General features: G+C 50.6%; 6 protein-coding genes across 10 annotated transcripts in view; 3 read left to right on the top strand and 3 right to left on the bottom strand.

Moving 5' to 3' along the window:
- SF3B2 (splicing factor 3b subunit 2) overlaps window positions 1–10,126 on the bottom strand; it is a 13,725-nt gene extending 3,599 nt beyond the window's left edge. Inside the window, exons 1-19 of one of the 4 annotated variants that reach the window (XM_040256175.1) lie at window positions 9,944–10,126; window positions 9,726–9,772; window positions 9,361–9,438; window positions 8,015–8,263; window positions 7,751–7,801; window positions 6,426–6,543; window positions 6,017–6,117; window positions 5,558–5,654; window positions 5,314–5,405; window positions 4,575–4,790; window positions 4,328–4,465; window positions 4,061–4,141; window positions 3,649–3,876; window positions 2,666–2,815; window positions 1,916–2,005; window positions 1,696–1,803; window positions 840–947; window positions 409–551; window positions 215–316 (exon numbers count right to left, since the gene is read on the bottom strand). In XM_040256175.1, coding sequence (XP_040112109.1) covers window positions 215–316; window positions 409–551; window positions 840–947; window positions 1,696–1,803; window positions 1,916–2,005; window positions 2,666–2,815; window positions 3,649–3,876; window positions 4,061–4,141; window positions 4,328–4,465; window positions 4,575–4,790; window positions 5,314–5,405; window positions 5,558–5,654; window positions 6,017–6,117; window positions 6,426–6,543; window positions 7,751–7,801; window positions 8,015–8,263; window positions 9,361–9,438; window positions 9,726–9,772; window positions 9,944–10,076 — 2,330 coding nt within the window. In that variant the 5' untranslated portion in view covers window positions 10,077–10,126. Of the gene's footprint in view, window positions 1–214; window positions 317–408; window positions 552–839; window positions 948–1,695; window positions 1,804–1,915; window positions 2,006–2,665; window positions 2,816–3,648; window positions 3,877–4,060; window positions 4,142–4,327; window positions 4,466–4,574; window positions 4,791–5,313; window positions 5,406–5,557; window positions 5,655–6,016; window positions 6,118–6,425; window positions 6,544–7,750; window positions 7,802–8,014; window positions 8,264–9,360; window positions 9,439–9,725; window positions 9,776–9,943 lie in introns of all 4 variants that reach the window. The other 3 variants (XM_040256178.1, XM_040256174.1, XM_040256176.1) reach the window with 3 other exon arrangements.
- A 2,920-nt stretch (window positions 10,127–13,046) lies between these two features.
- GAL3ST3 (galactose-3-O-sulfotransferase 3) lies at window positions 13,047–23,415 on the top strand. 2 transcript variants are annotated; one of them, XM_040256251.1, is made up of 3 exons: window positions 13,047–13,247; window positions 16,742–16,975; window positions 21,722–23,415. In XM_040256251.1, exons 2-3 carry the CDS (start codon window positions 16,854–16,856, stop codon window positions 22,881–22,883), a joined length of 1,284 nt encoding a protein of 427 aa, XP_040112185.1. In that variant the 5' UTR covers window positions 13,047–13,247; window positions 16,742–16,853; the 3' UTR covers window positions 22,884–23,415. The 2 variants fall into 2 exon arrangements, with proteins under 2 accessions (XP_040112185.1, XP_040112186.1); XM_040256252.1 differs by lacking the exon at window positions 13,047–13,247 and adding an exon at window positions 13,275–13,408.
- Window positions 23,416–34,678: 11,263 nt separating this feature from the next.
- Window positions 34,679–42,749, top strand: CATSPER1 (cation channel sperm associated 1). The gene is made up of 13 exons (XM_040255206.1): window positions 34,679–34,805; window positions 34,862–35,038; window positions 35,904–36,116; window positions 36,866–36,979; window positions 37,138–37,294; window positions 37,545–37,636; window positions 37,781–37,924; window positions 38,093–38,156; window positions 38,311–38,383; window positions 38,555–38,612; window positions 40,772–40,847; window positions 42,450–42,564; window positions 42,723–42,749. Exons 1-13 carry the CDS (start codon window positions 34,679–34,681, stop codon window positions 42,747–42,749), a joined length of 1,437 nt encoding a protein of 478 aa, XP_040111140.1.
- Window positions 42,750–45,232: 2,483 nt separating this feature from the next.
- Window positions 45,233–46,697, bottom strand: CST6 (cystatin E/M). Its single transcript, XM_040256333.1, has 3 exons — window positions 46,406–46,697; window positions 45,771–45,896; window positions 45,233–45,443 (listed from the first exon to the last, which is right to left on the bottom strand). Exons 1-3 carry the CDS (start codon window positions 46,643–46,645, stop codon window positions 45,360–45,362), a joined length of 450 nt encoding a protein of 149 aa, XP_040112267.1. The 5' UTR covers window positions 46,646–46,697; the 3' UTR covers window positions 45,233–45,359.
- A 5,388-nt stretch (window positions 46,698–52,085) lies between these two features.
- On the bottom strand, window positions 52,086–54,026 carry BANF1 (BAF nuclear assembly factor 1). The gene is made up of 3 exons (XM_040256342.1): window positions 53,907–54,026; window positions 53,080–53,218; window positions 52,086–52,610 (listed from the first exon to the last, which is right to left on the bottom strand). The coding sequence occupies exons 2-3, from the start codon at window positions 53,200–53,202 to the stop codon at window positions 52,464–52,466; spliced, it is 270 nt and encodes an 89-aa protein (XP_040112276.1). The 5' UTR covers window positions 53,203–53,218; window positions 53,907–54,026; the 3' UTR covers window positions 52,086–52,463.
- Window positions 54,027–54,088: 62 nt separating this feature from the next.
- EIF1AD (eukaryotic translation initiation factor 1A domain containing) lies at window positions 54,089–59,214 on the top strand. The gene is made up of 6 exons (XM_040256322.1): window positions 54,089–54,597; window positions 55,673–55,893; window positions 56,040–56,148; window positions 56,248–56,356; window positions 56,520–56,570; window positions 57,113–59,214. The coding sequence occupies exons 2-6, from the start codon at window positions 55,807–55,809 to the stop codon at window positions 57,255–57,257; spliced, it is 501 nt and encodes a 166-aa protein (XP_040112256.1). The 5' UTR covers window positions 54,089–54,597; window positions 55,673–55,806; the 3' UTR covers window positions 57,258–59,214.
- The last annotated feature ends 8,349 nt before the right edge of the window (window positions 59,215–67,563 follow it).

Genomic DNA, 67,563 nt, shown 5'->3' with positions numbered 1-67,563 from the left:
GACAACTTGTTTATCTCACCTGACTTTTTCTTTCTTCAACTGCTGATGCCCCTGTGCCTAGAGCAGTGCCTGGCACAGAGCTGGTGTTCAATAATTGTTAAAAAAAGTAAAAGGCTAGTGCGTGGCAGGGTGTGGACATGGGAGGTGGGAGGAACAAAAGTCAGCCCGTCTACCTAGAAAACCCTCCCCTCTCAGCCCTGCCTGTTACCCTCACCCGTCCATCGCCTCCTCAATCTTCTTCTTCCTCAATTCAATGAGTTCGGGGGTCTCCATTCCAGCTGGCACTGATGAGAACCCTCCAGGAGTGATGAGGCCACTGTGGAGAGAGATACAAGCTCTGGAGTCGAGACAAGGTCCCCACACACAAACAGACCACCGCGAAGAGGCAGACTCTCTTGCTTCCCCCACCTGTCTGCAGGGGTAATGAAGCCAGTCTCATCTGGCTTATCTTCATCACTTTCCTCCTCTTCCTCTTCTTCTGAAGACTCTTCATCAGATGGCTCTAGCTCCCCCCAAGGGGTCCGATCAATCTCTTCTTCCTCAGTCTTGGTCTGAAAAACACCACTCATTCATTCAACGAATGTTTACTATACATGTATCCTGTGTCAAGCAGCTGTAAAAGGGAGAGATTTAAGAGTAAACAGACAGATAATAATCCCTACTCAGAGAGAGCATCTAGTCTAGTGGAGAGCTTGAGTTACATCTCAGGGAAACGTATGCCCTTTTCTCAGACTTTCAAACTTCAGAACACACAGCTCTCTGATAATGAAGCTAGAAACCAACTATCTCTGAACTTTATGACCTAAAGTAAGACCAAGCTTGCCAGTCACGGCCCATACCTGGAATTCAGCAGCATTGGTTCCAAACACATCCCCGTAGAGGGGTTTCCCGGTCTCATCTACTGGGGGTTTGCCCCAGCCACCAGCATGGTACCCAAAGGAACAGCTCTGCAAGATAGGAAATGCAAATCACTTCCATGCCTGGGCTCTAAGAAACACTGATGCCCAAGAGAAAAGTCATGCTCCAAAGTACAGAATTAACATTTGGGAACTGTGGAGATTATAACTGCAGAGAAAAATCAAATATTTTAAAGCATTACAAAGCAAAATTACCAAACAACAAAAATCAGAAGGTAACAGGATGGGAGGTGGGAAGCAGAAAAAATGCTAATAATTTCAGCCTTTGTAGTCACACTCTCTGAAACTGAAAACAGGTACTTTAAAACACACAGCTCCAACTTCTTACTGATTTTTCCTAACTTTGGCAAGCTTTTAGAATCTGTTTCTGTTAAGGAACAGAAAATTTTATCTGAAGTTAAACAATTACTTCTTTTGTCTTCACTTTAATGACTTTGTTCATTTTTTTTCCTGTTTACTGTTTTATTATTTTAAAATAACGGTAAGTTTAACACCATTCTTGAGATAAAATTTTGTCTATCCATGTGTATATCAAAGATATCTGGGAACACATTCACCACATATTAAATTTGATTGGTGAAATGTGGATGGTATGTTTTCTTCTTTGTACTTATCAATTCTGATTAGACATTTTATGCATTTTATGACAAATATTTCAGGGTTTAAAAAATAATTACTCCTTTAAAAAAAGCACCACATTATAGAATGAGAAGAAAAAAAGTCATCCTCTAGTGAAAATGTAGAGCCAGCTAAGAATGAAAGCAAGGAAAGGACTCACCTCAGGGATAGGCGAGTTCAGCCCAGGGATTTTCAGGTTGGGGTACGATGGGGGTGGTCCATATCGCTGCATGGCAATCAGCCATGGGGGAGGGACCTTGTGGGCATTCTGCAGAAGAAAGAGCACAGGATACCATATGCCCAACCATAACCTTTTGTCTCCCTCCCGCCTCAATTAGCATCCCCTTCTCTTCTTTCCCAGTCGGGTAACTGGCACTCACTGGTCCTACTGGCATCCCCAAGGAGATCCTCAGCTCATCAGACAGATCTCCTGGCTTCTTCTCCTTCAGCCGCGTCTCAAACTCCTTCCCCTGAGGAAAAAGCCAAGCATGCAGTACTGTGGACTCCAGACACATGTGGGGAGGTCAATTGCAAGAGGACATGAGAACAAAGGGGAGAAGTCCCAATCCACATCAGACACACAGTCCCGGTGGGAGCTGCCATTCCCACTGACTCTCATCAGTTCTTTCTCTGGCTACAGTAGGGAAAGGAATAAAGGCCAGGAAGGAGAGGGAAAGGCAAGACTCCTAGCGCAGTCATTAACCCACTATGAGAACATGGCCAAGTTCAAGAACTGGCTTTCTCATCTGCTAAATGAAGACATCTGAGAAGATCCAAGGTCCTTCCACCTCAAAATTTTCAAGATAGCATGGCAATGAATATGCTAAGGCTCAGAAAGAAAAAACAAAAGTTTTTCCTACCCCAATACGAAGTGTATCTAAAAAGCACCCACCCTTGGCCTCTCTATTCCCAAATAACCCACCATCAACGACGATGACCTCAAAAACATGATCTGCATATCTCCTTCGGAGGACCACCTTATTCCAAATTTCATCCCATCCAAAGGGAGTTGATGGACAATGTGAAGGCTGAGGGGAGGGGCCACCGTACCTGCTTCCAGAGCCCTTCTGACCCAGAGTGACACAGCCATGACCAAAGGCCCAATGTTGCCTCCCTGCCCCCCGCCGAACCTCATAGTACAGGTCCCCATGGATGGTCAGCTTTGGCTTGGTCTGCCACTTGAAGAAGGCGTCGTGCAGTTTCTGGTAGTCAATGTCGATCTTCCCCATCTTGGGCCGAACCTTCTCTCGCATTTTTGACTTCATGGTTTTCTGTTCTTCCTGTGGAGAATGGCAAGAGACACACCATAAAAGGTATGCACCAAGTTCAACTCTTGGCAGGCCCAAATCCCTACTTCCAAGAGACAGAGGGAAACCTCATTTATCTCATCACAGAAGCCACCAAAATCCTTCCTACTCAAGTCCCTCAAAATGTGATCCATGTTGAACAAAACATGTAACATATGAAATCACTCTCAGCTATGTATGTTAAATATTTTGAAAGCCATCTGATCAAGAGACTGACCTCATCAGTCACCTCTGCAGAAAAGTAGGCGACAAAAGTCTACCTCAGAGGCACTCTTTGCACCACGTACTTTGGTACCTCCTGAATCTGCGCACTACACACAAAAACACTCTAATAACCTAACCAGAGTATTTAATCAACATTTTTGAATTTAGGAAGTTAAACAATCAGCATGTATTTCTAGCCTCAAGGGCATCAGTTCACACAGCAGGCAGAGAGCTACAAACAGCCAAAAGCAACCTGCGGAAGAAGGAGTCACGGTGTGCAGCTCAAACAGAGCTTGCAAAGTGCAGGCAGGCAGGAGGACGGGGAGACAAAGGGGCAAACAGAGCCGCAAGGAACCAGCAGTCTCAGCGGGGCAGGGAGCCAGCTGAGCAGAGAGGCGAGGTCTGCCTTTCAGGAGCTGTCCTTCCCCTCCTGCCCTCCCAGCCCCCATGCGTCCTATGCAGTGCTGACATCTAAACTAAAGGATAAACGATCAGACAGTTAGCGTGGAGGGGAGTTTGGGGAGCCAGATACAATTCTGAAGCAGGTGGCAGCCAAGGAGTGGATCCCCCACCACAGCTCTGAGCGCCAGCCAGGCCCTCACCTTCTCCTGCAGGGCCTCCCGCATCTCCTGGATGCCTGTGCGTTTGATGAAGTCAGGCAGCTCAAAGGGGGGCTTCTCAATGCCTCGTTTGCCCTGTAGGTACTTGCGCTTGAAACACCAGTGGCGTGGCACAGGCACAGAATTCCGCGTGGCCTTGAGGTGAACCAAGAGCTTGGGGTCCTGTGCGGTCACATCGTGCATCTCCACGACATCGGGCCGAGCCACGAGCTGGAAATACAGCAGCAGCCCTCTGCAAAGTCCGAGCTTCTCAGACCTAAAGCTGCCCTGCCTTCCCTTCCTCTAGAGGGCCCATCCTGGGCCTCCTTCAAAGCCCTCCTCCCCACACCCTGGAGGTTCCCAGAGCTCCTGGGCTCCAGGGCCTGTGGGAGCGCCTTAGCCTCTCAGCCCGCACCTGCTTGAGCTCAGCCACGGTGAAGCGGTTCATTCGGCGCAGCTTCTTCTTGGACAGTTTGGGGGCTTCCGGCTTCTTTTCCTAGAGCAGAACAATCCTCTCTTGTGAACGGGACTCTTAGGTGACATGAGACGTCCCAGCTTACTCTGAAACTTAAGCTACCAAAGGACTTCTCCCCTGCAAGAGGTCGCCACGGTCCCTTGAAGGATGCATCGCAGCCAGTCGCCCCCAAAGCCCTTGTTTCCCCTACAAGGGGCGTGGCCTCACCTGTTCGTCATCGCTGCTGTCATCGTCGCTGTCCTTGTGCTCCTCCTCAAAGCCCTTCTTCTTGGGCACCGCAGAGTTCTCCATTTTGTCAAGTTTCTCTGGCTCCTTCTCCTTCTCCTTTTTCACGTCATCGGTGAGCTAAGCAGACAGACAGCTTGGAACTCCAGCTGAAGCTGGTTCTGAAAAGACACCCACTCACCCCGCCCCGGCTCAGCAGTGCCCCTTCCGAGTGCGCTGCTCCTTGTACCTTGAAAGCCTCAAAAATCCTCTTGAAGAAGATGAAGTTGGGCTCATAAATCTCAGGCTCTTCAGTCACGTACTCAATTTCCACGTCGGCCGCTGGGGATTCCGAGCCCCGAGAGCGGCCGGACTCTTTGTCTCGGTCCCCAGAGCTCTCAGAGGACGCCGCCCGCACCCGCTGGGGCTTTTTCTTCTTCTTTCGGTTCCGGCGCTTCCGATTTTTCTGCCAAAATACGGTAAACAGACTAGGTCAGAGATTCAAAGCACCATGCCTGCCTCCCAACCCCTGATCACCTCACCCAATTTTCCCCAAGCAACTGCAAAAAGAGGCCTTGAAGTCAGACCACAAAGTTCAGCCCCTCTCAAACTGTGTGTCTCTGAGTAAAGTACTGCACCTCTCTGAATCTCAGTTATTTCAGTTCTAAAATGGAGGCATGCATCACACTCAGAACTCAAAGGATTTAGGCCAATTGAATAAAAAAATATGTATCTGTAAGGTGCTCTGGACAAGGACCTGGCATGAGACAGCAGCTACTAACTTTTTTTTTGGCCTCACTGTACAGCATGTGGAATCTTAGTTTCCCAACCAGGGAGCAAACCATGCCCTCTGCAGTCGAAGCACAGTCTTAACCGCTGGATCACGAGCAAGTCCTAGCAGCTACTAACTATTGAAGATCTGAGACAGGATTCTTTTAGTGGCCAAACCCTCTCTCCAACATCCCTTCCAGATCCAGCTCCCCCCATACCTCCTTCTTGGATACAGACATCGTGTCCTCCTCAGTCTCTGATGCTGAGTGGCCCAGGGATGAGCGAGTGTCTGTTTCCATTTCCTCTTCCTCTGTAAGGGAGGAAGATGGCCATCAATCTCTTCACGGTAACCCCTCTGTCCCCAGAGCCAGTTTCTCTCTTGAATCCTCCTCGGGGGAGGGAGGCGGAAGGCAGACTCAGCCCCAGCTCTGCAGCTCCGTCCTTATAGCCCTTAGGACTCACCCTGCTGAGAGTTCATCTCTTCCTGGCGGCTCTCCTTCAGCTGCAGGATTTTTTCCAAAGCCTGGGGGATCTTAGGGCCCACAGAGGGGTCATCCATCTGCCAGAGACAAGCCAGGAAGAGGGGGTGATCACAGGGCCCTTTTTTCTCGACTTCTACTTCTTGGACTTGAAAGGCTGCTGGCCAGGCGTTGGGAACATCGACAGTGGACACCAAGTGGATTCAACTACACCTTAGCATCCCTCAGAGTGAACCCCAGAACCCCACCCTAGAAACGTCTGCCAGACTCGACCGACTTCCTGCCCTACCTAAGTGTGTTTTAAGTAAATATGGATCCCCTCCACCAACCAGCCCCATCCCCAGAAGTTCTCCCATCTTCTCTCGAGTCCTTCTCTAAAAATCCAGAAATAGTCCTCTTCTAAAACACTCTCCTGTTCCCAGGAAGAACCCTGCAATCTCACCTCTCTGTTCTCGTCTCCAGGGGGTGGTGGGGGACCACGAGGCCGAGGAACAGGGGCCCCCATAGGCAGAACAGTGGGAGCAGGGCCCACTGGAGCAGCCACTGAGAGGAGGGAAAAAACATCTAATGTCAGAAGAGATAAGTCACACATTTTAAAACTTACTTCCTTGCTTCAGAGCCAGGGTAATGGTTACCCTTGGGAGGGGAGGAGGGGCTAGAAGGGAGCAAGGAGGACTTCTGGGGTGCTAATGATCTTGTTTCTTGGACCAAGTGCTAGCAGTATAGGTGTGTTCAGTTTGTGAAAATTCACTGAACTGTACACTTACAATATGTGCACTTTTTTGTGATAAATACTTAAGTTAAAAAATTCCATCACCTTCCTTGCCCTTCCCTTCTTTCTAGGATCTTACCTCGAGGACCCAGAGGAGTGCGAACACCAATCTGGCCCATGTCTTGTGGGGGCCGAGGGACAGGCGTGCCCATCTTGGCAATCTCCTGCTGTCGTTCCTGCTCCAGTAACACAGCTGCCTACGAGAGGGAAGTAGGAGCTGGGGACACAGCTCTGGAAATCCACTGGGCAGGCAGCCCCCAGCAAATGCAGCCTTTCAGCCAGGTTAACAGATTAATCAGGTACCAGCACGGATTAATCAGGTACTACCAGCACTCTGACATCCTTGCCACCCCCATGCTTCCACACTCTTGACCTAAATGAAGGAGCCCTCTCAAAACAAAAGAAAACTCTTGGAAATGACACGAAGAAAAACTCAAAGAAAACGCTGGTTCCTAATAATTTTTTTAAAAATATTTAGTAAACACTGTCTATTTTTTTAACAAGATTTTTCTTCCCAAAAGATAAAATTATTTCTAAGAACAATAAATTTTCTTATACTGACCCCTCAAGATCTACCACAATATGGGCAAAGACAACATCCTGTAAATATCTCCAGGTTTGTTCCTGTCAATGTTTATCTCCTAATACTCCTAAATAACCTAGTTGGTGACAACTAATACAACGCGTCTCAGTAACTGAGGATCTTATGTATCATTCCAAACTTAAACACACCACGTTTGAACTAAATCTGATACAAATGACTAAATTAGCCCAGAATCCTCTCCAGTGTACCTAAAATGATATCACGTAAGACTAGTAGGGATCGTGCACGCCTGAGTGCTTAGTTGCTCAGTCATGTCCGACTCTTTGCAATTCCATGGGCTATAGCCTGCCAGGCTCCTCTGGTCCATGGGATTTTTCAAGCAAGAATACTGGAGCGGGTTGCCATTTCCTTCTCCAGGGGATCTTCCTAACCCAGGGATCAAACCCACATCTCCTGTCTCCTGCAGGCAGACTCTTTACCCACTGAGCCATCGGGGAAGCCCAGTAGGGGTCAGGAAATTTCTTCTGTAATGGGCCAGTCAGTAAATATTTTAGGCTTTCTGGGTTGTTTGTAGACTGTTGTAAATTCCTTTCCCCCATCTCCACAAAACAACCCTTCAAATATATAAAAACCATCCTTACATCACAGGCCATACAAAAACAGGCTATAGTCCACAGATTACCAATTCCTTGGCTACGTGAAAGAAACAATTATTTGGGAGATAATGGAACTTAGATGACGATGAGGTAACCTCCACGGGAAACCTGAATGGCACTGCTAACTTTAGACAGTAAGCACTAAAAGTGACACACGATGGATGAGACCATGGGGGTCAAAGGTTAGGAAGAGGGAGGCATTACCCGCTTCTGCTGCTCCAAAAGCTCATGTTCCTTCAGTGAATGATCTCCCTGCTTAAGAAAAAAAACGAGCTCATTCCAGCACCCACACCCCACTGGCCTGTCTGCCACAGCTCTGCTTCCTGGTCTGTTCTTCCAGCCGAGGCCCTGAAGACTTGGGTCCAGACCTTCCCAGAAGCCTAGGCCCCAGGATCCGGCTCCCCGGGAGGCCCTACTCCCTTTTCAGGACCCTGGTGGGACCCAGGCTCAGGCTGCCACCTGCCCTACCTGCTTGGCACGCTCCTCCTGCTGCATCAGCAATGCCGCCTGCTGCTGCGCCAGCTTCAGCCGCTCTTCCTCAGACAGCGCCACGGGCTCACCCACCCGGAGAGGAGGAGGAGGCCCCAAGTTTGGCGGGCGGGGTCCAACCGCCATAGGAAAGCCAAGGCCAAGGCCAGGTGGGGGTGGTGGGGGTGGTGGAGGGGGTTGTAGAGGAGGGAGACCCATGGGTGGGGGCGGCATGGGAATCCCCGAGAGCTGTGGGGGAAAAAAAAAGACCATTAACTACGAAGCATTTATGTAACAGCAGGCATTTGCTGGGGAACTAATATAAGGTTGGTACTGGGATTCAAAGTCAAATGATGCACAATTCTTGCATTCAAAAAAATGCAGGGCTTCTCTGAAGGTCCAATGGTTAAGAATCCGCTCAACGCAGGACACACGGGTTCGAGCCCTGCTCTAGGAAGATTCCATGTGCTGCGGGGCAACTAAGCCCATGTGCCGCGTGTGCTGCAGCTGCTGAAACCTGTATACCCTGGAGCCCGTGCTCTGCCACAAAAGGCCACTGCCATGGGATGGCCACACAACACAACTAGAGAGTAGTCCTGTGCTCGCTTCAACTGGAAAGGGCCTGCATGCAGCAATGAAGACCCAGTGCAGCCAAAGACATAAAGGAAGAAAGAAAGAATACTCTACAGCAGTATCGAAAGAAGAGCATTTTAACTTTGTGCCACCAACTGATGAAAGCTATCAACTCTGTCCCAGAAAAACATCATGAACACAGACTTCCCATACAATTTCAGGAGACTCACGGACACCTCTAAAGGCCTTCTAAAAACCCCTCATCTCCTCAAAAAATAAAAACCTTCTTATGCCACACATAGAAGTCCCTGGACCCCAGGTCAGGGCCACTGCTCTACAGAAAAACAATCAAATCCTGGATCAGAAAAGACATGGAAATTGAGAGATTTAAATAAATAAGACCCAGTGTGCCCCAATGACTGATTAAATACAAACGGTATGAAATTAAGTCAGAGAGTAAGCCCTAATTTCTCACTGAAAAACATGGGAACTCTGCACAGGGAGGGCAGAGAAGAGAGTGATTACTTCCAGCTGGGGGAGGATTATGTCAGGTTTCCAGATATTTAAGCTGAATCTTAAATGGCACATGAAATTTGGAGGAACTGACACTGAAAAAGGAAGCAAGAATCTGGACGAAGGAAGAACTGAAGAGTTCCCAGTTCTTTCATCAGTGTACCTCCCTGCCCAATGGGCTAGGTGCATCCCCCGGTACGCTCAGAGGAGGAGCTACTCTGAGTAGAAAAGAATCTTACCAAGCGAGACAGTCTTCTTACCTGTGCTGACATAGGAGGAGGAGCAGCTTTGTCCCCATCTTCACCTCTCAGAACGGGACGATTCAGGACGATGCCAGTCTGTGAAAGAGAAAAGACTCTAGGGCAGTCTAAAAGGAGCTGCTGCATGAAACAGCGCTCGCTCTCGTCTATTCAACAAAATTTACCCAGTGACTGCCTGCCAGAGCTCGGAATGGGCTCCGGGGAGACGATATATACAAAAGCAATTATAACACAGCAGACAAGCAGCAGCCAAGACCCCACTTGCTGTACCGAGATTAGTAAACAACGAAGACCGAGTTGTAACGGGTCATTAATGCCTCCTGCAAACGCTCGGCCTATCCTCATGTCCCGCCACCAACACTTACTTGGCGAGTGTAAGTTTGCAATCGCTCCACAAGCTCCTCGCGACTCCCTGCTAAGCAAAGCACAGGATCAACGGGGTAGGTCAGGCCGAGCAGGCCAGCCTGCCCAAGTCAGGCCACCACGGCCAGCCTCCAACCCCCGCCCCCGGGTCTCCGGGGTAACCAGCTCCGCTTTCCCGCAGGCCTGCACTTTCCGGCCCTTGACTTCCCATGTTCCTCACCCTGGATGGGAGCTCCGATCTCTGCTAATTTGGCCTGGAGCTCCTGGGCAGCCCAGGCACCATAGTGCCCAGGAGGCGGCGGCGGCGGCAGCTGCAACTCTCCCTTAGGAGGCTCGGGATGCTCGGCCGCCATCTTAGCCGCAGGAAGGCGCGCGACCAACCCGGAAGCTCGGACCAGCCTCCGGGCCCACTTCCCGGAACTTCCGGTAGGGCGATACGCCACGTCCGCTCGAGGATTGCCAGGCAGTTCCCATCAGGGCCCACCCCCTACCGTTCTCCAATGCTCCTTAGGCCGCCTGGTCGCGAAGCCTTCTGGGAGTTGTAGTGCACAGGTCACTATCTCTGCGGATTCAAATCCGGGAGGACCGCGGCCGGCGGCGACGCGGGGAACACTGGAGGCCAGAGCCGGGGCGGGGCTGTGGGGAAAGCAGGTCGTGCCCGAAGGGCCTGCTTTCTGCATCTCACTGGCCTCAGCGCAGACCTCCTGCCTTGCGGCGCTACTCCCTGGTTGGACTTGAGAGGCCTGGATCTTCACGTTCTCCAGAAACTCGTTCCCCCGGCGGTCTCGCGCTCTGGGCGCCAAGCGGGAGTTTGCCGCCGATGCCTGTGATAAAACAGTGTCTCATTGTCTGCCCGCCCATTCCCGGCCCAGGCATGGATGAATGGGCTGAAAGGAGATCGGAGACGGGAGCGAAGCCGGCCCTCCGGGCTGAGATCCAGCTGCCGACCTGGGGGAAGGGCCACACTAAAGCCCCCTTTTCCACCTTCCTGGCCGGCTCAAATGTCATCTACGTTAAACTGTCTCCCGCCTTTCCTGCCCTGGAGCGGCCAAACCTATACCATTTGTTTTGAAATCTTTCTTGCCCTTTTCTGCACTTACAACTCCCAAGACATGAGTTTTTACTGTCTCACAGTACCTGGCGTTAGAAGTGCTCAATAAATTATTACTGAAAGGAAAAAAAAAAAAAAGGAGTCTTAAGCGACAAGATTTGGATCCTTTTTAGTCTTGAAAATAAACGCAGGGGAATTCCCTGGTGGTCCAGTGGGTCGGACTCAGTGCTTTCCCTGGGGAAACCCGGGTTCCATCCGCGGTCCAGTAACTAAGATCCCACAAGCCGCACCGCAAGGCCAAAAAAGAAAGAGAAAATAAACTCAGGACTTTTCTTCCCTCATCCCCACCAGCCTACTGGCGCAGCGGACTTTGTCTGGTGCTCTCCTACCCCACCAGCGGCCTGTGCCCCTGAGGGAGGGATAGGCAGGTGCCCCTTGCTTGCCCACCTCTGCTTCTCCCTGTCCTGATCAATCAGTTCAGTTCATCCCCACCTCTGCCTCTAGCTCTGAGATCCCACTCCCATTCTAGCGCTGCCGTCTCACAGCCAGCCAGGTCTCAGCCAGTGTGCATGTATGTGTGTGGGATGAGAGAGCGGGGCACCTCAGAATGGTCTCTATTCCCTCTCTCCTCCCTCCACACCCACATCCCTCAGATCTTCTTTCTAGCATGCTCTATTTCATGAATCACCTCCAAAAGAGGAGTAGCTGGGAGGAGGGAAAAAAGAATGGGATGTCAGGTCCAGGGAAGGTGAGGTTTAGGATAGACAAAGGACTGGGCCAGGAAGGTTGCTTGCAACCTAACCCTGGTAGGAAATTCTCTTTGCTCCTGCCCAAACCTAAACCCTCCCCCTTTTCATCACTACCATTATCCCAGTCTCCTGACACTCCCAGAGGAGATGCCAAACCGAGAAAGGACAGAAGAAAGAACAGCAGGGCCCCCCAGCCCTCCAGCTTGTCAGCCCACTCAGGCAGTACTATTCCTGATGCAAAGGAAATGTCTTTCTGCTTACTGTAACTGGAGAGCCACCGGCAGGTCAACTGAGGCCAGAGGCCCCAAGGCATATGTATGTGCTAGGGAAGAACTTGGGGGTCTCTGAGGCAGGATAAACTAAGGGCTGATGCGTGAGGATGCAGTGTGACCAGGGCTAGAAAGGGACAGGCCAGGCTGTGGGGTTCATTTGATGATAACAGCCTTGGGACCTGGGCAAGATATGACCCTCTTCCAATTGTGCAGAAGGGAAGACAGGGGCAGAGAGAAACTGACATCCCAAGGGACCAAATGGATCACAAGCAGTTCTCTTGACTCTGAGATTCCCCATTCCCTTCTCCTGCTTAGTAAGGACCCTCACACAACACCTAGGTATCTGTGTGGGTCTAGAATGGAATCCAGCCCCTTCCAGCACCAGCTTTGGTTGGCTGCCTCAGCTCCAGGATTCTGGCCACACCGGGCCCAGATGGCAGTAGAAAGCAGAGGTTTATGAGAACCACATAACTCAATGTGGGGCTCTGGGTGTCTGGGAGGACTCAGCTTCCAGGTGGTTGGAGCGGAGGACTAAGAAGGCAGTAGAAAAGTCAGGACCGTTCTCACAGAGGCTTCACATGGGTCATCTCTGCAGCCTCAGAACAGCTCCACAAACAGCTCCCTATAGTAGAGCTGGAAGCAACCAGGTCCAGGGAGTTGCCTCTTAACCCTAGAATTTAAGTTCACCCCAGGTTGAACTTGAGTTCCCTGATTCCCAGCACAAAGTGCCCAGGCAGGGTTACCGGGTCCATGAAAGCTCTGGCCGGGAATAGGTGGATCAGGACTTCTGGTGTGGAGGAGGAGAGGGTCAGCGGCAGACTGGAAGGGAAGAGATTCCCAGGGGTGTGAGGACAGATGGAACCAGACCCCAGGCTGGAAGGTATTTCTCTGCTGGAGGTGGAAAGAGGAGAGGGGGTGGGCGGAAAGCATGTACCTGTGCCTCTAATCCCCCTGGGGCCGGCTTGCCAAGGGTGACCAGCGGGGGCCCAGGGATGCCCAGCAAGGCTGGAGTGCCCAGACACCTTCCAGGCCTTAGTTTCCCCTTTCGTAGAGAGAGGGCAAGCAGCTGACCACCCTGGCGTCCAGACTCTGCCAGACTGCCCAGGGAAGACGGCCGTATTCGAAGACAGAAGACCCCTGGGCGAGAGTCCCGCGGGCGGCCCCCTCCTCTTCCCATTCCGCCCCTCCCCCTCCCGTGCTCGCCGGCCCCCGCCCCCGCCCCGCCTCCGCCTCCGGTGTGCGATGGGGGGCGGGCAGCGGGCTGAGCCAAGAGCAGCGGAGCTGGGCCGACGCTGCCACCTGATCCCATCCAAGCGCGGAGAGGCCAGCGAGCGACCAGCACTCTGCGCGCTGGGCCCCCAGCGCCCTCGGACCTTCAGCGGATTTCGCCGCAAGGTCTGGGGAGATAGCGGCGACCCCCCTCCACGCGGGTCCCGGCAGAGTCCGGTCAGCGTGAGTACTGCAGCGGCCGGCCTGGGGCTGGAGGGGCGGAGGTGGACCGGACCTGAATGAGGGATGCCGGCTGGGGCGGGAGAGTGTCCTGGGGGCCGGCGCCTGAAGAGCATGAGGAGGGAGGGGGCCTCTTGGCCCCCGGCAGAGCAGGAGAGGAATGGGTGAGAGCGCGACGCTGGCCTATCCCTTACTGGGGACCAGATCCCAGTGACCTGATCCCTGGGGGAGGTTGGCATGCAATTGAGGGAATGGGGGCTGGGAGAGTGGGGGGCAGTGATGGACAGAGGAGGATGAAGGGAAATCAGAGGCAGGGAGGAGGTGGCCGTGGATGACAGGCACAGGGGACTGGGGGGCGGGGGTGACCTGGCGAAGGCTGGTGGGAAGAAAGGAAGGAAAAGAGGGAGCTGGAAAGACATTTCATCTCCTGGGCCACTAGTGTGCAGCCCTCTCTCCTTGGCCCCTTCCTCCTGGATGCAGGGGGCAATTGCCCTCTTCACCCACGGTGCCATCCTCAGTAAAGAGGCAGTCTCCAGGTCACCCAAGGGTCAGGTCCAGGTGGTGGGGGTCAGGGCGCCCTCCTCCTCCAAGGGCATCCATCTCAGCCCTAGAGCCTCCAGAGAGCGAGCAGAGGGCTTGTGTGGGAGTGGGTGGGCATCCAGACCAGTTTTCAAAGCTTTGGCCAGCTAAGCCGTTTCTTCTTTGGTTCCCTGGAGAAAGGAAAGCAATTTGCAAAACCGGGCGGCAGCCTGCGGTAGATTGTTCTGACTAAAATTAGCACTGATTTTCTCACGAGCCTGGGCACCCTGACTTGTCTGGGACACGACTGAGGGAAACTCTCATCGGAGAAGACAGAGGGGAGGCCGGGAGAAGTCTGAAGCATGTGAGAGGCAGGAGCCAGGGCCCCTGCTCTCAGTTCTGATCCCAGCAGGCTGCCACCCACCCCCCCACTGACCTAGGAGTTACCGAGGGAAACCCAAGAGCCCCAGGTGGCCCCCTTCCTGGGTGCCGTGGCCTGACCCCGTGTCCACAACAGGCATCGCGGAGTGAACTTGCTAAGCGAAGGGGCACCCTCCTCCAGCACCCTCTCTCGGGACCTAGAATGTTTAGCCTGGCCGAGTGCCCACCCAGAGGAGACAGGGTTACTGCTTTCAAATACCTGAAGGTCTGTCATGGAGAAAAAACTTACAGGGTTCCTGGGGCCTAGCAGGGCAGCATGAGCAACCCTGAGTGTGGAACGTGGAAGGGGACAAGCTGAGGAGGGCGCGACCAGCAGTAGGCTGAGTCTAGCTGTCCCAGAAAGGACTTTTGAAACAGCCAAGGCTGCTCAGAAGCAAACCAGGCAGTATCTGCAGGCAGTGAGCCTCCAGTCACGAACGGGGAGCATGCAGAAGCTGCTGCCTACCTTGGAGGACTGGCATCCAGGGAGTTCTTCCGCGGATGATACCCTGTATCCGGCCTCTCAGACTGGCTGGCTCCCCAGGGCCAGGCCATGGCAGGGAGTGGGGTGGAGGGCACCACCAAGCACCCCATCACCTTTCTCCCTATGGCCTGGTTGAAGCATCTCCCAGGCAAAGTCCCACTGTAGCTGTCCCCAGGCTTGACCTCCTGGGCTGACCTGGAGTCTCTGAAAAATAGACTGGTTTCAGCAACTTAGAATGTATGTAATCTTGGTTTTCAGCTCCTGAGTGTATGTACTTTGATGTATGTTTCTTCACCTTTTTCTACTGTTTTAGTAAATGAGCCATTTGTGTAATTTCTATTGCCCAAAAAAAAAAGGCTGGTTTCAGTGAGTTGAGCAAAGATAGGAATGGGTGGTCCTCCATGTGGCCCCAGTGAGAAATTCCCGCCTGGTCACCAAGTCCTCTCGGCAGGATAAGTGATAGGGGAGAAGGTGTGTGTCCTGAGAGGGCTCTGACTCCCTCGTGCCTCACGTGGGCAGCACCAGCCCTCCTCTGCCCTCGCAATCCTTGAAGACGGAGCTCTTAGGCTTTCTCTGCTGTGCCCTTGGTTGCCCTCTGTGGCTGGGTGCTTCACATCCCTTGGCTCCGGGAGGATTAACTCTGTCTGCAGGCTGGTGGATGAAACCAGGTGAGGGGGCCTGGAGAGAAGGGAAAGGCATAACCAGGACATCTTCACACCCCAACAGGCTTCAGTGTAATCCAGGATCAATTAGGGGGAGGGGGCGCTAAAGGAGAAGGATGGGAAGCCAGGCCCAGGGGAAGGTCATGGTCAAAGAGTTTTCACATTACTTCAACCCTCCTGAGACTGAGGTGTCCTAGTTCCACACACATGCACATGCCCAGAAGGTTCCAGGCTCCCCCTTCCCTTTGGAGAGGGGTGCATGTGAGGATGAAGTCAAACTCAAACCTGGAGACAGAGGCCCCTGAGACAGAGACCCTCACCCTCCCCAGGCACTGAAGCTGACTTTCCACTGAAGCTGCCAAGGGTCAGGATGCCCTTGAGCTAACACATTCATGTGGGGATAGGTGACTGGCCAGACACCAGGCCCTCCTCCAGCCTCTCGCTCCTGCTGCTCAGCTGGGATGGAGGCCACCTTCCCCTGGAGAATCTCTGTAGGGCAATGAGCAGGAACCCCCCTGTATTCCCCTCCCAAATCCCAGGCGGCCACCCTCTTCCTTGGCCAGGCATCTCTCACTGCCATCAGCCGACAGGGCAGCCAGGGTTTCAGGTGTCTTGGGATGGAATTCAGATAGGGTTCCAGGATCTCAAGTCCTTCCTTTCTTTGTCTCATGGATCAGAGGTATGCAGAATTGCAGAGTCCAGAGCAGGGTTGGGGAAATCAGTTCTCTGTGGGAGCGGCACACATGCTGTCTGAGGGCATGGACTCTGGAGCTGGAAGTATCTGGAAGCAGATCAGAATCCAGATCCTGCTAATACCAGATAAGTGACAGCAGCCCTTAGAGCCTCAGTTTCCTTGTCTGTAGAATGGGAACACCTATGTTAGGGCTGCAGTGAGGATTAGATGCAATTAAGTGTGCAATCGTATAATACACACAGTAAGCCTCTTCTTCATATCAGAGACTCAAGAAGGTCAAGATCTGGTCAGTGTTTCTGAGGAGCTGTGTCTGGGGAGTCAAGACTAACCGCTGGCTGAAGAAGCAGTCAGGCAAGGAATCCTGTAGGAGAGGAAACCCTGAATTCAGACTTCTGGGCTAAGCCAGGCACTGGTGCTAAGACAGACATAAATGGCCACGAGACAAAGATGAATTAGGGGCAAGCAGAGAAGCAGAGACTTGGCTCAAGGGAGGGAGTGGTTATAGCCTGAAGGGCTGGCCAGACCCCAGAGCCTGTAATTCCACCCAAGACTGAGTTATCTGGAGATAGGGTCATGGTAACAGGAGGTGGGAATCTGATCTTCCCTGGCCTCTCTGCGCACCCCACCCTTCGGAGCTCTCATTTGCAGCAGTCCTGTTGGGGCTTGGCGCCCATCTCCTCTGCCTGCTACAAACCTGTTTTCCTCCTTCTCCTGCCAGGCCTCACAGGAACACTGGCCCTGCTACCGGAGCCCCAGGAGCCCCCATGAGTGCCGGCGAAGGGAGTCCTGGATAGTGAGGCCCTGGCTGATCCAGGGGTGGGTACCCCATCATGCCGCCCATTCTCCAGCGCCTGCAGCAGGCCACCAAGATGAGCCGCAGGAAAATCCTGCTGCTGGTGCTAGGATGCAGCACCTTAAGCCTCCTCATCCACCAGGGGGCGCAGCTCAGCTGGTAAGGGGGCGGGGTCTCGGTGAGGGGGCGTGGCCCGGGAATTGCTTTCCTCCAGAGCTCAGCTGCCTGGTTAGCGGATGGGAGCTCTCCTTCTCCTCCCTTCTTGTTCCTTAAGCCTGACAGAAGAGTCCACCCTCTTCTGGGCTTTGCTCTTTCCTGTGTTCTTAAAGCGCTTTCCATACACTCTTTTTAGATCCACGCAACCTTCCTGGGAAGGACTTCACAGAAAGTGTTGTGTGTAATGGATGTGGACGTGAAAGTCGCTCAGTCGTGTCCAACACTTTGCGACCCCATGGACTGTAGTCCGTGGATTTCTCCAGGCCGGAATACTCGAGTGGGTAGCCTTTCCCTTCTCCAGGGCATCTTCCCACCCAGGGATCGAACCCAGGCCTCCCGCATTGCAGGCGTATACTTTACCAGCAAGCCCAAGAATACTGGAGTGGGAATAGAATACTATCCCTTCTCCAGCAGATCTTCCCAACCCAAGAATCAAACCAGTCTCATGCACTGCAGGAGGACTCTTTACCAACTGAGCGGTCAGGAAAGCCCTGAGTGTGTAAGCTGAGATTCTGTTCCAGCCCGAGTCTTTCCCTCGCCATCACTTCTGAGTACCTGATGGATGGGAGGCAGAGAGGTTGAATATCCTACGAAGTGAAAAAGAACTTTAAGATCAAAAACAGAAGTGGGTAACTCCATATAAACTGCACTTAATAACTTTACTATGGTAAGTTACATACAGGCAGGCAGGATCTAGTAGGTGGGGGATCCAGAGGCATTCACAGTGGCGTCCAAAGGGGTACAGGGAGATTTAAAGGGGCAAAAGCTAAAAACGGAATGTGACTACTCAGGAGTATATCCCCATGGACGGACAGGTGGTGTGTCCTCCACCCTGGAGTGGGGGGGTGGGCGTTTTGTGGCCATTAACTATCTGCATCAGCAAAAGACAGTCTTCCAGTTTTCACACGGGATGAAGGCAAGGATAAAGTCTGACAGGGAATTTACCTGGCTTGAGTGCACTGCTTATGAGTAGGCTAAAGCGCAGTTACACAGAAAAGGAAGGGTGTAGGGCTGCAGGCCTGTGATGGAGTCAGTGTACTTCAGCCACACACTCCCCAGAGAACTGCAAACTTCACACACTACTGGTTTTCTGGGCAAGTCTCCTCACTTCTCTGAGCCCATTTGCTCATCTAGAAAATGACAGTGACACCATGTGTGACCCTGCCAGTCACCCTGATGCAGGATACAGCGTGAGGACGAACAGGAGCCCTGAGCTTGCTCCTGGCTCCCTGTGGGAACCAAAGAAATCCCTGCGCCCCGCTCAGGGCCTGTTTGCCATTCTCTACATGGTCATCCATGAGAACAGTGTGAATGGACCCAGTCCCCCCTGCCAGATGCCTTTCTGGTCTTATGGACCATCCGTGTAGACATCCTGAACCCAAACCAGAAAGGTAATCTCACTAGCGTCCTCAAGGCTGCTTAGAGTTGCCCTTGTTGCCTGATGCTTAGGATGGCAGAAAAGAAAGAGGAGAGTGACTCAAAGTCTGGCGTGAACTTACAGGTCACCTAGTAAGGTCACCTTGAACATCCTTGTTTTAGGAACAAGAAAACAGAAATCAAAGTTTCATGAAGACTAGGATTATTATTTTTTTATACTATTATATTTCTGGACCCTAGAACAGCTCCTAGCATATAGTAAATTAGTAGATGCTTAAACAAACAAACAAAAAAAAACTACTACCTGAATGAATGAATGAGGTTCCAGAGGACTTGATGGAATCATGTAACAAGTTGCTTCAGAGTCCCTGCCATTCATCTACAGTGTGAGGAGCCTGTTGTTGTTCACTCGCTAAGTAGTGTCCAACTCTTTGCGACCCCAGGCTTTGCGACTGCAGCACACCAGGCTTCCCTATCCTTCACTATCTCCCATAGCTTGCTCAAACTCATGTCCATTGAGTTGGTGATGCCATCCAACCATCTCATCCTCTGTTGCCTTCTCCTGCCCTCAATCCTTCCCAGCATCAGGGTCTTTTCCAATGAAATGAAGAGCCAGGGGAAAGAGTAAAAATGAGAAAGACAACAGACAGCAAGAGGATTTGGCGATTTTATCTGAGTTGCTGGACTTATAGAAATGATGTTCCTCCTCCTGTTCTTCAGTTTGCACACCTGTAAAGTGGAATTCCTCAAGGGTCTCCAAGGGCCTTTGTCCTTGTATTATTGCTTTTTAAAAACACTAAGGGTTTATTTGTTTGGCTGTGCTGGGCCTTTGGGCCGCACACAGGCCTTCTCTGGTTGCGGTGCACAGGCTTCTCGTTCAAGTGGCTTCTCTTGTTGCTGGACACTGGCTCTAGGTGTGCAGGCTTCCGTGGTTGTGGCTCAGGGGCTCTAGAGCGCAGGCCTGGCAGCTGTGGCTCAGGGGCTTAGTTGCTTAGCAGCATGTGGGATCTTCCCAGACCAGGGATCGAACCTGTGTCCCTTGCATTGGCAGGCAGATTCTTAACCACTGGACCACCAGGGGAATCGCTGTCCTTGTATTATTTTTTATGGGTAACCAAATACCACAAAACTTAAGAGGCTGAAAACATCAAACATTTATTATCTCACTCCTGTGGGTCAGGAATTCAGGCTTGCCCTAGCTGGATGCCTCTAGTTTGAGGCCTTTCACAGAGTTTTAGTCAAGCTGGTGGTTGGAGAAGGCGGTTTAAAATGAAGCCCTGATTGGAAGGGCTCCCCTTACAAGCTCCTATATGTGGTTTCTGGGGGAGGCTTCAGCTCTTTAAGCAGGTTGATGATGGACTGAGGGCCTGGCTTCTTGAGGACTGACTGTTCCCACCTGGTACCTCACCCTCACCCCCTGCAAGAGTTACCCTAGAGAGAGTGAGAGAATGATACTAAGACAGTGGCATAATCTTTTTATAATGTAATCTCACAAGTCACATCCCACCATTTCTGCCCTATTCTAACTCCTTAGAGGCATCAATAAGTCCCACTCATATTCTAGAGGTGGGACATACACACGTGTGTGAACAAAAAGAAGCCAACAGGTGAAAGGTTGTTGCTGAACCATGAAAGACTCCAGGATTTTTGGCCTCCAGAAGAGAATTCAATCTGGGGTCAGGGATGAGGCTTGATCGCGCAGAGCTTTTGTGTAATAAAGTTTTATTAAAGTATAAAGGAGATAGAGAAAGCTTCTGACATAGACATCAGAAGTGGGCAGAAAGAATACCTGCCTGCTAGTCTTTAGCTGGATGTTATATAGTTACTAAGTAAAAAGTAAAAGTAAAAAGTCGCTCAGTCGTGTCCGTGTCCGACTCTTTGCGACCCCATGGACTGTAGCCTACCAGGCTCCTCCGCCCATGGGATTCTCCAGGTAAGGATACTGGAGTGGGTTGCCATTTCCTTCTCCAGGGGAGAAGTTACTAGCAGTCTGTTAATGAAAGGAATGTCTCAAAAATCAGAGAATGGCACCAGGCCCCTCACCCACAAGATGTATTTTGAGATAATCTTTGCACCAGGCGAGTCATCCCAGGCCATAAAACGATTGATTTGAATCCTGTAGAAAGGCAGATTCAGTTCAGTTCAGTCGTTCAGTCGTGTCCGACTCTTTGCAGCCCCATGAACCGCAACACACCAGGCCTCCCTGTCCATCACCAACTCCCAGGGTTTACACAAACTCATGTCCATCAAGTCAGTGATGCTATCAAACCATCTCATCCTCTCTCGACCCCTTCTCCTCCTACCCTCAATCTTCCCCAGCATCAGGGTCTTTTCCAAGGAGTCAGTTCTTCGCATCAGGTGGCCAAAGTATTGGAGTTTCAGCTTCTACATCTGTCCTTCCAATGACACCCAAGACTGATCTCCTTTATGATGGACTGGTTGGACCTCCTTGCAGTCCAAGGGACTCTCAAGAGTCTTCTCCAACACCACAGTTCAAAAGCGCTCAGCTTTCTTTATGGTCCAACTCTCACATCCATACATGACTACTGGAAAAACAATAATTTTGTTTACATAGATTAGGAGAACAATGTCTGAGTATAACAAACTGGTTTGTCAAGTCGGTTCTGAGCCTAAATCTGAGCTTTTAGGTGGCACCAACTTGAAGATAGAATCTAGGGTAAATGCATAGTACGTTAACATAGCTTAAGACAAACATTTCCATTAAAAAATGCATTGGTTAGCTCAAGATTTGAGAAATGTTAGGTTCAGGTGGAACCAGGTGTCATCATGGCAACATAGTATTTTAAGAGAAACCTCTTTTTAACTTTGTATAGAGAAGGGGAAATTTTTTAACACTATTTTGTCTCCTCCTGCTGCTTAAAGTGAAAGTGAGGTTCAGTCCTGTCCAACTCTTTGTGACCCCCATGGACCACAGCCTACCAGGCCCCCCTGTCCATGAGGTTTTCCAGGCAAGAATACTGGAGTGGGTTGCCATTTTCTTCTCCAGGGGATCTTCCTGACCCAGGGATCCAACCCGGGTCTCCCACATTGTAGGCAAACACTAGACAAATTTTTTTTTTTTAATGTCTGACACTTGCAACCTATTTCCTCCGTTTGGAGGCCCTTGGCCTTCCTGCCTGTGACCCTCTCACAGGGACTCCCCGGGGGTGGTCATCTTAGATGCCCGTACCATGCGTGTGTGTACTGTTTGGTGGGTAAAGCCCTGGGCCCATCCCCAGCATCCTTGGGAAGAGGCCGGGTCAAGCGGCACCCTTCTCACACCGTCCTCCCTGCACACCCCGGACCCTGCAGGTACCCCAAGCTGTTCCCTCTGAGCTGCCCGCCTCTGCAGGACTCTCCGCCGCGCCCCAAGCACATGACCGTGGCCTTTCTGAAGACGCACAAGACTGCGGGCACGACGGTGCAGAACATCCTGTTCCGTTTCGCCGAGCGCCACAACCTGACGGTGGCCCTGCCGCACCCGAGCTGCGAGCATCAGTTCTGCTACCCGCGTAACTTCTCGGCGCACTTCGTGCACCCGGCCACGCGGCCACCGCACGTGCTGGCCAGCCACCTGCGCTTCGACCGCGCGGAGCTGCAGCGCCTCATGCCGCCCGGCACCGTCTACGTCACCATCCTGCGCGAGCCGGCCGCCATGTTCGAGTCGCTCTTCAGCTACTACAACCAGTACTGCCCCGCCTTCCGGCGCGTGCCCAACGCGTCGCTCGAGGCCTTCCTGCGCGCGCCCGAGACCTACTACCGCGCGGGCGAGCACTTCGCCATGTTCGCGCACAACACCCTGGCCTACGACCTGGGCGGCGACAACGAGCGCAGCCCCCGCGACGACGCCGCCTACCTGGCGGGTCTCATCCGCCAGGTGGAGGAGGTCTTCTCGCTCGTGATGATCGCCGAGTACTTCGACGAGTCGCTAGTGCTGCTGCGGCGCCTGCTGGCCTGGGACCTGGACGACGTGCTCTACGCCAGGCTCAACGCGCGCGCTGCCAGCTCGCGCCTCGCCGCCATTCCGGCGGCGCTCGCGCGGGCTGCGCGCGCCTGGAACGCGCTCGACGCCGGCCTCTACGACCACTTCAACGCCACCTTCTGGCGCCGCGTGGCGAGTGCCGGCCGCGCCTGCGTGGAGCGCGAGGCGCGCGAGCTGCGCGAGGCCCGAGAGCGCCTGCTGCGGCGTTGCTTTGGCGACGAGCCGGTGCTGCGGCCCGCGGCCCAGATCCGCACCAAGCAGCTGCAGCCGTGGCAGCCCAGCCGCAAGGTGGACATTATGGGCTACGACCTGCCCAGCGGCCGCGCCGGTCCAGCCACCGAAGCCTGCCTCAAGCTGGCCATGCCTGAGGTGCAGTACTCAAGCTACCTGCTGCGCAAGCAGAAGCGCCGAGGCGGCATGCGCCTCCGGCCCGAACCGGTCCTAGACAACCCTCCTCCTCGGCCCATCCGGGCGCTGCGCCCAGGCCACTGAGCTCCAGGTGGGAATCTGGCCCCTGACCTGCCCACCAGGCTCTTTCCTAGGGCTGCCTCCGGGTCCCACCGCATCAGGGCCCTTTCTCCCAAGAGGGGCTGCAGCAGTAAGTGGGGGCGCATCTCCCTGTTTGAGCCCACCTCCCAGGAAGGTATAGGCCCGATCGAACCCTGGGCCACTCTCTCCTTTGTCCTAACTGGTTGGTGGCTTTGCCAAGAGATTTGAGCCCCATTGAGAACTGCCCACCCTGCCTTCTTAAGGGGATTGAGGACCGTCCCCCCCTCCCAATCTATCTTTTCCAAGTGGATGAGTCCATGCCACAGAGAGGAGCTGAGCCCTGGAAAAGGCTACTCTGCCTGTCAGGCTCCCCAGCTCTTCTTCCTGCCAGGGGTCAGACCCCTACACTGTCTTCCAGGTTCCACCGTCCTAACAGACCTAAGCTGCTCCCAGACCCCCAGAACCAAAAGTTCTTGGGGTGGGCTTTTTGTTTGGTTGGTTTTCCTTTTTTAAATAAAATATTTTAAAATGTGCATGTTGTATGTCAGTCATTGAAAGCCAATTACCCCCTCTTTGAGGATGAGGCAGATGCCTAAGAATAGATGTCTAGGCTGTTACCATGAGAATGGGGACCCAGTGAAACCGAGCAGGATCTTGTGGGGCTCCTGGACATAAAAGCCTTTCCATGTCTTTTGTTTCTTTTTTGTAAGCCCCAGACTCCAGCCTCCGTGACCTTCCCTGAGTTCCAAAGGGCAGATTTGAACCGTTGCTCATCAAACAAGGTAGAGGATGCAGAGACAAGACAGTAGCAGCAGCCTGGGGGCAGGGTCCTGGCTCCACCTCAAGGGATACACATAACAGTATCTTTTGAGCTCTTTATAGAATTAAAACCTCCAATAAATGGCAGGTTCTTCATTCCAGAGAAGACCACCAGAGGCCAGATTAAAGACCAGAGAAGTCTCTCAAGAGATTGTTGTCCTTCAGTCGCTAAGTCCTGTCTCCTCTTTGCGACCCCATGGACTGCAGCACACCAGGCTCCTGTGTCCCACTATCTCAGGAGTTTGCTCAAATTCAAATGCATTAAGACAGTGATGCTATCTAACCGTCTCATTCTCTGCCACCCCTTTCTCCTTTTGCGTACAATCTTTCGCAGCTTCAGGGTCTTTTCCAGTGAATCAGCTCTTTGCATCAAGTGGCCAAGCTCTTAGAGCTTCAGTGACAGTCCTTCCAATGAATATTCAGAGTTGATTTCCTTTAAGACTGACTGGTTTGATCTCCTTGCAGTCCAAGACACTCTCAAAGAGTCTTATCCAACACCATAATTGGAAAGCATCAATTCTTCAGTGCTCAATCTTCTTCATGGTCCATCTGTACATAACTACTAGAAAAACCATAACTTTGACTATATGGACCTTTGTCAACAAGTGATTTCTCTGCTTTTTAATACACTGTCTAGGTTTGTCATAGCATTCCTTCCAAGGAGCAAGCGTATTTTTTCCAGACCACCTGACCTGCCTCCTGAGAAATCCATATGCAGGTCAAGAAGCAACCATTAGAACTGGACATGGAACAATAGACTGATTTCAAATAGGGAATGGAGTACATCAAGGCTGTATATTGTCACCCTGCTTATTTAACTTATATGCAGAGTACATCATGAGAAATGCTGAGCTGGATGAAGCACAAGCTGGAATCAAGATTGCCAAGAGAAATAAAAATAACCTCAGATATGCAGATGACACCACCCTTGTGGCAAAAAGCAAAGAAGAACTAAAGAGCCTCTTGATGAAAGTGAAAGAGGAGAGCGGAAAAGTTGGCTTAAAACTCAAACTTCAGAAAACTAAGATCATGGCATCTGGTCCCATCACTTCATGGCAAATAGATGGAGAAACAGTACAGTAACAGACTTTTATTTTTTGGGCTCCAAAATCACTGCAGATGGTGACTGCAGCCATGAAATTAAAAGACGCTTGCTCCTTGTAAGAAAAGTTATGACCAACCCAGACAGCATATTAAAAAGCAGAGACATTGCTTTGCCAACAAAGGTCCATATAGTCAAAGCTATGGTTTTTCCAGTAGTCACGTATGGTTGTGAGAGTTGGACTATAAAGAAAGCTGAGTGCCGAAGAATTGGTGCTTTTGAACTGTGGTGTTGGAGAAGACTCTTGAGAGTCCCTTGGACTGCAAGGAGATCCAATCAGTCCATCCTAAAGGAAATCAGTCCTGAATATTCATTGAAAGGACTGATGCTGAAGCTGAAACTCCAATACTTTGGCCACCTGATGCAAAGAACTGATTCACTGGAAAAGACCCTGATGCTGGGAAAGATTGAGGGCAGGAGGAGAAGGGGACAACAGAGGATGAGATGGTCGGATGGCATCACTGACTTGGACATGAGTTTAAGTAAGCTCTGGGAGTTAGTGATGGACAGGGAAGCCTGGTGTGCTGCAGTCCATGGGGTTGCAAAGAGTTGGACACGACTGAGCGACTGAACTGAACCTATTTTTTACCTACAGGAGTCATAGAGATCAAAAGTTTGTTAACTTGGGTTCAATCCCTGGTTGGGGCACTAAAATCCTACAAGCCACATGGTGCAGCCCCAAAAGAAAGAATCCGCCTGCCAATGTAGGGGATATGGGTTCAATCCCTGGTCCAGAAAGATTCCACATCCTGAAGGGCAGTGAAGCCCATGAGCCACGACTGAGCCCTCGTGCCCCAACTCCTCGAGGCCCTCATGCTCTAAACCCTGTGCTCAGTACAAGAGAGGCTCTGCACTGCACTGAAACCAGAGAGTGGCCCTGCTCACCACAACTAAAGAAAGGCCCCTGCAGCAATGAAGACCCAGCATAGCCAAAAACAAACAAACAAATATAAACATTAAAAAAAAATAAAGTTACTGTATCAGCCAGGATTTAATCAGAGAAACAAAATTACTGGTCACAATTATATGTAGTCAAGATGTATCCTAGGGATAAGACCCTGCGTAATTGTGAGGGCTGATCATAGAAGACTGCTGTTTTTGTTTCTGGTGCTGGAGCTCAGAGACAGCAGGCAGACTGTTGGAAAGCATGTGATGTGAGGTGAGGGAAGCAAGAACAAACTGGCACCTGTGAGGACTAGCTAGCACCCGCAGGATGGACCAGAACGCAATCAATCTCTCACTGCACCTAAGCCTCTAACTTTAATGAAGCAGACGGTTCACAGGAGAAGCTGGCACTCTCTCCGGGAGCTGAACATGTGCCTGGAACAAGAGGAGCAGAAGCAGGAGGAGCTGTGGACCCAGCTATTGCCCGATGCCAACATGCTGAGCCAGCAAGTGAGGGTCACTGTGAGAGAGGTGCCACCACTTCGGGGGCCCCTGCACCAACCTGCCTCATGGAAAAAAGGATGCAACTCCTGTTTCACTTCCACTTTCCAAATCTTACACAAAATGTCACTTGTGGGCCACAATAACAGAACTATGCAGGGAAGAGAATTCTGGGAAATAGATCCAGCTTAGTTAAAATGACACAGTACAAATTCACTGCAGTTTCAGATGTTAATTTGAAAATTATTACCCATGGAGACCAATTAGCACCAAAGGATTTTAGAGATGAAAGGTCACATTCCTGAGGCCCTCAGATTCATGCTGTGGTTGTTTCCCCTGTCCCAGAATTGATTGTGAGATTAGCGCTCAGTAGCTGGCAGACTCCCATTGGTTCCCTGCCACTGCAGTGTGGATGAATATGGCAAAAAGGACCAAAAGGAAAGCCCTGGAATTGTCCCCTCCTCCACCAAGTTGTAAACCAGGTTATACCACAACCCTGAAGAAACTGCAGAGATTAGTGCCACCATTAAGGGTTTGAGAGATGCAAGAGATGCAAGGAATATGATGCCAGTCATATTCCTACCTGTTTGCAGGTGGAAAAAGCAAACAGTGTGGCAATGCCAATAACAGCTGCAATTCTATTTTAAACCATAAAGAAGGCTGAGCACTAAAGAACTGACACTTTCAAACTGTGGTGCCGAAGAAGACTCATGAGAGTCCCTTGGACAGCAAGGAGATCCAACCAGTCAACCCTAAAATAAATCAACCCTAAATATTAATTGGAAGGACTGATGCTGAAGCTCCAATACATTAGCCATCTGATACGAAAAGCTGACTCATTGGAAAAGACCCTGATGCTGGGAAAGATAGAGGGCAGGAGAAGAAGGGGATATGATGGTTGGATGGCATCATTGAACAATGGACATGAGTTTGAGCAAACTCGGGGAGATAGTGAAGGATAGGGAATCCTGGCATGCTGCAGTCCATCGGGTCACAAAGATTTGGACACCACTTAGTGACTGAACAACAACAACAAAGTATTTTTAAATGTATTTATGCATTTTGGGGGGCTTGTGCTGGCTCTTAGCCACAGCACACAGGATCTTCAGTCTCCATTACAGCATGCGATCTTTCAGTTCCAGTATGTGGGATCTAGTTCCCTGACCGGGAATCGAACCCAGGCTCCCTGCATTGGGAGTTCAGAGTCTTAACCAATTGGTCAGTTGGTTAAGGGAAATCCCATACCACTGCAATTCTAGATTTGAGATCTTTATTGGAGGAAATCAATAAACCCCAGCAGCAACTGCTATTGAACAAGCTTTCTCTTACATTCCCGTGAGTATAGGAAATTACACTGCTTGCTTTTACCTAGCAAAGATGACAGTATCCCTTTACTGTCTTGTCCTTAGATTATTACCATTCTCCTGCAAACTTCTAGGTCCAAAGGGACTCTGATAGTCTTGCCAGCACAGAGAACACACTCAGTTGATGCCATTATGCTAACGGGACATTATGAGCAGGAAACAACAATCTCCTTAGGTGCCCTAGACGTATGTGTGCCAGAGAGTTGGAGATGAAAATTCGAGGGCCTGCCACATCGGGAAAGTGTCCAGAAGTCCAGAGGTCTGCGGAATGGGGCATATTTCTTCTAATGTGAGCGATGAGTTGCTGTCACTGATATCATATGTCACAAAGAAAGAGGAGCAGTGTATGGTGTGCCTTTTGGGTTTTAGAGTCAACACAGATCACAGGCTGTTTTGACTCAATTTCTGGGTGAGCTGTAAATCTGACAGTGTTCTATCTGGATCTCAAAAAAGCTCTTCAAGTGCCCAGGCTGTGGTGCAAGCTGCCTACCACTTGGGCACTATGCCTAGTAGACCCACATGTCTGACTTAGGTGTCAGCCAAAGACTCCATGTGGCATCTCTGGCAACCCCCAACAGGAGGATCACAGCTAAGACCTCTGGAATCTTGGTCATGCTATCTCTGCTGACAGCTATTCTATCTCTGCAAAAGCAGTTTCTGGCTTGCTACTGGGCCTTAATAAAGACTGAATGCCTGATTTATGGAACACCATGGGATTATCAGACCCAAGTGTTCATCATAAACTGGGTATTACCTGACCTATAGAACCATGAAACTGGATTTTCACGGTTGCATCTCATTAGAAACTGAAGTGATAGAGGGTCTTCCCTCGTGGTCCAGTGGTTAAGAATCTGCCTTCCAGTGCAGGGGACGTGGCTTCGATCCCTTGTTGCAGAACGAAGGTCCCACAAGCCTCAGAGCAACCAAGCCTGCACACCACAACTACTGAGCCCATGAACCACAACTTGAGAGTCCACGTGTCAGAACCAAAGATCCTTCGTGATGCAATGAAGATCCCATGTACTGCAACTGAGACCGGAGGCAGTCAAATAAACAAAAGAAATTGAAGTGGTATATACGATACTGGGCCCACACTGATCCAGAAGGCACAAATAAATTACATGAGCAGGTGGCTCTGATTCCCATGGCATCAGTTTCTACAGTTTCACCTCAGTTTATACTCAAAGGCTCCAAGGGGAGGAGGAGAAAGGACAGGCCTGATTTCTGGAAGGCTTTGTACAAGTAAACCAGCGACAGCCAGAAGTGGACGTCTGCTCAGGACAGCCCAATTCAGAGCTGGTCCTGAAAAACGGTGATGAAGAAAAATGGTCCCTGTGGGCAGAGCTTTGGGCAATACACATGTTATCCATTTGTGTGGAAGAAAGGAGGGGTTAAGGTACCAGTTTATATGGACTCTTGAGCAATATCTGATGGGCTGGCCATTTGCAGAGACTTGAAAAGAACACATCTGGGAAATTGATGACATGGTCTATGGAAGAGGTCTGTGGATGGCTTCTTTCTTTCTTCTTCCATAAGACAACAAACTATCTCATGGGGTTTCTTTTTTGTTGGTGTTCTATTAAATTAATTTTTATTGGAGTATAGTTGCTTTACACATGGATGGCGTCTTAAAATGCTCACAGAATGGGAAGTTATTCATGTCCCGTGTAAATGCTCATCACAAGGCAAACAGGGCCGGAGTCCTCACTAGTCAGATAAGACAATCCATCCTATAGATGTGGTCAGCCTCTTGCCCCAACCAAACTGGTGGTTCTCAATGGACCCTTCACAAAGTGCGAAGCCACCAGGTCTCTATACGTCTTTATAAGAGGCGTCTGTGTTCTTTGTCCAGATTTTCAGTTTATTTTAATTTTAAAAATTCATTGTGGTAAAATACTTATTAACATAAAATTTGCCATTTTAACCATTTTTTAAAGTTTATTTATTTATTTACTTTATGGCTGTGCTATGTCCTCGTTGCTAGGCGAGGGCTTTCTCCAACTGTGGCAAGTCAAGTGGAGCCTGCTTTTTGTAGCGGCGCTCAGGCTTCTCACTGCAGCGGCTTCTCTTGTTGCAGAGCACGGGCTCTAGGGCACGGGAGCTGGTAGTTTCGGCATGTGGGCTCAGTAGTTGTGGTACTCGGGCTTAGTTGCCCCAAGGCACGTGGGATCTTAGTTCCTGGAGCAGGGATCCAATCTGTGTACCCTGCATTGGCAGGCAGACTTGCAACCACTGGACCACCCCGGAAGTCCCATTCTAAGCATTTTTCAAGTGTACCATTCAAGTGCAGTGAGTACACACACAACGTTGAATAACCGATCACCACAGTCCATCTCCAGAAGTTTTCATCATGCCAACTGAAATTCTGCATCATTAAACATTCACTTTTCATCATCCTCTGCCCACAGCCTCTGGTAACCACTATTTAACCTTCTAAGATTGGGTCTATTCTGGGTAACTCATAAAAGTGGAGCATATGATATTTGTTCTTTTGTGTCTGGCTTATTTCACTTAGCATAATGTTTTTGGAGCTCATCTATGTTGTTGTATGTTGTCAGAATTTCCTTTAAGGCTGAATAATATTCCATTTTGTTTATCTCTTTATCTGTCCAAGGTCATTTAGGCTGTTTCCACCTCTTGGCTGTTGTGAATAATGCCTCCACAAACAGGTGTACAGATACTTGTTTGAGTCTCTGCCTTCCGTGGTTTTGGTGCATAACTAGAAGTGAACTGCTGCGTCATAATCACAGCATAATTTAAACACTCTCAAGTAAACTAATCTTGGTTTCACCAGACTAACATTTTGCACCATCGCTCTCTCTTTCATCTCCAATAGTTTTTCACACCAGCACCTCCCTGGACAGAAAGTAATGTGCGTGCCAACATCAAGTTTTTGTTTGCTGAGTTTTGATTGGTTTTGGTTTTTCATATGAGCAGTGAAAACTCTCACGGAGCCAACTTTTTAAAAATGTATTTATTTTTGGTTGCCCTGGGTCTTCATTGCTGCACACAGGCTTTCTCTAGTTGTGGCAAGAGGAGGCTACTCTTCATTAAAGTGCAAGGAGTTCTCATTGCAGTGGCTTCTCTGTTTCAGAGCTCAGGCTGTAGGGCACGGAGGCTCAGTAGTTGTGGCGCTCGGGCTTAGTTGCTCCATGGCATGTGGGATCTTCCTGGACCTGAGACTGAACCAGTGTCTCCTGTATTGCAAGGCACACCCTTAACCACTGGACCACCAAAGAAGTCCTGGAACCAACTTCTGATGGAAATGCCATCGGTTCAAATGCCAAGACCAGGAGGCTGGGGAGAGGATAAACTGGGAGACTGGGAGTGACATATACACACTCCTATATAAAATACAGAGGACTAATAAGGACCTATTGTATAGCACACGGAGCTCTATTCAAAACTCTGTAACCACCCATATGGGAAGAATTCGAAAAAGAGTGGATGTATGCTTATATATATACATATAAAACAGATTCAGTTTGCTGTGCAGCAGAAACTAACACAACATTGTAAATCAGCTAGACTCCAAAAAAATTTTTTTAATGCCAAGACAGTTCTTCTAAGACAGACCTTTTGAGTCCAGATATGAGGAAAACATTAACCATATCTTGGCTGGTCGTTAAAAGCTGCAGCAGAAAAACTTTTTTTCTTGATTATCGGCATCACTTACAAATCTTACAAGTAGTATAATGGCATTTGTCAGTGAAATCTGTTGACTCATCAGTTTTCAGTTAATTACCAAGAAAAAAAAAAACACGTCTTCAGCATTATGTGACATCAGTATGTCTCGTTGTTGCTCCCTCTGAGAGTAGAATCTTTCTACTCTTTTGTTGAGCAACTTGCACTAACATTTCACTCATATAATTTTACACACTAGCATTATTAGTTTCTTTTTTTCTGAACAGTAGGTCTGTTACAAATAACTTGTTCTTTGAGGCTTTTTAATATAACAAATGTGGTTATAAAAGCCTTGATCTGTTTGCTTTCTGATACCATAGATAAAAACTAGCACATTTGTCAACTGGCTATAATTTGTAGTTAAATTCTTTCCAATTTTGCTAAAGCCAGGGCTACATTTGTTAATTGTAATTTTTCATCACTAAGCCTGCCAGATTTGTCTACAGTTCTAAGCTCCTCCTCTTTCACTTCACACCTCATAATAAAACATCACTACTTTGAATCACTAGACGCCTTTGTAAAACACAAACGCTAATAAGATATAAAATAAAAGGGCATCATAATAACTAAACAGGAAACTCGCAAAAAATATTAAATCATTCTGAAATTCACTTCTAACCTATCTAATTCATGTTTTACATTGTTCATATCAACAGCAAAGTGGCAGCGAGGCCACTGTGTGTGCTAAGTCTCTCAGCTGGGTCCAAATCTTTGCAACCCCATGGACTGTAGCCCACCAGTTTCCTTTGTCCATGGGGATTCTCCAGACAGGAATACTGGAGTGGGTTGCCATGCACTCCTCCAGGGGACCTTCCCAACCCAAGGATCGAACCAGCTCTCCTGCATTGCAGGCGGATTTTTTTACATCTGCGCTACCAGGGAAGCCCAAGAATACTGGAATGGGAAGGAATGCAGCGAAGTCATGGGAAAAAATATTTCTTAGAAAAAAATTTCCTCTGATATTTTTAACTGCAATGCCTGGCTTGCGGAATCTAGGTTCCCTGGCCAGGGATCGAAGCAGCACCAGGTGCAGTGGAAGCGAAGAGTCCTAACCACTGGATCGCCAGGGAAGTCCCTCCTCTCGTTCTCTACCACATCAGAAAGTGTGTTTGCGCCCCTAAGTCAGTCAGCCGTGCGTAAGGGGGAGGTAACCCTGAGGACAAGGGTGTGGTCATCCATCTTCACCTCCTCCTCTCCAGGCAACAGCATGTTCACACGTGATGGACAGACTTGTTATCTCATGCTGAAAACTGAGCAAGGCTCCACCCACTGAGCACTGCAGCCGGGGCTGAACAACCCCTCACAAATGAGTTCCGAGGCTTCTCCATTAGGGTCCATCCCTGAAACCGCTGGCATCGCACAGCACACGAGGTTCAAAAATAACACTGATTTCTTTTTCTCTTCACAAGACAGAATCCCTAACCTAGAAACATCTCAAGTAAATTCTGTGGTTAAACAGAACTCAGAAATCTCTGCCTTAGACTATCACTCCTGTCTGCTGGTTGATTCACACTCCAGCCCAAAAGAAGCGCGGAAATACCTGCACCCACATCCTGGGCCTTAAATTGAAGACCCGGAAGTTGTTGCACTGCTTCCGCTCTCACTCTTTGGCCACGCCTAGATGCAAGGCACACTGGGAAATGTCTCTATTTGGGAGAACGTACCGGGAGGAAGAGGAGAATGGAACTGTGAAATAACTGTCCTATTAAAAACTCTTTCCTTGTCTGCGGCTGGCAGCAGACACTGAGCCCCGTGAGGGCCATATCTCATCACTGGGCACTTGGTACCCAATGGCACTATGAACTTAGCTATGACCAAGCACTGAGGAAACAGCTCTAGTCAAAGTGGGAACCTGAAAGTTCCAGAAGAGCTGCGCTGGTCATGAATGAATTCTGGTGGATTTCAGCAGGAAGACAGGACAGCATGGTGGAAAGTTTGGAATGAGTGCTGACTTTATAAGTTCTTATTTATTGAGCAGTTTGTTTATACTCCTTGAGCCGCATTTCTAAATTGGGATAAAACAAAATGGGCATAATATTATCCATCCTGGAGTTTTTGTGAGGATTACATTTAAAGTGCATAAAGCTGGTCTTCAATAAATATTGGCTGTTAGTTTAATTTTAGTAATAACCCAAGAGGGACGCTTCCACTACTGTCAGCCATCGAGACAAGGATGACAATGCTAATTACCATTTGTTGTGCTATTAGTATAAGCTTTACATATCTTAACTTTTTTGACCCTATGAGGTAGGTGTTATTATCCCCATTTTATAGAAGAACAAACAAAGGAAGATTAAGCAACTAGACCAAGGTCACATATCTGTTTACAGTGGAAGCGGGCAGTTTGAACCTCAGAGCCAGTTGGTGTCTAACATGTGGGCCCAAAAGAGCCCTTCCTGGATAACTGGATAGCCCTTCCTGGGAACTGGACCATCTGGCTTCTTAAAGTTATTTTTTCCAGTAACAGATTTAAAGCAACTGCTGGGCCTCTGATGTCACCCTGAAATTCTTTGCCCAGCTTTGCCATTGACCTACTGGGTCACCATGGGCCAGTCCCTTCCCCTTCTTGACCTCAGTTTCCTCCTTTTACAATGAAGAGTTGGACACAATGATCTTTGAGCCTGAACTGTAGCTCAGAAGGAGGCATTTGGGAATTAGGCCTGAGTAGAGGTCTGCCTATGACATCATAGAGGGGAGAATTCCATAAGAAGTCAAGCTTTCCTAGAAGCCCCAGTGTGACGGCTTAGGTGATTAGGCGAGACAGGTTATCCAGGAAGGGCTCTTTTGGGCCCACATGTTAAGGTTTCCTCATCCCAGGGTTCCTAGCATAGTCTCAGATCAATCTTCCATGTCTGCAAAGGCTCAAAATGAAGCAGACACTGATGACTCAGATGTGTTGTCTCACCTTGGCTCATCAACCCCATACCATAGGCCAGGCCATGGTGGAGTCCACCACCATCACCAAGGTGCATCCCTCCACCATCATGGCTTATCCCATCATCGTGGTGGACCTCACCACCCCGAAGAATTCCAAGACTTCCATGACAATGTCTTCTCCCACCATGCCCACCGCTCCTATCACTCCCTCAATCGTGGTGAGTCCCACCATCATGGTGTAGACCACCGCTCCACATCCCTTTCCCAGGATCCTTCCCGTGACACTCTCATCTCCCACCAATCCTATGTCGAGGACCACTTTGACAATGAGCACCACCATGGTAGCAGGGGACACGATGGGAGGTCCCACCAACACAGGGAACCCAACCACCATGGTGGGTTTCACCACCACACTGAGGTTCCTGACTATAGTGGGCTCCATCGCCAAAGTGAGGCTCACCGCCATAAAGACTCCACCCAATCTAGTAGCCGCTCCCACCTCAGTGAGGCCTATCACCATGGTGGGCACCACCACAGAAGGCCTACCTCCATGATGTCCTACCACCATGGCCCACCTCACCACGGCGAACACCAGCACAGGGAGCACCAGCACGGCGCACGTCCTCATGATTACCCCCACCGAGATCAGCACCACGGGGAGCACCGTCGTGGAAGCTCCCAGCTCTTTGGCTCGTACACGCCCCACGCCGTGACCTTAGGCTCCCTCAGCTCCGCCTATTCTCGTCCAGTGGTTTTCCAGCACAGCAAGCCAGACCGGAAGAGCTCAGCCTTCAACTTGGCTGGTTCCCTTAGTACAGTGAACTCACACCCTTCCGAGACTTCCAACAAAGTCTATCCTCAGGACTCGTCTTCCAAAACCTCGGAAAGCTGCCCTGAAGAAGATGAGCACGTTCAGAGGCACAAAGGTGCGTCTTGAGCTCGCCCCTCACCCCCAACTCCAGCTGCCTGGCCCAGGTTCCAGACCTGAGTCAGGCCTGGCATGTCCTTCACAAGGCTCACTCTCCCCTGCAGGGGTAGTCCATTGGCTCTTCACGCGCCTGACCTGGAATGAGGCACCTCTTCAGGCATCAGTTGTTGGTTCATTCAGTCACTGTCTTCTTCATTCTCATGTTCACTTCTCAAATGTTTCCTATTATTGAATGTGAAAGCTGGTGTAGGTCACTTATACAACCAAACCCAGACTGTCCAGTGAAGGGGTCCATCGCCTGTATCAGAACATTTACCACTGTGGATTCTGTTTGTCCACATTTCCCCCACTAAACTGAACTTCTTGAGGACAGAGGGAAGAACCAGTGCCTGAATGAGGGCCTTGTTGGAGGGCAGGGAGGACCTTGCCTGTTAACATATAATCCCCTCCCAAATTGTTCCCTAGTAGTTCAGTAGACATGGCATTAGCTTCTTGAACAAGAAGCAAGGGATTTGTGTCTGTTTGTGGAAGAGAAGGCAGTCAAGAGGGGGAAGATATGTTGGAAGCATCTTGTAGGGAGAGGCCGAGGTTACCAAGAGGATGGGGTGGCAAGGAAGACTGGGTCTTCCACGTGTAAGCTGCCATATGAGTAAAAAGCGTGGAGTGTAAGAGCCTGAGCCCCTGAAATAAGCTCAAATCCCAAGCAGACGGGCACCTGCAGGGCAGGGTCAAGCCTTGGCTTCTATACCAGCGCAGGACGAGCATGCCAGCCCCTGAGTGAGCTCACGGCAGGCAGGCCTGGGAGGGTGCCCAGATCCCTGGGTTCCTTGCCCCAAGAACTTGCCTTTCTGGCCCCCTTACAGTTGGCCGAGCCCCGCGGACCCACAAGAAGGTGCACTCTTCGGACTTCTTGTGTTGGTTGTGGGAAAAATTAAGCCAGCTCATTTGGGGTCTTCGGAGAATGCTCAGGAAACTGGTTGACTCCCTGGCCTTTGAAACCTTCATCATCTTCATCGTCTGCCTCAACACCATCATGCTTGTGGCTCAGACCTTCGCTGAAGTCGAGATCCGGGGTGGTAAGAGCCAGGGAGCCCTGTTCACGTAGAGAAAGCCGTTGATGTTGTTCTGGGCCTCCTGTGAGCCTGACCAAGTTCCGGGTGATTTAAACAACTTAGCCCATCTGATCCTCACCCTGGGAGGTGGGCGACATTGCCCAGCAGTTAGAGTGAGGCTCAGAGAGTTTTGCTGAAGTCAACCAGACCGCCAGAGACAGGAGGGTCTTCTAAGCTTGAGCGTGTGCTGTTTGTGACTACAGCCACCAGGTGGCGCATCAGCTCCAAGTACGTTGATTTGCGCAAGAAGGATGCCCAGAACCCATGTCCGCTGGACGGGTCAGGAGGCCCTGGAGGCCAGGAGGCCCTGGAGGGAGGAGGCTGGGAAAGCTGGGAAGACCGTCCCTAAAACTCCAGGGAGCAGAGTGAAGGAAAGGACCTGCCACAGGACCCATAAACTAAGAGAAGAAGAGTGGGCTGATGTTTCTTGCAAGCAGTTTAAGGCTCCCTTGGAAGCCCTTTACTATGTGAAATGCATTTGATACTCATGAAAATTCTATCAGGCAGACTGTTACATCACCATTTCATAGATGAGGAAAGTGAGGCACAGAGCAGTTGAGACACACAGCCATTGGACAGAGCCAGCTTCTCCCTAAATGGCTGCTTGCAAGTGAGGTTCCAGAGAGGAGGAGGAGGCAAGGGCTGGGCTGCTGGGGGCAGGGGTTGGCCTAAGCGAGGGCTCCTTCCTCCCTCCCCACCCCATGTCCTCACAGAGTGGTACTTCATGGCCTTGGACTACATCTTCCTCTCCATCTACATTGTGGAAGCTGTGCTCAAAATCATTGCTCTGGGCCTCGCATATTTTCTGGACCCCTGGAACAACCTGGGTGGGTAGAGATGGGGCCTGTGTGTGTGTATGTAGCAGGAGCCCTTGAACTGCCCAGAGGCGACAAAAGCAGGGGGGTGTTGGTCCTGGGAGGGCTGTGGGCCTGGGCACGGGGCCTGGGCAGCAGTCTGTGACACCCGGGCCCCTCTGTGTCTGCAGATTTCTTCATCGTGGTCGTGGGTGTGCTGGACTTCGTGCTCATACAGGTCAACTCTTCCTCCACACACGCGATCCACAACCAACGCATCTTCCGCATCTTCAGGGTCTTTAAGACCCTGCGAGCGTTGCGGGCGATCCGAGTCCTTCGGAGGCTCAGGTTAGCAGGACCACAGCTGCCCACGACAAGGCTGTAGATTTCCAGAATGCTTTTCTGATGAGTCTCCTGCCTTTCACTAGGCTCAATCTCTAATTTTCCAGAGAGGGGCTGGGACCCTCTGCAAAGTAACTAGCAAACCAGGGATCTACCGCCTCAGTCAACAGCAGTCTGAAATCTGTCATCATCTTTGGTTTCTGGGCACAGACCCACACCCCACTGACACAGCCTCTGTCTCAAACTATGCCCACAGATTCCTGACCAACCTCCAGGAAGTGACCGGGACCCTGGCCCGGTCCTTGCCGTCCATCACCGCCATCCTCATCCTCATGTTTACCTGCCTCTGTATCCATGTCATGGGGCTGGGTGGGAGCGTGAGGTGCTGTCATGGACAGAGTGGCGAGGCAGAATCAGAAGTTGGGGGCGGTGAGGGGAGAGGAAGAGGTGGGGAGAGGACCCCGTGAGCCAGGTTTGGTCCTCAACAGCCAGTCCTGTTCTCTGTGGTGCTCCGGGCACTGTTCCACTACTCTGACCCCAAACGCTTCCAGAACATCTTCACCACCATCTTCACGCTCTTCACCATGCTCACCCTGGACGACTGGTCCCTCATCTACCTGGACAGCCGGGCCCAGGGTAGGGCGGACCTCAGGCTGGGTGGAGGGCAGGGGCTGTCTGGGTGGGCAGACCCTGAGGGCTCAGTTATCCCATCTGCCAAGTGGGGCTTCTGAGCCATGCTGGCCGGGGTGTGGTGAGGACCGGCAAGGGACTCAAAGCTCAAAGGAGCCCACCCGTCTCTTCCAGGCGCCTGGTACATCATCCCCATTCTCATGATCTATATCATCATCCAGTACTTCATCTTCCTCAAGTGAGACACCCGCCACCCTGCACGCCCCAGCTTTACTACCCTCAACCTCACCCCAGGGGCACCCCCTCTGCTCCCCTCTCACTATGGTTTTGCCACCACGAACCCAGAGGAGGGTGCAGTCTCGCCTCCAGCCCCCTCCTGTCTCTTGCCCCAGCCTGGTGATTGCTGTCCTGGTGGATAACTTCCAGATGGCGCTGCTCAAAGGCCTGGAGAAAGTGAAGCAGGAGGTAGTGAGGGGATGGAGCGAGTGGATCCATTGGGAAGACACAGGGAGGGGGCACAGAAGCCGCAGGGTAGGGTGGAGGGTACTCCAGGACAGGCAGACATGGGGCTCTGGCAGAATGGAGGACAGGCAGACATGGGGCTCTGGCAGAATGGAAGCCTCTTCTTTGCAGAAGGCAGCCGAGCTCCATGAAGAGCTGTTGGATGACTCGGTGACGAAGCTCATGGAAGCAGGTACCAGCACCCCACTTCTTCCCTGACAGACAGAGAGTGCCAGGACCAACTTTACTTATTTATTTTTGGCGACACTGGGTGGTTTGCAAGATCTCAGTTTCCTGACCAGGTATCAAACCCAGGTCCCAGGAGTGAAAGCACCAAGTCCTAACCAATGGACCACCAGGGAATTCTTTTGGCCTAGCTTTAAGAGTCTTGGAATCTGAGACTTAGGAGAATTTTCAGAGCTTAGAACTTTGGTCCAAAGAACTCCATGACCATCCGCCACACTGATAGACAATTCTTGAAAGACCCATTTGCAAAACAACTAACTAGCCACATTCAGTTCAGTCGCTCAGTCGTGTTCAACTCTTTGCAGCCCCACGGACTGCAGCACGCCAGGCCTCCCTGTCCATCACCAGCTCCCAAAGCTTACTCAAACTCATGTCCATTGAGTCGGTGATGCCATCCAACCATCTCATCCTCTGTCGTCCCCTTCTCCTCCTGCCCTCAATCTTCCCCAGCATCAGGGTCTTTTTCAGTGAGTCAGTTTTCTGCATCAGGTGGCCAAAGTATTGGAGTTTCAGCTTCAGCATCAGTCCTTCCAGTGAATATTCAGGACTGATCTCCTTTAGGATGGACTGGTTGGATCTCCTTGCAGTCCAAGGGACTCTCAAGAGTCTTCTCCAACACCACAGTTCAAAAGCATCAATTCTTTGGTGCTCAGCTTTCTTTATAGTCCAGCTCTTACATCCATACATGATTACTGGAAAAACTGTAGCTTTGACTAGACGGACTTTTGTTGGCAAAGTAATGTCTCTGCTTTTTAATATGCTGTCTAGGTTGGTCATAACTTTTCTTACAAGGAGCAAGCATCTTTTAATTTCATGGCTGCAGTCACCACCTGCAGTGATTTTTGAGGCCCCCTCCCAAATAAAGACTGTCACTGCTTCCATGTATGGATGTGAGAGTTGGACTGTGAAGAAGGCTGAGCGCCGAAGAATTGATGCTTTTGAACTGTGGTGTTGGAGAAGACTCTTGCGAGTCCCTTGGACTGCAAGGAGATCCAACCAGTCCATTCTGAAGGAGATCAGCCCCGGGATTTCTTTGGAGGGAATGATGCTGAAGCTGAAACTCCAGTACTTTGGCCACCTCATGCGAAGAGTTGACTCATTGGAAAAGACTCTGATGCTGGGAGGGATTGGGGGCAGGAGGAGAAGGGGACAACAGAGGATAAGATGGCTGGATGGCATCACTGACTCGATGGACGTGAATCTGGGTGAACTCCGGGAGTTGGTGATGGACAGGGAGGCCTGGCGTGTTGCGATTCATGGGGTCACAAAGAGTCGGACACGACTGAGCGACTGAACTGAACTGAACTGCTTCCATTGTTTCCCCATCTATTTGCCATGAGGTGATGGATCCAGATGCCATGACCTTAGTTTTTTGGATGTTGAGTTTTAAGCCAACTTTTTCACTCTCCTCTTTCACTTTCATCAAGAGGCTCTTTAGTTCTTCTTTGCTTTCTGCCATAAGGGTGGTGTTATCTGCATATCTGAGGTTATTGATATTTCTCCTGGAAATCTCTGAGATCTAGCCACATTACGATTCACCGAACATTCATTTCTGTTAATAATGTACAAAGTTTATAGCAGTTGGTCTTATATGAGATGACTTCAACTGTCCTTGAGGCTTTTGTCAAGGTGTTATACACACTTGTCCAGAATCACTCAAAGAGGATTGAGAGTCTATAAAAACGAAGTTTCCTGTACATGTTCATTTTTACACATCTGACTTTCTGGGTGAACAGATTTTGAGCCAATGGCTTTGCCTCCTGCTGAAAGATGTTCAGAACTTTAGAATCTGAACTCCAGAATCCCACTCCTAGGATCATCAACACCAAAGGATTAAAGACCCTCAAGTGTCACCTGGCCCCTCACCTGCCCTCTCCATCTTGGGCACTCAATGCAAAAAAAAGCTTAAAACAAAAAGAGGAATTAATTGTCTCAGATACTTAGTAACTTGTCTTCAGCTGAAAACAAGGCAGGAGGAGAAGGGGACAATTCCCTGACCAGGGATCGAACCCGTGTCCCCTGCATTGGAAGGTGGATTCTTAACCACCGGACCCAGGGAAGTCTCCAGGCAGCAGCTTGACTTCCCCCTTCTTTCTCTACATCCAGAGCCTAAAGAGGTGCTAAGTGAACACACTATACAGAAGCAGCTCATTGAGAAAAAGTTTGGAGCCATGACTGAGAAGTAAGGAGATGCAAAGGGAGGGGAGGTGTCAGGTCTGAGGGGGAGGCCGGGGGGCTGACTGGGCCCGGACAGCTGGGGACTCGTGGCTGTGCTCATGGCGGGGGTCCTCGGCACAGACTTCTGGCGCTCAGGAGAGCCTTCTCCCGGAAAGCCAGGCCTGCCCCACCTCGTCCAGACTGGCTCCAAACCAGCCTTCCAAGCTCTTCTCTGCTGCTGGCAGAACTTGAGCCCCAAGCTCTCTGATCACGGCACCCCTCACCGCCCTGGCCCATCCTGGCTTTATGCACAGCACAGCACACAGCACACACGTGTCCACCTTCAGGCCTTTGCCCGCCCTGTTCTGTCTGCTGGGATGTTCTCTGGCTGCCAACAGCAGGCATAGGTGATCAATAGCTGGAAGAACTGAGATCCAGTCCTGCTCGTTTCACCTCCTGGCTGCTCTCCCAGCTGCCCTCCGCCCTCCACATCCCAGCTTCTCAGCCCCTAGCGTGGGCTGGGACTTGACTCCTCTGTGATATTTTCTTTGGGGGTTTTTCAGCCTCCAAACTCTTCCCCACTGGCCCACCCTCGCCTCCACTGAGAGTGGTCTTTGTTTTTGTTGCTGTTTTGCCTGTTGGTTTTAATCTTTCTTCCTTCTACTTTCTTTTTATTTACTTAGCGATCTTTTTTTTTTTTTTTTTTTAATGTTTTGGCTTTTCCTGCCTTCTCTGAGTTTGTAGCCTTATAAGGGCTCCTGCCTCCCTGCTCTTAAGATCGGGGCACCTCACTTTGACCTTCCCTGAGTATCTTCATCTTGAATTCATCCATCCTCTAAAAACTCCTTCCTTGAAGCCTGCCTGGTCCTCAGGACACTCCCCACTGTTCACAGATCTGGGCGCGCTGGGAACTCTGTCTATGCTTAGCAAACCCTCAAAGTGCCTTTCAAGCTCAGCCCCGTGATGCTTCCTCCAGATATCTTTCCTGATACCAGGTCAGGTTTCCTTCTGTGGGTCCCGCAGTGCCCTGTGTTTACACTCGTCACCAATGTAAACACCCTTGGCGTGCCTTCTTGGCTCTGTCACAGATGGAGCTGCTTGTAGCAGGAGCTGTTTCTCTTTTGTTTCTGTGTCCTCCAAGCACCATGCGATGTTCCACGATTTCAGTGTTGTTTGATGGCTGGACTGATAAGGCACGCTGGCAGTGAAGGAGTTAATGAATGGGTAGTGGGTGGGGGTGGGGCCAGGGAAGAGCAGGTGGATGGAGAAATAGGTGAGAGAGGGAAAGAGTGGGATGGTCCCATGGGTGAGTCAATGGATAGATAGCCAGGCAAGTGTGCCAGTAGGTGGCTAAGTGGGTGCATGAGTCAGGGTGGGGTAGGTTGGACGGATGCAGGGGCAGATGGTTGGGAGGTAAACAATCGTCAGAACTCTCCATGGTCCAGGCAGATGGTGGGCTGCAGGGTATATGTGGCAAAGGAGATACACCATGTAGGGCCCACACAGAAAAGGGCTGGCCATGGCTGAAAATGGAGGCATAGGGTGCTGTGAGTGCGGGGGTTGAGGGGTGCGGAGGCGCTCTGGGGGCTGAGATGGCCCAGCTTTGCCCCCTCTCCACCGCCCTCAGGCAGCTGGAGACCCTGTTCCACTTCCTGCAGCTGGTGGCTGGTGTGGAGCATTACCAGCTGAAATTCCGCTCCCAGGCCGCTGTCATCGATGAGATTGTGGACACCACATTTGAGGTGAACCAGGCAGGACCTGGGAGGAGCCAGGTGGAGAGGACGGGGCACTGGAAGGCTAGGCTTCGGGTGCTTGTGCCTGGAAGTGGCCCGAGTGAGAGCAGTGTGGGCCTCCCAGAAGCAGAGGCCGGCGCCATCACTTTCCACCCCCTCCCCCGCAGGCTGGAGAAGAGGACTTCAGGAAGTGACCCCCAGAGAGGCAGCCTGGGTCCAGACTTCAGCCTCTGGCTGGCTGTCCACCAACTCCGGCCAAGTCCCCATATCTGCTGGAAAGATCACTGGGCCTGTGGGGGTTGGGGGGAGGCAGCCAACAGAGTTTTAAAATCCCAGGTGGCTCTGTGTCCTCACCAGCTCGGCCGAAGCACAAGGGAACTTGTGTGCACGCATGCACATGTAGCCTGGAGCATGTATACACGGGAGTGTTCTGGGTGACAGGCTTGTCCTTGGATCCCTTCCTGCCCCACTGGGGCCTGGCATCCTGGCTGGGCCTGGCAGGGCCTTAGCAGCCGGGGGCAGGTAGGGGGGGTGATGTGGAAAGTGGACCAGGCTCAGTGATGGACGGAGAGTGGGCAGTCAGCCTGCTTCGGCGGGGGGAGGCCAGTCTGGCCCAGGAGACGGGAGAACAAGTTAGAACAGCGCATGGTTGTCAAGAGCCCAAGGGACCAGGAGGCTCCAGGAATGAGGGCTCAGAGCCCAGGAACTCGGGCCTACCAGCACCCTCAGCATCCAGTATCAGGGTGCCAACTCGCTGGGGACAGCCTGAGCCCAGAAGGCAGAGGTCATCACCACACCCTGCCCTGCCTGGGGTCAGGCTAAAGAGCCTCAGGGAGAGGAGAGGAGGGAGGCTGTTCAAGTCCTCCCAGCCTTGGGGTGGGGATGGGGAAGGGTGTGTGGCGGGGACAAGCCTCTGGTAGAGGAAAGCGAGGAATGACCGCCCCCTGTAGGATGCTCAGGATGGCAGTGAGCACCGAGCGCTAAGTCCCGCTCACGTCCAGCCAGAGGGAGTTCTCCCACCACCCACAACACCCACCTTACCTCTAGCAGAGTGAAGCTGGAGGGAATCAGGGACAGAAGCCCAGAGCAGGGGCTGAGCGGTGGCCATTTCGCTCGCCACCCCGCCTATGTCCAGTCTGGACCAGACAGTGGCCACGTCTCTGGGCCCCAGAGAGAAGCAGCGCGTCTCCTCCCGGGCCCCGGCCCAGCGGAGAGGACAGACAGACTGTGTGGAGGAAACGCCCACCAGGGACTTGGGCACAGATTCCAGGGGTAGAGAGACCACTGGCCTCACCTCACCGCACGACCTCACACATTCATTCAGGATTTCCTGCCCCTGAGTCCATGCCAGCCATTCAGGAGGTTCCTGCTTGCTGGCACCTGGGAGCCAGCCAGCAGCAGACCGACCGCAGCTGCCATATCTGACAGGCTTGAGTTTCCCCTACAACCCTCGGTCCCGTCAGACTCAGCTCCTCAGGCCCACCGCCACCCCATACGGCCTCCGAGGGCTCTAGAGGAGCAGGACCTGGGAGCTGGGGCTGTTCCTTGTTACGTCCCAGCATTGGGCAGGAAGCCGGCCAGGCAGGAGCGGGTGTGAGGCCTGGCCAGGCTGCAGGCAGGGGCCGCCAGGTGCTCCCCACGGCCACCCTGCCCGCCTGCCTGGGGCCTGGTGGGGCCCACCCTCTGAGCTCCCTCAGGATCTCGTTCCCGCCCATCCTGTCCTAGACACACACGGGTGTGCATCCGGGCATCTGAGACAGCTCCAGCAGGGGCCTGTGGGTCTGCGTTTGGGGGGCTGTGTATACATCTCCAGGTTGTCCTCAGTGTGGGGCTGCTGTTCCCGTGTGTTTGTGTCTGTGCTTCTAGGTTGCTAGGTCTCATGCGTGTGTGTGTGTGTGTGTGTGTCTGGATGTGTGTGTGGTGTCTGGGAGCAATCTGAGGGTTCATGGTGGGTGTGTCTGTGTGTCTGGAGTCTTGAGAAGTTCTGGATGCGTGTATGCCTCTTGTGTAGTGAGTGTTAATTCCAGCCACAGATTCAGGTGTGCAAAACATGTTCCAACTCTATTTCTTTAAAGGACATTAAACTGCATCTGTCCCCTCACCCCTTCTATGGACAGCGGATTTGACCTCGTTCCCCTGGGGGCTCCCTGACAGCCCCTTCCAGGGGTCTTGCTCAGGACAGAGGGTGGGGGAGTCCTCCTGGCATGGGGCCCACAGTGTGTGTGTCTTGGCCAGCAGGGGCTCTGCCATCTCTGGGCCACATGCTGGTCTAAGAATCTCACGGGATGAGAGCTCAGTGTTCTGGGGCGGGGCGGGCTAAACCCCCAAGCACCACTCTGAGCCGTCCTGGCAGCTGAGAGGGAACAGGGCTCAGGCGCCCCTCAGTCTCCCCTGGCTGCTGTCTCCTTCCTGTCCTGGGGCATCATCTCTCTCCTGTGACTTTGTCTCCCCACCCATAACTTGGCAAACTCTGGGAGTCTCTGGAGGTTTGTTCCTCTGTCTGTGATGCTGGGATATTTGGGGGACTCCAAATTTGGGAGCTGAACTTTGCACCCTTAGCATCTTCTGGACTGAGATGGCAGAGGCCGAGCGTGGGGTGGTGTGGGCACCCTGTTGGCTGGAGCAGGGTTGCTGGGAGTGGGAGTGGGGGATGAGAGAGGGACTCAGAAGAGACCAATGCCAGAAGCAGTGCTAGCAATTTATTGCCGTAGATATGGTCCAAGGAACTGACATGCCCTCCACCCATGCGCCCAGTCCTGCCCAGACTCATTGGCTCCCTCTCTCCCCTAAGCCCACAGGGGTCTCTACAGGGACACACAGTCGTGCTTTAGAAGCTGGGAGGAGTTCTTCCAGGGAACCACAAGGATCTCAAAGTCACAGCGCAGCTTCTGCAGAGAGAAGGATGAAAAAAGTGGGGTGAGCCCAGGCACCAGGCCACTGCCTCCCAACAGCCCTGTGCCTGTGACACTCTGGGATGCAAGAAGGAACAGCGAATTAGATGGTCAGGACCACCAGACCCCAGACCTTCCCAGCCAACCCCAGCCTCCCACCCCGCCAAGTCCAGGGGAAGCCCCAGTCTGCTCCTCTCTGCACCCTCACCCTAGCCCCGGGGCTGAGTCAGCCAGACATCAGCCCGGCCAGCCAGACCAGTTCAGGCTGGGCAACCTGAGGGCCCGGCTGCTGGGCTGATGCCTAACTGGGGACACAGCTGTTACCTCCTGCTGTGCTTCTGCGGCCAGGGGGCAGGTGGTGAGGTCTACGTGGTCTCCAGCCACGGCACTCTTCCGGCAGGCCGTGCTCCCCATGTCCACGGTCAGGTAGTACTTGATGCCCGCCACCAGCTGGGGCAGAGGTGGGCACAGGTCAGGGGTGCCTGGAGACAACCTTTGACCTGGACCTCTCACCTCCCTCCGTGTCCTCCCATCGCCCATCACCTTCCCCTGGGCCTAACCAGCACACGGCCTTTGGGTTCAGACCTGGACGAGGGGACTGGAAAGGCAGGGAGAGGGCAGCAGGGAGTTCTGGTGGGGGTCCCTGGTGGGGCGGGCAGAGCCTGGGCCAGACAGTAGCCTGAGACTCAAGTCCACACAGCTGCCCCTTGTCCCTCACCCCACCGCACCCCAACCCGCCTTTCAGGACAAGGCCGATTCAGGGTTGAACCTTATTTGAAATTCTGAGATTCTGCTCCGCCTGGACTTTTGACATTAATTGTATTTTGAAAACTGTTGTATTAAGATGCCGCCCTGATTACTCTTAGTCGCCCCTCCATCTGGGGCCCGGCTGGGGCCGCGCTCGCCTCCCCGCGCTGTCGGCGCCGCCCCTTCCCCGGCCCCGCCCGGCCCGCCCGCACCTGGCTTTGCGCCCGGAGGATGGTGAGGTCGCGGTAGTAGTAGTCGCTGTTGCTGCCCATGTTGTAGTTGGCCACGGCCGCTTGCGCCGCCTTCTGCACCTGCGGGTCGCTGGGCGACAGCTCCTGCAGTTCTCCGACCTTGCGGTCCCCCGGCCGGGCCCGGGCGTCGCGGGGCAGCGCCAGGAGACAGAATGCGAGCAAGGCCAGGGCCATCGGCAGCAGGAAGCTCGGACGCGCCATGGCCGTGGGTGTCGGTATCTGACCGCGGCCGGCGCTGCTTTTATGGGCTCCGCGGCCCCGCCTGGCCCCACCCGCCACTCACTGCGCGCCCCCGCAGGCGGGGAGGGATCCACCCAGCCTGGTTGGTCCACCCGTGAGGCCGCCTTCGGGGTGCCGAGGAGGACAGCGGGCAGGCCCGAGCACACCTGGGCATCACCACCACGCTGCCTGCCCTCCAGGCACACCTGGTTGGGGAGGGCAAGGACTTCGACAGCGCCCAGCCACAAGTGCCACCACAGGGTCCGTTCACAGAGACCCATCCCATATGAGAAACCCACAACAGCTACTAGCAAGCTCTTAACTATCTCCAATGCGCAGTCTTGGAGAAGTTACTTAACCCCCATTGCCTCAGTTTCCTCCTCTGTGAAATGGGTTGCTTCGAGGCTTCAATAAGTGCTTAGGAGAGGCCAGGTGCTATATAAACAGCAGGTAAGCAGGAGTCCTTACTGCCCTGAGCCAGGCACTGGTTAACCCTCATGACCAGCATGAGGTAGGGATCAGTGAGCAAGGGCTCCATTTTACAGAGGAGTAAACAGGACACAGAGTAAACAATTGATTTTGCCCGAGAACACAGGCTGGTAAATAGTAAATGGTGACACTGGCTTTTGAGCCCAGGCAGGCGCTAGTGGTATAGGATCCGCCTGCCAATGCAGGAGACTTAAGAGATGCAAGTTCAATCCCTGGGTCGGGAAGATCCCCTGGAATATGAAATGGCAACCCGCTCCAGTATTCTTGCCAGGAAAATCCCATGGACAGAGGAGGCTGGCGGGCTACAGTCCGTGGGGTCACATAGAGTTGGACACGACTGAGCACGTGCACACACACACAGGAGATACAGTCTAACTCAAATCTGGGTTCTCAGTCCAGAGGGAGCCCAAAGGATAACTGGCCAGGAGTGTGGGTGGTCCCAGCTCTGCCATTTATTGCCTGGGGGCCTTCCAGCAAGCCCTTTGATCTCTGGGAGCCTCAGTCCTCACCTGAAGAAAGGTGACAACTCTTGTCTTCTAAGGTCTTGCTAATTATAATGGCCTGAAACTAGGTCCTCATAGGTAAGCTGGGCATATGTTGGAAGTACCAGCAAAACAAGGCTATGATTTTTAACTTTTTTGGCCACACCCTGCATGTGGGATCTTATTTCCCAGACCAGGGAGAGAATGCACACCTCCCTTTGGAAGGGCGTCTTAACCACTGGACTGAGGTGGCGGAGGAATAGGACAGGGGGGCCACTTTCTCCCCCACAAATTCATCGAAAGAACACTTGAGCATCAAGCAAATTCCACAGATGCTGGCAGAGGACATGAGGCACCCAGAAAAACCACTGGACCCGTAGGAAAGTCCCAGGGCTATGATTTCTGGGGAGAATAATCTGACACAATATAAAAAGCAGCACTGAAGCGTCAACACAGGAAAAGTTTGACATGTTTTAGAATATTCTACAATTAATATTTTAAGAATTCAGGGTACATGCTTAGTGGCTTCAGACTTTTTGAGATCCTATGGACTGTAGCCCACCAGGCTCCTCTGTCCATGGGATTCTCCAGGCAAGAATTCTGGAATGGGTTGCTATGCCCCTCTCCAGAGGATCTTCCCAAGCCAGGGATCAAACCAGCATCTCCTGCGTCTCCTTTATTGCAGGCAGATTCTTTACCACTGAGCTACTGGGGAAGCCAAGTGCAGGGCAGTTTGTACTTTTAATCACTTGTTGAGGAGGGGGAGGGTGTTTTTTGCTCCGGGGACACTAATCTTTAGTGCTTCAGGGCCGCTGAGGATCTTACCTGGGGCTTGGGAGAGGTGGTGGTTTTCAGTAAGCAACAAAGTGTTGGGGCTTAATAAATGGCAGCTATTGTGATGAATATTATGAGTAAGCATCCAAGATTCCCTGACCCCAACCCCAGTTCTCAGACCCTCAGAATCCCGAGGTCAGGAAAGGCAGGGATTTCTCCCAGGGAGACCAGGACCAGCATGTAGTCACTGCCCAGTGCAGATGCTGCCCCACACCCTCAGCACAGCTGTGAAAAACAATCTTGGGATGCCAAGGAATAGTCACAAGTTTGTTATGGGCTCAGGTGTCTGCTTTAAAGGGACAGACCAGTTATGGAGTCCAAGCTCCCTCTGCTCGCCATATGACAGGCCAGTGAATCCCAGAGTCAAGGTGCTGAGGCAAGGAATACAACTATATTTGGAAAGCTGGCTGACCGAGAAGATGGCAGACTAATGTCTCAAAATGACCATGCTGTTGGGGTCTGGATGCCAGGCTCATTTATAGAACCTGAGGGAGAAGCAATGAGGAACTAAAGTCTAAAGGCCCAGCAGAGAGAGGAGGTAAAGTAAAAAGGGCCTTCAGTCTTGCAAAACATCTCCAGGAGGGCCAGCATTTGGAAGGGGCGTGTTAATCCCCTTTTTGTAGTCATTCACAGAGGGACAGAGTCAGATTCTCTAAGAGCTGAACAAAGGCACTTTAGTCTCACAGTCAGGCAGAGGGCCAGGGTCCTTTGAGGCAGACCATTATGTCCTGGCTTCCCAGGTGGCTCTGACAGTAAACAATTCACCTACAATGCAGAAGCCTGGCGTTCAATTCCTGGATCAGGAAGATCCCCCAGAGAAGGGAATGGCTATCCACTCCAGTATTCTTACCTGGAAAACTCCATGAGCAGAGGAGCCTGGGGGGCTAAAGTTCAGGGGTTCGCAGAGTCAGACATGACTCAGTGACTAACACAACACATAAGAACAGCAGGAAAAAAGTCAAAAAAACAGTTCCAATGTGGAGTGAGAACTGGTTCTTCTCTGCAACAGACCCATTTGTGCAAGAGCTGGGGAGAGCTTGGCTTGATGAGGAGGCCAAGGCCAGGCAGGAGCCAGGCCAAGAGAGCCTGGCAGGGGGAGTAAGAGGCCCAGGCTGCAGCACACGCTGGGAGAGGTGGGGAGGCACCTCCTCGGGTTCCTCTAGGTCTGCTCTCCTGCCACTGGGAACTCAGCTGCAGCTGCACTTAATCTGCACCAGCTCCCCGGGAAACTAGCCAAGGGCCAGTGTCCCCAGCTCACTTACCCCTACCCTGCCATTCCTTTGTGCTGACACCAACAAATCTTTTGCACACCAACCTAACAATTTCCAAAGACTTTTCACCGGCTGGTCTATTCTCACAAACACCAGAGTTAGTAAGCACCATCATTTTGCAGGTGAATAGAGTTGTTCAGAGGTCAGGAAAGCTGGAAGACCCTGGACCCAACCAGAGTAACATTAGAAACAGTACGGCCTGAAACTCCAGGGACAGTCCCCATGACTACCTTTCTGGGCTTCAGACTGGCACCCTCCAAGGAAGCAGCCTGTAACACGAGCTGGGCCCAGCTCTGGCCACCTGGTGATCTTCCAGGGGCCTCTCACACTTCCAAGACCCAGGCTTACACTGAACCTTCATCCCTACTAATAACCATCATAATCTCTGGCTAATTACCTAATTGCTCTATCCTTGGGTCTTTATTTTTGTTCTCCCTTTTATCTTCTACTGTTCTGAGATGTAGCTAACAGAAAAGTACACAGAGTGTCTTGGATCACCACCATACAGGTCAAGAAGTGGAAACTGCCACTGGCAGCCCCCTATGCTCCCATGCATCACACCTGTCTCCTTCCCCCAAGGCAATCACTCCCCACTTCTCTTTCTTTACCAGTGACTTTTGCAATAAGCTTCCCTGGTGGCTCAGACAGTAAAGTCTGCCTGCAGTGCGGGAGCCAGGTTCGATCCCTAAGTCAGGAAGATCCCCTGGAAAATGAAATGGCAACCCACTCCAGTATCTTTGCCTGTAAAATCCCATGGATGGAGCAGTCTGGCAGGCTACAGTCCATTGGGGTCACAAAGAATTGGACACAACTCAGTGATTTCATTTTCTTTGGCAAAAAGCATTTTTTCCCCTTCTAGTTTTACTGCCTCTGCAAAGAGCCCCACACATGGATCCAGCTGGGAGCCCTTGTGAATGAACAAAGCCGCTGTGTACATCTACTCAGGAGCTGACGCAGGTGTGCCTTGCGTCCTGTCCCATCCCTGGCAAGAAACTGCTGGCTCACAGGGTGGGTCTTCAGTTTTACTGGCAAACACCCAACTGTTTTCCCCAATTGTTCACACCAATTTACACTCCCACTAGTTGGATATCTGTTCCTGTTGCTCCATTTCCACATCAGAACTTGGTATTGTCTGACTTAAAATTTTTTGCCAATCTTGTGAGTGTATAATGGCATCTTATTTGCGTTTCTGACGGACTTAATCTGACCGAACACCTTCTGACATGCTTATTCACCACTCAGGTATTCCTCTGTGGCTGCCCTCCAGGTCTTTCACCCATTTTTCTATTGTATTGTCTGCTCTCTTGACTGCAGCTCTGGAGTCCTGTGTCATCTATGTGGGTCGCAAATATCCTTTCTCACCTTGGGTTAGGCTCCCCACTCAGATTATCTTGAACAAAATTTCTATGATGGAGTTGAATTTATCAGCTTTTTAATCTTTCCCTATTCTGAAATCATGAAAATCTACTCATGCTATCGCAATGTTTCTATTTATGATGTCATTTCTCCCCTCACCAGACTTTAAGCCCCGAGGACAAGGAAAACTCTATAAACAAGTAGCTCCTGAACACCACCAGCACTGCATCTGATCCTTACAACAATTTCATTTCCCAGGTGGGGAAACTGAGTCTCAGAGGGACCAAGTGCCGCGAGCAAACACCACCCATGGCTCTCAGGTCCATGGGTTTCCATGTGATGTTTTGAGGACCAGTCTGGCTACTTCCCAGTAGTAAGTCCATGGACACGTTAGTCAGCCTGACCCTCTAGTTTCATCTGTGGAAAAGAAAACTAATACTTATTACGAAAGAAAAAAACTGTTTGCACAAACCTTAGCTCTGAACCTGGTTCATATTAAGTCCAATAAACAGAAGATGAAAATATACCAAATACAAGGGTAACTCACTCAAGCCTGCCCACCCAGTTGGGTTGCCCACACACTTTCTGCCTCCCTGAGAACTGGGCGGACTGCATGAGCCCCGCCCACTCATCCCAGAGGCCAGGAGAGCACATGACCAATGGCTGGTAGACCTCAGTCCACATCCCATCCACCCTTTTCCTGCTCTGACTCCCTCGGACTTTCCACCAGGTGCTGACTAACCCAGCTGTTGACCACACGGTCGTCTGGATCCCAGGAAGGAACCAACCCACTCTCTCCCACATTGGTGAGGGATTGAGACACTCCGAGGCACCTGCCCAAGGCCCGTATCGCCAGGACAGCCGCCCTTGGGAGTGTGACGGAAGCTGCCAGTTTCGATCTGCACTGATAAGCAGTGTGGCAAACCTGGTCAGTCCCTGGGGAACAGGCAATTCCCAGTCCGCCTGCTTCCCACATACAAAGCCCAGTCATGAAGGCCACTGGCTTTATTGATTTAAAAAACTTTACAAGGACAGTGACTGTTCTGCCAAAAAGACTACCAAATGGCATAAAAGAGACCACAGGTGGGGGTGGGGGTGAGGGCCAGGGCCAGGAATCCACTCAGAAAAGCTGGTAATTACTGTCACCAAACTGGCAGGGAAAGGAGAAGGAAGATGCATGCAAGGGTGAGAATTCCAAAAAAGTTGAAATGGTGAGGGGAGAGAACTCCCCAAAGGCCCTGGAGTACATGGGAGGTGTGCACAACAGCAATCTCTTCTTTTGTAGAGGACGGAGGAGGAGTTCTCACTAGGCTGCAAACTCTGGAGACTCAATGCTGGGGCTTGGGATCGGGGGCTCCCCAGAGAGCATCACAAGAAGGCATCACACCACTCTCGCAGGCAGCCAAAGCAGTCCCGGGACTGCTTGGCGTTGGCGCCACACGTGTCCTTCAGCCATTCCCGGAAGAGGTCTTCATCTTTCTTTAGGACCAGAAACTGGCCGAGGACCACATAGGCCTGCAAAATGGGCAAAGCAAAAGATGGGCTGCTGAGTGCTCTGTAGGACTAGGAACAAGACGACCACTTCCTGGGACTTCCCTGCTGGCCCAGTGGTGAATAATCTGCCTTGCAATTCAGGGGACATGGGTTCAATCCCTGGCCCGGAATCTAACATCCTACTTGCTGTGGGGCAACTAAGCCCGTGGGTTCTGGAGCCTGTGAGTCACAATGAAAGATCCTGCAAGCTGCAACTAAGACCCCAGAGCAAACAGAAACAAATAAACATCACGGGGGAAAAAAGGGCCACTTTCCTGTGGCTCCCCACACAGGAGCCCAAGAGGCAGGGTGGGTTCTGCCCGGCTGACTGCAGATCACACAGGAGCGTCCACTCCTCAACAGATACACACACCCTCCGCACTCCCCAGCTGCCGGGAAATGCTGTAGTCGCGCCTCGCCCCCCTCCCAACTACAGGCAGCCACTCCCCACCTTATCAAAGCCCCTTTCCTCCAGTTTCTTGCCCAGGACTTCGCCAATCCCGGCCAGGCTTCCCACTGGCTTCTCCCCCATGGGCTCTGCCACGAAGTCTCGGTGCTTTTGGGAGGTTGTCATCTCGATCAAGCTTAATCTGGGAATCCCAAGAAGAGGGAAATTAGGGCTGAAAACCGGGGAACGTCCGAAAACCCACTGGCAATCTCACAGGAAGAGAATGCCAGAGCAGCTGTTATGGGGGCTTTCTCGATTCCCCCACTTCACAGATGAGGAAACTGAGGTCCAAGCAGAGTCTTTTCCTCACTGTTTCAGAGCTTCGTCTCGCCCAGTCCCTGCGGGAGCTGCGTTTTGGTACCGCCCCCGAGGAGAAACTATCTTGCCCTAACAGGCGGCGCAAGCAGGACAAAGGTAAGATTTCCACAGTCGGTCAGTACCCAGGGCCCGCCCTGAAACTGTCACTCCTCTGTGACCTTGGCTGGGCAAAAGCAGCACTGACTCGGGTCTGGAATGGCCACTTGGCCCGAAAAGTAAATGAAGGCTCTCGGATCCAGCCGCCGCCGCACACGCTGCTCATAGAGCGAAGGCGCAGCCCGAGCGCGCACACCCGCTCAGCCAGCAGCGTCAGCGCCACACCTGGACGCCCGCCGCGCCCTACGCCGTGGACCCCGCCCCCAACGCGCCGCGCCCCGCCCCTCCCAGCGCCGCGCCGAGCCCTCTCGTCTGGCCCGTCTCAGCGCTTGCGGGCCCTCTCCTCCCTGCCTCCCCCTCCTCCCCGCGCCCGTTCTGGCCTCCAGCCCGAGCCCTGTTCCGCGGCTCGCGCTCACCCGCAGCTCCAGTTCCTGTAACGGCTTCTCCCGCCACCCGGCTGCTCCCGCCGCTACCTCAGCCCACTAGAACTTTCTTCCACTTCCGCTTCCGGGTCGCCTCAAGGCCCCGCCCCCTAAAAAAACCTACATTGGGCACTTCTAGCCGCTTAGGGTCATAGAGTTGCGACGCCCCCCCCCCCCCCCCCCGACCTCGAGAGCGCCCTTAGTAGGAGTTCATTTCCGGTTGCTTCGCAGGAAGCCGGACTGCCTTTTGTAATCTTGCTTCTTGGGAAGCATTTCCGGACTCAGGGAACAGAAACCTGTGAGAAGAAAACTTTATTTATCTGCTGCACGGCATGCGGAACTTAGCCACTTATCCTTGGCCGACCTGGTGGTGGGAAAAATTAGAGAGACGGACAAGGGGAAAGGCGTGACCAGGAGACTTCCGGGAGAGCGCCGGAAGTACGGTGTCCGACTCAGGCCGACAGGCGTCGTCCTCCTCCCTGTCGGACTTACTAGAGTCGGACGGGAACCGGATGCGCCCGAGACCTGAGTCCAAGCCGACTCCACCATCGTGAGCACTGGCGAGTCCTTTTTCTCTGCTTTCATTGCCTCAGCTCTAAAGTGAGTCGTGGATGAGGCGATCTCAGCGTCCTGCTTGGAGAACCGGGTCGTTCTGGCAGCTCTCGTGGGATCCGAGGGCCAGAGAGTAAGTTTGGATCTTTTCCTCTGAGCATCTTTCCATCGGGATAGGGAAGGAGGAGGGCAGGGGACGGCAACTAGAGATGACACTTCGGAGTTTCCTTTGGAAACCATCATGACTTTGAACAAACTCGGGGAAATAGTTAAGGACCGGGAAGCCTGGCGTGCTGCAGTCCATGGGGTCGCAAGAGTCGGATACGACTTAGCGACTGAACAACAGTCTTCTGAGTACGCATCAGTCGTTGTCTTGCAGTACCAGGGTCAGAAACAGCAGATGCCAAAGATCAAATCGGTCTCAATTAAGTTCAGTCGCTCAGTCGTGTCTGACTCTTTGTGACCCCATGGACTGCAGCACGCCAGGCTTCCCTGTCCATCACCAACTCCCGGAACTTACTCAACCTCATGTCCATTGAGTCGGTGATGCCATCCAACCATCTCATCCTTTGTCGTCCCCCTCTCCTCCTGACTTCGGTCTTTCCCAGCATCAGGGTCTTTTCCAGTGAGTCAGTTCTTCGCATCAGACGGCCAAAGTATTTGAGTTTCAGCTTCAGCATCAGTCCTTCCAATGAATATTCAGAACTGATTTCCTTTAGGATGGACTGGTTGGATCTCCTTGCTGCCCAAAGGACTCTCAAGAGTCTTCTCCAACACCACAGTTCAAAAGCATCAATTTAGTCTACCTTGCCCTTAAATTAGCTCATTCCTGACCTGGCTTGTTGTAGCTGGTCTATGTCTGTAGGCTGTTGAGAGACTGAACATCTGTGTGGTTGTGTCACACCTGAGATGTACAAGCAGGTTAAGGAAGAAGTGACTTACCTTGCCTCTTCCCCAAGTGGTTTCCAGAATGGCTTATTTTTCTAAAACATGTTAGTTTTTATGGTTATACCAGTACTTAAGGGATAAACACAAGTTACTTTTATGTGTTTTATGCTGTGTTTCCTGCTTTGCTTATGATTATTTTGTTCTAATACTAATGCTCTGGGTTAGTTCTCTGAAGTCTAGAGAAATTGAACAGCCAGGAAATAACCAAGGTAGGATTTGAGTCCAGTTAATTGGATTTCAGAGCCCATATTCTTCACCAGGACATTGTATCACTCCTTGGTAAAAGGCCCGTCATCTTCAAAAGAGTCCTGGGTTCTCAGCCTCCCATCTGAAAAACTCAGGAGGAAGAGTTGAGAGTCTCCGTATCCCTCGCCCCCCTGGGACAGGACCCACCATGTCTCAGGCCACCAAGAGGAAACATGTGGTGAAGGAGGTGCTGGGGGAGCACATGGTGCCCTCTGAGCAGCAGCAGATCGTGCGGGTGAGTGGCATCAGGGACCAGTGGCCCTGCCCCCAGCACCCCTCCATCCTCTTAGGCCCCTGGGGCTGAGGCAGGGTGCTGTACAGCTCGGCAGGTGTTGGAACTGGCTGATGAAGCTGATTGGTTCTTGGTCTCCCCTGGACCAGGTCCTCAGGACCCCAGGGAACAATCTACATGAGGTGGAGACAGCCCAGGGGCAGCGCTTCCTGGTGAGCATGCCCTCCAAGTACCGCAAGAACATCTGGATCAAGAGAGGTGAGAGAGGCAGCCATTTGGGAGACCGAAGCGTTGCCTGTGGCCTCGGCTTCCCACCACAAGCAGGACCGACTGTGCTTTTCTCTTCTCCCGCTGCAGGGGACTTTCTCATCGTTGACCCTATTGAAGAAGGAGAGAAGGTGAAGGCTGAGATCTCCTTTGTGCTCTGCAAAGACCACGTGCGCTCTCTGCAGAAGGATGGGCACTGGTAGGGTGGTCCTCTTGGTCACTGGCTGCCCCACTTCCCTGGGGATATCATTTGCACCTGTGGGCTTAGGGGAGGGAAGGTCGTGGCATTTCAGGCAAGAGCAGCTGGCAACAGCTGAGGGGTTTCTCTGTCCTTTCTGACCTTGGCTCTTCTCTTGGCATAGGCCTGAGGCCTTCTCCCAAGTGGCTGAGAAACACAACAACAATAGGAACAGGTGAGACACAAGGCTTGGGATTGGGGAGACAGAAAACGGGGGTTCAGGCCTTGGTACCTTGAGGGAAAAGAGAGCTTTCCTGTCTTTGTATATCAGGTCCCTGGTGAGAGTCCCTGAATAAGTGGTGATGAGTATAGCTTGAAGGTCAGATCTCCTGGGTTAAAGTCTGGGCTTTTCAAGTTACAACCAGGTGACTTGAAGCAGGTTAAGCTCTTAGGCTCGGATTTCATCACCTATAAAATGGGAGCTCTGTAGGGATTAAAGAGACTGATGCTTGTGAAGTTGCTTAGTACCTGGTAAGCAGTGTGAGCTCATTGAGTGTTCGTCAGTCATAACAGAATCGTCACTATTAAAAACAGCAGTTCTAACGAATTTCTGAGATGGGTTAGTAGGGAGGTGGTGTTTTGCCAGTTTTCCTTGGCTCAGTTTTCTTGCAGTTCTCTCCTGTCTGGCTCACCGAGCCCTGACCGCTGGGCCGTATGGTCCTCTCTGTGGTCTTCTCAGAAGGCACTGGGCTAACTCTCTGCTTTTCCCCCGTGCAGACAGACTCAGCCAGAACTCCCAGCTGAGCCACAGTCATCAGGAGAAGAGTCCAGCTCTGAAGACGATTCTGACCTTTTTGTTAACACCAACCGCAGACAGTATCATGAGAGCGAGGAGGAGAGTGAAGAGGAGGAGGAGGCCTGAGACTGCGGGACCCACTTCTCCTCTTGCTCAGAGACTGGTCCTGGGCTCCTCTGAGCGTGGACATTCCCAGGGGGCTCTGCTGATCTTTCCCCCTGGATGGGGATAAGGCAGGGCCCCTCTCTGAACTGACCTTCTGACGTGGGAGAATTAAACCCCTGGTGGGTGCTGCCTCATGCTGGTGTTGGAGTGGCTCTTTGGAGGAAGGAGGGGCGTGCGGATGACGTGACACATGGCTCCTCGGTGGTGGCCTCCTGGGCAGGAAGTGGGGAATGGCTGGACTCTTTCCTAGTTTCTCCCTCTCTCGTCCGGCACTTAAGTCAGCGCCAGGCTCTGTGTGCCTCCTTGCATGTAGTTAATACATGGGGGCATTCCCACTTCATTGCCTGCCTGCAGTTGATGCTCATTCAGGCGTTTAGGATCACAGTGGGACTTGGTGCCCACCTGCCTCTAGGAGACACTCAGGGTGAACCTCGAGGGGCTTCATGATCCACCGGCCCTTCCTCTTTCATCATCTGTGGCCACAGGAGTACCCGCCGCGATGCTGCGTGTGCGTCCCCCGCTCGGCCGTCACCCCTCAGCCTTCCGGCCACCCACACCATTTCACTTCTCCTTTGAAGCTTTTCACCTCTGACTGCATTCTCCCTCTTCATTGCTGGCGTTGACCTTGTAGTCAGGGCCCAGACATTGAGCTGACCTCCTGGCTCAGCGTCTTCCTCCCCTGCTTCTGTCATTGTGCTCTGCATCCGTCGGTGTCTGCATCCATGGATTTGCCCGTTCAATGCTGTGGCCCCTTCAGTCCTTGATGCCCCCATCAGTGAGGCCCTTGTCTTCCGTTCCAAGCCTGTTGCCTGTATCACTAGGCACTCGCTGCCCCTAACATCACTAGGAATTGCAGCACCGTTTGAATTCAGATGCCTCTACAATCACCACATCCAGGTTTACTCACTCAACTACCCCTCTCCTCCCACAGAAATGCCTTTTTTTCCCCCAGAAGAAATTCTTTATCTTCATCTTCCAGCCATGCCGCATTCTGACCATTATGCTCCTATCTTCGTTTCCCTCTTCACGCAGCATCAGTACTGCGGTCTACACCCTGTCCTTCCTTTCTGCCTCCAACGTGTTCATCTAGTGAAATCTGACCGTGGTCAACCCGGTCATGCACCTCTGTGCCTGTGCGCAAGTAACTATTAGGGAAAACAGCCAACGTGGCTCACTAGTTTTATCTAAAATTTATCATTACAAACCTCGGATGGCCACTCAGCCCTGCCTAGCAGATCTACCCTAGGATGCTGTATTTGAAAACTTTTTAACCAACTGCCCTTCTGCTAGTTACACACAGCAGCTTTCATAAAGAAATAGCCATTGGAGGGAACTCTCAACTCTCTGTTACCTGCCCTACAGCGGTGCTCACTGATAGTCCTGTCCTTTTACTGCCCATTAACCCAGTGGGACTTAAGCCTTTCCTCTTGTGCTTTGAAGCCTGTCTCTGCTACAGGACTTTGTGTGAGTTTTGGTTTTACCATCCTCTCTACTAGATGTGTTAGCATCAAAAGTATGATAGACTCTGCCTTCTGAAAAACAATCAGAAAAACCTGTCAGTGATCCCACACCCTCTCCAACTACCATTTCATTTACTTGCTCCTCACTCACTCTTTTGTATTTGCTTAAGTATAGTCTTACATGTATACACATACCTGTATGTATGTATATGTGTATATACGCATGTATAGAAATGTACATACATTTATATGCAAAAAATTTACCAGATGAGTTACAGATGTATATGTGTGGGTCTATTTTTAACTCATCTGAAATTTATTTTTCATGGGAGATGGCTCATTTTTTTTCCCTTAAGGGATAGCCGCTTGTCCCTGTACCACTGAGCTAGTGGCTCATTCTTTGCTCACTGATTTAAAGTACCTTTTAAAAATAAATGAAATTCCCACGTTTTTATGAATATCTTTGAAATCTGGCTTGTTGATCTTTGTGCACATGCCATAGGTTATGGCATGGTTGTTATTTCATTCTCCTTCCCTGTTGCTTGAAATTTTCATATTTTCTTTTATGTAAGAACTTTAGAATGAACTTGGTGATTTTCATTTAAAAGTTCTATTAAGATTTCCATTGGCATGGGTTTTGTTTTTCTTGAAGTATAATTGATTTACAATGTTGTGCCAATCTCTGCTGTACAGAGACTGTAAAATCACTGTAAAGTGACTCAGCTTTACATATATATTCATTGTTTTAAAATATTCTTTTCCATTATGGTTTATCCCAGAATATTGGATATAGTTCCCTGTACTACTACCATTGGCATGGTTTTAAATATCATAGTTTGATTTGGAGAGGAATCATACTCACCAGTTTTTGATCTTCCTATCCAGAAATGAATTATGTGTACTATTTTCTAAGATGTAGTTCTCATGTGGGTCTTTGATGTTTCTAGTTCAGTGTAGCCTTAAGAATTCTAATTTAGCTATTTGTTGTTATGAATGGGCTCTTTTGAAATTACATTTCTGACCATCAGTGGCATGTCAGAAAGCTGTTGATTTCTGTGTGCCTGCCTATTTGATCGAATTGAATTCTCATTACTTCTAATAGTTCAGTTGATTCTGTTGGCTTTGTGGGTAGAATGTTAAATCATATCCTGCTAGGGTCAGTTTTACCCTATTCTTTACACTCATTTCTTTTCTTTATGAATTACAGAGGGCAGGACCTCCAGTATAATGTCAAATAACACCCTTGTTCCTCTTAGAATGGTTCTCAGGTTTCACCATGAAATATCATTCTTGCTTTAGGGTTCTGGTAGGTAAACTTCATTAGGCTGAAAAGGTTTCCTTCTGTACCCAACATAATGTTTTTTCCCTTTATTCCACATTGACAAATTTTTGCTATCCATGCAATAGTCAAAAGATTTTGTTTTTAATGATTGCACTGATTTACATTGGTGTTGAACCATCCTTGAATTCTGATGTAATTCTGCTTAGTTTGTGCTGGGTTTTGTTTTGCCCATGCCTTACGGCTTGCGGGATCTTAATTCCTTAACCAGGGATTGAACTCAAGCCCTTGGCAGAGAAAGAACAGAGTCCTAATCACCAGGAATTCCCTGCTTAGTTTTTTTTTTTTAATAGTCTTTTTTTGACTCTATTTCAGCATTGTTTCATTTTATGCTTTGGTGTTTGGGCCATGTGGAATCTTACCTCCCCAATCAGGGCCTGGTCTCACACGCCCTGCATTGGAAGGCAAAGTCTTTTTTTTTTTTTTTTGGAAGGCAAAGTCTTAACCACTGGACTGCCAGGGAAGTCCCCTGTGGAACTCAGGTTTTCTATCCTTGAGTCAACTTTGGTAATTTATGTATTTTTAGAATCATATATTTTATGTATATTTCAGTTTTGGGGGGGGGTCAAAAGGCCAAACATAGTGTTTGTATCATTTGGGACTGTCTTACTTAAAAGTGACAGAGGCTAATTCAAACAAACAAGAGCGCGTTGATCTGTGGTCTCCAGAGCAGAGCTGACCTCGGCCAGTGTGGTCTGTCAGGGTTCTCATTCGTCGTCTTGGACTGTCTCTGCTTCTCTTGATTGCCCGAACTCCTCTCTCTCTACAGGTGTATTTTTCAGGAAGCTCCAGTTTGCACTCAGTCCTGACAGCATTACTTCTTCAGGCTCTGTGCATTTCAGGGACGACTGACTGGCCTTCCCCAGGTCCCTTACCTCTCTTGAGCAACCGCTGTGGCCAAGGCTGAGTAAGGGGAGTAAGAGATGGCAAGATGAGCCACCCTGATCCATATAACGTGTTCCTGGAGAGCAGAGAGTTTCTTTACCTGAAAGGGGCTAGGGGTGAGAGCAGATAAAACCGTTTGTTTTTTGTTTTGAGTTTTTGTTTTTCTGCCACACCATGCAGCTTGTGTGATCTTACAGTTCCTGACCAGGAATTGTACCTGGGGGCTTGACAGAGCCCAGAGTCCTAACCAGTGAACCACCAGGGGATTCCCAGTTCCCCACTTTACCCGGTGTTATTTGTGTGATTGAAGGAAGGGAGTGTTGCAACTATAATCTTGGCCTTGTATGTTTCTCCATCCCTCAGTGATTCTTTGACCTACTTTATAACCTCATTTTTTTCTTCCTGAAACCTTTTAACCTCCACTGCTTCCTTATTAGCCATTTAGGTCTTGTGGGTCATAGCTAGGAATTCTGATAAAGGTAGAGTCTGCATACCATTCCCCTTTGTCATTCTCCACACCTGAGTTCCGCCTCTATTCTTTCAGCTTCCTTGTGGAGAGCTCCCAGAGTCAGCTGAGTGTTCCAGAGCCCTTCTTCCCCAATGCCGTGGCCAGTCCAGGTGACTGACTGCCAAACAGTCCTGACCCTGCTGCAGTTAGGTTTGAGACGTGGGGCCCGTCAGACTCCACATGTCTTACCACTTCAGGACTGACCGTTACAGCCAGGTCGTTCCCACCGGAGCCTCCCCGTGCAGCCCAGTTCACTTTCCTCCCTTGTCATCCAGCCACCCGTATATACGTGCCAAGGAGCACCCATGGCACTCTGAACTGGCCACCTAGCTTTTCTCCTTTCATCTGAAAACATGAGATACTTTGACAGCTTCTCACATTAAGACATCCTTGCTTTCCTAGAGTGAAATAGCCATGATGCATTTTTCAGAATATTGCTAGATCTGGTCTTCTTATGTTTGGGAGGATTTTGGCATCCAGGTTCATAAGTGAGATGAGTTAAGCTTTGCCTTTCCTGCATTGCCCTTGTCTGGGTGGTTTTGTTTTTTCAAGGTTATGCCAACCTCATAAAGTGAATTGGAGAATGTGTTCTCTATATACGTTCTCTCTCATTATATAAGTGTTTGTGTAAGGTTGGGATTTTACACTTGTAAAACTTTTGGTAAAACTTAACTCTAAAGCCAACAGTGGCTGGCATTTTTGCAGTGGGTCGATTTTTAACTTTAGATTTTTGTTGAGAATAGGATTGGCCAGGTTTCTCTTCTTGAGTCGGTGATATTTATTTCTTATTTCATCTGTGGCACAAAGTTTAATTGACTTTTAGGCTTGTAATCTTAACTGTATCCAAAGTCGTATCCCCCTTTTTAATATCTAATATTATTTGTTTGTGCTTTTTTCTTTTTCAGTCTTGTCGATCTTGGCAGAAGTTCATTTATTACTCTCTACTGAGCACTGACTTTTTGTTGTCGCTCGTTGTTGTTAGTTTCTTTTCTATTTCATTAACTTCTGCTTTTACTGTATTTCTCCTTATACTGCCTTTGAGTTTATTCTGTGGTTCTTTTTTCTAACCCATTTGGTTTTGTCCTTGACTCATTAATTTTCAGCTTTACCTCCTCCCTTCCCCTAGACTAGTTAGGGAATTTTCACACCTGAAGAAAAAGTGAAAGAATTATGAAGTGGGTACCTTCAACAGGGCCACTAGTGTCCAGCATTCTGTGCCAGTCTACTCTCTACATATAGAACACATAGGTTTTGCATTTAGTTGTTGTATCTCTTTAGCCTCTCTTAATTTAGAATAGACTTTTTAACCTCTTTTTGGTCTGTTTTTCATAAAATGGACATTTTAACAGTTCAAGCCAGTTTTCTTATAAAAATATCCTGGGCTTGGATTTGTGTGATTGTTTTTTGTATGCTTAGATTTGGGTTAAACAATTTTAGCAAAAATAACCTAGAGCTGATGTGCTCTGACCAGGGGCAGAACTGATGTTCATCCATCGCAGATCACAGGGCAGGTGATGCAGAATGCCCAACTCTCGGTGATGCTCATTTTGATCACCTGGTTAAAGGGATGGCTTCTAGGACATTTCCCTATAAAGATTCTGTTTTCCTTTTGTAATTAGGTGATATGTGAAACAGTCTTACATTTTAGGGCTGAAGTTTCTCTTAATGCAGCTCTCTAAAGTATTTGTATCTAGGTGTTTTTTGAGTTGAATTTTTGAATTGAGATACACATAAAATTTACCATCTTAACCGCTTTTAAGGGTGCTGTTCAGTAGTGTTAACAATGACATTGTTGTACAGCCAGCTTCCAGAGTGTTTTCACACCCAGTCTCCACTCCCCATTTGCCCTCCCTCCAGTCCCTGACAACTACCATTCTACTTTCTTTCTTTTTGAGGTAGGAGGCACCCACCACGCTTCATGGCTTGCACATCTTAGTTGCCTGAACATGGATTGTACCTGAGACCTCGGCAGTGAGAGCACGGAGTCCTCACCAGTGAACAACCAGGGAATTCCCTACTTCCTGTTTTGATGAGTTTGACTAGATATCTCAGATAAGTGGGCTCATACAATAGTTGTCTTTTTTGTAACTATTTTTCTTACTTTGTATAATGTTCTCAAGGTTTACCCATGAGAAATTAGGGCATATGCCGTAACTTCCTTCCTCTTTAAGAATCACTATTATTCCATTGTTTGTCCTGTCTCATTTTTTTATCTAAATTGATGAACTCTTGGGTTCTTTCTTTCACAACCTTTTACCGGTTGTGACTAATGCTCCTGTGAATATGGGTATACAGAGCTGTCTGAAACCTTGCTTTCTTTTGAATATATACAGGGAAGTGGAATTGCTGGATCACATGGCTGTTTGTAATTTCTTAAGGAACCGCCACCATGCTGTTTTCTGTGGTGTCTGTACCAGCTTTCATTCCCCACCATCTGTGCACAGGGCATTCAGGTTTCTTCACTTCCTTGCCAACACGTTATTTTCCTTTGCTTTGGATAGTAGCCGTCCTGATAGGTGTGAGGTGCTCAGTCTTTAGTGTTCCTTGGTTTCCATCACGATGCCTCTTTTTCAGCTCTGCTGGCTCCTCATTGCAGCAGGAGGGCTTCTCTGGTGGTGGCATGTGAGCTCCCAAGCACACGGGCTCTGCAGTTGTGATTCTCAGGCTCAGTTGCCCTGTGGCACGTGGGATCATCTTAGTTCCCTGACCAGGGATTGAACCCACGTCCCTTGCAGTGGGTGGATTCTTAACCCCTGGACCCCCAGGGAAGTCCCATCATTGGTAATTTTTAACGACAGCACCTTCCAACTCATCACCACAAAACAAAAGCCAGGACTTGACAATAACCCAGGCTACCATGTGCCTCCACTGTCCCTACTCCCCACCCTCCCATGTTCTGTTCTCCCACCCCCGGTAACTGTCTTCTTGAATTACCTTTGCTCTTGTTTTCCTTCTATGTGATTTTCTTGTAAAGCTATTTTTAACTTTAAGAGAAGGATGACATGCTGAACATTATATCTGGGGCTCTTTCACTTACCATCACGTTACTGTTTCTCCTTATTGCTATGTAACGCTGTAGTTCATTTGTTTTGACTGTTCATACTGTTTCCTGTGGGACTGTATCAAATGTATCCATTGACTTTTCCTGATGGCTTTTGGGTTTTCCCACATTTTCGCTGTTGTCAACATTCTTGTGCCTGTGTCTTTGTGTTTTGTGTATGTTTCTCTGGAGACAGCTTCCTGAGTGTGAAATTTCTGTGTCCCAACTCTAGTCAGTGCCGCCAAATGCTTCCCAAAGTGCTTGCACCGTTTGACACTCACCAACTGTGGATCCTTAAGGTAGATGTAACAGCCTCTTCCTATAGTCTATTGGTTTATTCATAAGCTGTTTTTTAAGTTTACATTAAGTGCAACATGTTTAAAATTGCTATGTCTGTGAACAGGACCCTTTTTTATGAAGTGACTCTTTCCATTCCTACAGTTCCCTTTTATCTTAGTTTATTTCATCTCATGTTAGTATAGCTACCTGAGATGTCTTCTAGTTAGTATTTTTGCCTGGTGAGTTGTCTTCCTTTTTTTTTTCCAGTTTTATTGAGAAATAATTGGCATACATCACTCGGTTTACGACAGGCAGCATGGTGGTTTGATTTACATATATTATGAAATGATTACCACAATGGGTTCTGCTAACATCTGTATTCCTATATAGATATGACCAAAAAAAGAAAGGGGAAAAACCTTTCTTCTAGTGATGAGAACTCTCAGAATTTCCCCTGCTAACACTTCCTGTGTGCCTGTCCCACAGCTGTTAACTCTAACTCGAAGTTTGTGCCTTTCAACTTTCTCCCGTTTCCCCTCTTCTCACCTTCTATCTTAGTCCTTTTACTTTTACTATTTTAAAATATGTATTTATTTATTGGGCTGCACTGGGTCTTAGTTGCAGCATGTGGGTCTAGTCCTCTGACCAGGGATTGAACCTGGGCCTCTGGCATTGGGAGTACAGCATCTTAGCCACTGGACCGCCAGGGAGGTCCCCTACTTTCACTCTTTGCACGTCCTCATGTTTTAGATGTCTCTAAGTGCATCTGGATTCTTGTTTTTTCTTTTTTCTTTATTTTTGCTTTAAAATTTTTATTTAGTTTGTGTCTGGGTTCTTAAAAATAGAGTCACTATTTTTCTTATAACTGATAATGTTTATTAACTCTGTAATAATTGGTATATAGGGACCCATCTGTCTAATTTGAATGACAGTTTGTGTGGATATAAAATTCTAAATTCTTTTTCTTACGCTTAGAAAACGCTGCTTCATTGTCTCTTTGCACCCAGCGTCGCTGTTGAGAAACCTGTCAGTCTGACTCTCTCCTTTGCGTGTGACCCACTGGCTCTCTCCCTGAGCCTTATCTCTGGTATTCGTAGAGTCCTGTGTGTCGTGGATGTGATCTACATACACGGGTGTGCGTTGTTCCTTTCCTGTCTGGCGCTCAGCTCTTCTGGTCCAGTGTGCTTCATGTTTGTGTTATTCCAGGAGATTTGTGTCCATTATTTCTTCAAATATTTTCTCCCGCCACGTTTGTGTCTCTCTAGAACTGCTCTTATTCCAATGTCATCCCTTCACTGTCTCCCACATCTCTTAGGTTTTCTTTTACATTTTTTGTGCCTTCAGTCTTTCTTCTTTGACGATTTTCTGAGTCTGGTCTTATAGTTGACTGATTCCTAAGCTGTATCCCTTCCGTTGCGTATTCTGTCTGTTGTGTTCTTTATTTCAGCTCAGGTTGAGTTCTCTAGCAGGTTAAGCCACAGTGGACGGTGCTGGAACTTTCCTTTATAGAGAACTCTGGATCCATTGTCTAACGCGCTTGAGCAACAGCCACCTGGGAGCAAGGCAGCCTTTCCCACCAACCCCCGGGCTCTTGTCGCAGTGCTGCTCCTGGGGTGTTAGCTTCTGGCCTGCCCATGTGAGCAGACTGGGGCCACTGAGCTCTGGCCAGCACGCAGGGGCCTGTTCTGTGCTGAGGGGATACGTGTGGGATTTTACAGTGTGCTGAACAGCAGGAGGAAATCTTTGAATGCAAAAGCCTGGGGCCACTGAGTGCTGGAGGAATCCAGTTTCCAAGGCTGAGACAATTCCTTGGGGTCTGAGGGAGATGGGGCTGAGTGTCAGGGCGCCCCCCAACCCCACCCCGCCCCACCCGGCACACTGTCTCTTGTCCAATAACCCAGTACAAGGCTCTCAATGCGGGAGAGCCTTCAGTGTGCAAAGAAGCCACATTGGTACAGGGCCTCTTTGTAGTTGGAGGAAAAGGCCAGCAATTTGTCCTTAGTAATTGCCCACATGTCCCCCTAGGAAATTCCTGGGGTTGAGGGACCCTGGATTTTGTCTTCAATCAAGGCCCAACCGTCTCTGCTTCCCGCGTCTGAGGAGCACGTGAGGCAGCTTCTCAGCAGGAACCACTGAGAAGAGCGTTGACACGAGGGAGGGCGGGACGCTGGCAGTTGCTCGTGCTCACATGTGATTCATGGATGACGTACTCTGGGAATCCAGAATCCTTATGAAATGTGTCAAGGCACACGTCGTACCTCGCCTGGTGACACAGGAATAAACCGTTAGCAATGATCAAGGCTGTCTCCTGAGTGGTCACAATTTCTTAGGTTATTGTTAGGACAGCATCTGATGATGCTAAAATATCCACTTCATTATGTAACCTTTGCTCGTTCACAGCGACGAGCACCAGAAACCCTCCAGTCCAGGCGGTTCAGCATTGAGAGAGTGCTACCACACCATTTTCATTAACTGTTATAGAAGAGTACTTTTCTTTTCCTTGGGGTTCAAACTGCATGAGCTGGGCCACAGTGAGAGGTGTCATCAGTTCCTGGTTCCACATTCAATCAACATTCATGGAAGCTACCAACAAGGGGCACAATAAGCATGTCCAGCCAGCAGGTCAGCCCTGGTCCTGGGTGCAGCAGCCCGAAGGGTCACTCGGATGATGCGATCCAGTGACATGACCGCGGCCAACTGGGTGCAAGGGGTCCGAGAGCGGCTGTGACTGGTCGGCCGCTGGTAAGCTCCACCAC

The sequence above is a fragment of the Oryx dammah genome, unplaced genomic scaffold (genome assembly GCF_014754425.2).
Source record: "Oryx dammah isolate SB20612 unplaced genomic scaffold, SCBI_Odam_1.1 HiC_scaffold_15, whole genome shotgun sequence".
NCBI classification, from domain to species: Eukaryota; Metazoa; Chordata; class Mammalia; order Artiodactyla; family Bovidae; genus Oryx; species Oryx dammah.
The sequence above is the reverse complement of the archived record's forward strand: the minus strand, read 5'-3'. Positions and strand labels throughout refer to the sequence as shown.

Excerpts from the sequence above, each read along its gene's own strand:
- BANF1 (XM_040256342.1), bottom strand. The coding sequence starts at position 53,202 with ATGACAACCTCCCAAAAGCACCGAGACTTCGTGGCAGAGCCCATGGGG. Across the intron at positions 52,611-53,079 it reads AGGAAAGGGGCTTTGATAAG|GCCTATGTGGTCCTCGGCCA; the intron begins GTGGGGAGTGGC and ends CCCATTTTGCAG.
- GAL3ST3 (XM_040256251.1), top strand. The coding sequence starts at position 16,854 with ATGCCGCCCATTCTCCAGCGCCTGCAGCAGGCCACCAAGATGAGCCGC. Across the intron at positions 16,976-21,721 it reads CAGGGGGCGCAGCTCAGCTG|GTACCCCAAGCTGTTCCCTC; the intron begins GTAAGGGGGCGG and ends CGGACCCTGCAG.
- EIF1AD (XM_040256322.1), top strand. The coding sequence starts at position 55,807 with ATGTCTCAGGCCACCAAGAGGAAACATGTGGTGAAGGAGGTGCTGGGG. Across the intron at positions 56,149-56,247 it reads GAACATCTGGATCAAGAGAG|GGGACTTTCTCATCGTTGAC; the intron begins GTGAGAGAGGCA and ends CTCCCGCTGCAG. Across the intron at positions 56,357-56,519 it reads CTGCAGAAGGATGGGCACTG|GCCTGAGGCCTTCTCCCAAG; the intron begins GTAGGGTGGTCC and ends CTCTTGGCATAG.
- CST6 (XM_040256333.1), bottom strand. The coding sequence starts at position 46,645 with ATGGCGCGTCCGAGCTTCCTGCTGCCGATGGCCCTGGCCTTGCTCGCA. Across the intron at positions 45,897-46,405 it reads TCCTCCGGGCGCAAAGCCAG|CTGGTGGCGGGCATCAAGTA; the intron begins GTGCGGGCGGGC and ends CCTCTGCCCCAG. Across the intron at positions 45,444-45,770 it reads CCGCAGAAGCACAGCAGGAG|AAGCTGCGCTGTGACTTTGA; the intron begins GTAACAGCTGTG and ends TTCTCTCTGCAG.
- CATSPER1 (XM_040255206.1), top strand. The coding sequence starts at position 34,679 with ATGGCCCACCTCACCACGGCGAACACCAGCACAGGGAGCACCAGCACG. Across the intron at positions 36,980-37,137 it reads GGACCCCTGGAACAACCTGG|ATTTCTTCATCGTGGTCGTG; the intron begins GTGGGTAGAGAT and ends CTGTGTCTGCAG. Across the intron at positions 38,157-38,310 it reads CAGTACTTCATCTTCCTCAA|CCTGGTGATTGCTGTCCTGG; the intron begins GTGAGACACCCG and ends CTCTTGCCCCAG.